Below are 71,339 nucleotides of genomic sequence, written 5' to 3' on the forward strand. Positions count from 1 at the left end.
ACAGCAGATAGAGGACAGAGAGAGACCAGACACGGCTGCAGCATCGAATGAGTGATTTATCTCACCCCAGAGCTGGATCATTTTTTTAACTAGTAATCCAGCTCTGAGGGAAAATACATCACACAGTAGTAGCTGCAGCCATGCTTGGTTGTTCTGCATCTGCAGCTTGTCCTACTACTCTTCCATAGACTGCAATGGGCTGTGTATCGATAGATACCGTGATCAGGGCAGACGGAGGGAAATAAGTGTAAAAACAGGCACCTTTAAAGGGAACATGTCATGAACTTTATGCTGCCCATACTAATGGCAGCATAAAGTAGAGACAGGTGAGTTGATTTCAGTGGTCTGTCATTTATAAGTTAACAGTAAGTGGTTGCCGAGAACCAACATTGCAGACTGGGCCTGGAAAAGAGTCATAGCCACCTGAGAAGAGTCCTGGTTACTCATGAATTCCTGCTCTCCTGCCCACCTGCTGATGGCTGACAGTCTTCTACCTAGTTTTCTCTCTTTCTCTATAGGAGAGAACTGCCAATCATCAGCAGATGGTCGGGGAGAGCAGGAGATTAGGAATAACCATGACTCTTCTCAGGTGGCCATGACTCTTCTCAAAGCCTGAGCTGCAATGATTATGATGCTGGTTCTCAGCAACCACTTACATTTAGCTCATGAGTGACACACCGCTGACATCAGCATTTCTGTTACCTCGGTGAGATCAGCATAAAGTTGATGACAGGTTCCCTTTGAAGGGAACCTGTCACATTGAACATGCTGTCTGGTCTGCAGGCAACATGTTACATAGCAAAAAATGTTGATCAAATTGATATATAGTTTTGTGGGAAAAGATATTTTTATAACTTTTATTTAATTCATTCAAATTCCTGCTCATTCTGTGCTTTGAAGTCAACTATCAGTGATTGACAGCATTCTCTCTGAGACTGTTCATATAGAAATAGGTGTCAATCACTAGTTGTCAATCAGCCACTTCTTTGGCTTCAATGGCCAGAATGAGCAGGAATATACATGAATGAAGTTAGGCTACATTCATATGACCATATATGTTTTGTGGTCCGCAAATTGCGGATCCACAAAACACGGATACCGGCCGTGTGAATGTAGCCGGCCCTATGACAGAAATGCCTATTCTTGTCCTCCATTGCAGAGCACGGATTGGAACTACGGATGCAGACAGCACACAGTGCGCTGTCTGCATCTTTGAAGGCCCATTGAAATGAATGGGTCTGCAACCGTTCCAGAAGATTGCGGAATGGATGCGGACCCAAAAATATGGTCATGTGAATGCACCCTTGCACTGAATCTTTTTTATAAAGAAAACGATATATCAATCTGCTCAGAATCTCTTGCTCTATAGCCTGCTGCCTGGTGACAGGTTCTCTTTAATAAAAAATATATTATAAAGTTCACTATCATCCCCTATACTACTGAATTATGATTTAAAAAAAAGTTTAGTTACTTTTAAATACTTCATCTCATACCTGTTACTATTTAAAATTCACCTATAAACTAAATCATTATTTACAAGTTGTCACAAAGACTGTCAGATGTGCCGTGCAAAGTATCATACTCTGACCGTCGCCAATCAAAAATATCTTTAGAGGAATTTGACAAATAAATTCTCTTTTAAAAAAAAAGACTTCTGGCAAAACTGATATACTGGGGCAAAGGACCTGTCAGTTTTAGTAACTACTTGCATTCCCCAAAACAAGGTTTTAAACAAAAAAATTTTTTTACAACTTCATAAATGTAACAAACTTGTCGTGCAAACACTTCATATATCTGGCACAGCAAGCATGTGTAACAAATTCTGGTGCAAATGAAGACTTTTTCTAGGCACAGTGACGTTGATATATCTCCCCCACTGTGTTATGCTTAGTACAGTGTCTGATGGGGTGGTCCACCCTGGATACCAATGCTGCTTGTATCATGCGCTGTACCCTCAGATCTGGCCCCAGGCATAACAGTTTTTACTGGAGTGCTACTTTAAAGGTAATGTACCAACAGTTTATCCATATCATACATTTACACTAGATAATGAATGCTACTCATTAATATTGCAGAATAGGTGCAGCTCTTCACTAAACATAGTTATAATATGAATCTTTTTGCCGCCATTCAGAAACAACGAGCCCACCATTTGCTCTAGGTTATTCCATATTTACACCATTGAAGATGTTATATCTCATCTAACCTGACATGACATCAGAATATTCCCCCAAGCCCACATTTGAGTTGAGTTGGAAGACATAAAGGCTATACAGTATATCAGTGCTTTAGGGAACACTGTGCCATATATTGTTTTCTCCATACTTAATTTTTTGAATCCATAAATTTAGCTGGATCTCTGATGACTCTTCAATATCCTCTTAAAATGCGCAGCGAGACCCAACGTCCCATTTTATCTGTAAAATATCATAAGCCTATTCTTCAACCCTACAAGTCACACGCTGTGCCGTCGGTTGTTAATCATGGTCATTATGTGTGTCAGATCCAGACTTTTCATCATAACATCCATAAATTCCTCATCTTTACGAGCACCTTCCACAAATTCTTCCAGAGACAACTCCCCTGTGAAAGAAAAGAGGTTAGAGAATGGTTCCTTATAGGACATAGCAATAAGAGTACAGTGGCACGTTGCATTGGGGCAACCATGTAAAAGTGTGAATATGGAAATGAATTGTTTGGCTGCAATTTTGGCAATGGTGGTCAGTAGACTCTAATGAAAAGCTGCTCATCTGGTATAAAGAAATATGATATTTTATTTGGGATGAAACACCAACAAAGATGTCAAGCTTCTTTGCCTTTTTTTTTATTCTTTTGACATGTTTTTTCCCTCCTAGATTTAAGTCATATTACAGCTGATGTAGCAATAATAGGGCTTTTAGTGTACCCACTATGGCTCCATTTTCATACAGAAGTTTTTTGTTTTCTTTTTGCGGCATCCTCTGTCTCATGCCGTATGCATGGAGGTATTTTCCTATAGAAGCATTCCTTAAAGGGGACATTGCTCTGTATATATGGTACCCAATCAAGCCTATACAGTAGAACATGGAGGCTTCCCTGATACATACTATGGAGCCATGCAGCTCTTCTGCATTGCTGATCTTCATGCCTGGTGAAAATCCATTTTTAATGCTGGTCAGGGGCGGACTGGGAACTTAAAGTGGCCCTAGAAGAAAAAAACTAAAAGTGGCCCCAGAAACCACAGTGCAGCACAAAATACTAACTCAGCAGAACCAGAAACCACAGTGCAGCACAAAATACTAACTCAGCAGAACCAGAAACCACAGAGCAGCACAAAATACTGCCTAAATTAATTAATGCTGAGAGCATCAGATCTTTATATACTTGGATTTTGGCCAAGAGGAGGGCTTAGGTGGCCATCTGGGCATTGGCTCACCGAGAAATTTCCCTGTAGGGAATCCGCCCCTAATGCCGGTTCATATAACTCTGTCCACACTCTTTACAGCTGGGGGACTGTCCAGCTTTTGGACAGGGAGCGCAATGCAGCTGGGCATAATATAGACAAATTGTATCTCTTTGCATTTCTCCATGTATTGATGCAAAAAATATAATTATTATATAATTGGAAGAGTAGTTGATTACACTTCCTAAAATAGGCCTACATATAATCTTATTCTCTTCCTTCAGTCAATGGATCATTCATGTGGATAGTCATTTTTGGGGCTTCTATAAAATTTACATTTGGCCTGGAATTCCATAAATGGGTTATACAAGATTAGAAAAACATAGCTGTTTTCTTCCAAAAACAGCGCCACATCTGTCCACAAGTGTTGTGTGGTTCTCAAATTCAGCCTCCTTCGCTTTAATGGCGCTGAACTAAAATTACAGACACAACCCATGAACAAGTGGGGTGCTGTTTCTGCAAGAAAGCAGCCATGTTTTCTAATCATGGACAACCCCTTTAATAGGGCAATACAACACATCCCACAGATTATTAAATAAATGGCATACAGAGGATACATTTTTTCCTTTGTACTTATTTATGTGTTCTTTATGTGTTGACATTCGCAATATATTTGTGCAATTCTTACCATCTCCATTAACATCAATCTTGTCAAAAACTCGATTAGTAAACTCTTCAGCTGTGGAGTCATGGTCGCAGCCATTAATCGCCCGCACTGCCTGCAAAAGTAAAGGAAGATCAGACGAATCAAAAGGTTGTCACTATCAGGATTACTATAATTAGACATCTTTAGTACTATATATCCATGCTTAGCCTCAGTTAAACTACTTTACATTACAATGTGCATTTTCTGCTTCATTTCCAGTAAAACTTGTTAGCTTGTGGTTGAACTATTGAATACCATGTAAAGGAATTCCGGCTTTAGTCTTTATTAAGAAAATATAGATTGATTTGCGGTACTAGGTCACATTCAAAGTAATCTCCACATATCTGTCCTTTGGAAGATTAGCAGCACACTTACTAGGATCAGATTAAGCATTACTAGGCTTAAAAGCAGCTGAACTGACAGGACAGCTCAACAACCACCTTGAGACAAGTATACGATAAAGGCCAAATGAGATCTATTTTGAGCAGATATTAGACTAAGTTCACACCACATTTAGTCACTTCCTCTGTCATAGATGCCTGAAAAATACCACTACCTATAGGCTTGTAAGCGGTAAACATGTCAAAAAGTGTCCTTTACATTTTTGAATGAGCTTTACATTTTTAATTTATAAAGCATACACTGACAAGCAAAAAGCTAACAATGTATTTGAACTTTTGACTTTCAGGCTCCATATCTCATCATCCACTACAGCTGCGAACATGAGACTACCATCATTTTATAGACAATCATCTTGGCTATCTCATACATAAATTGGACTTGCAACTATTTAGCATATCATGAGTTATGTGAATTCTTGTCATGTAACTGCATTGTTACTGTTTTGCTCCTGGTGGTGGAACAATCTTTTTCTTCTTGTCTACTACAAATTACAACCTGTTCTCACATTGCCTAATAGCTCAGTGTGTTATTAGGTTGATTCGCAAGCGAAAGGTCACTGTTTCAAATCCAGGAGCTGCCATGAAGAAGATTTCCCAAGAAAAGAGAAACAGCATCATCCAGCTCATCTATAGCGGTATCTAGGCCACGAAAATTGACAAACTGCATCATGTGAGTGCCAGAACAGTTGGAAGAATACAAAAATCCTTAAATCCATCAAATCCAAAGCCAAGAGGTGGTCGGCTCATCACAAGGTCTATCAGTTCTGGCACGACAAACATGGCAGTGGAGGTGTCTCGTAGGCTTCGTAATAGTGAGATCACAGACGTCCATGCAAGCACCGTGCAAGTGTGGATTGGTGGCCCGAAAAAAGGTGAAGAAGTCTCGACTTCAATATCGTCATAAGAGTCGGCACGAGTTTGCTAAAAAGTATGAACAGGGGACAATAGAAGATTGGAAATGGGTGATTTGGAGCAATGAGATAAAAATCAATAGACTGGGTTCTGATGGGTGCAAATAGGTCTGTTAGAGACAAGAGAAAAGGGGGCTAATGGATCGAGAATTTGAAGGAACTGTCAGTTTGGTGGAGGAAGCCTGATGATATGGGGTTGTTTCACAGCCAAAGGCGTTGGATACTTGACTAAGATTGATTGTGGTCTCAATGCTAAGCTATAAGTGAGTATCCTACAAGACGAGTTACTTCATACACTTGAGTACTATGGGTATGAAAAGGACAACATAGTGTTCCAGCAGGATAATGAAGTAGAGGTGCTGGATTGGCCCCCCACAGTCCCCAGACCTCAACCTAATCGAACACTTGTGGGTAGAGTTGAAGAAAATGCTGTATTTGTCCTCAAGTGGGTCAACCAGTATGCACCAACATTGGGAACGCGTAGAAAAGAAGTGGGAACATATTTTAGGTCGAGACAGGCTTGAATCTGATGAAGAGCATGCCCAGAAGGATTTGGGCAGTGTTGAAAGCCAAAGGTGGATTTACAAAATATATTTTAAATATAAATTATCATTTAGAATTTTAGGAGCAAAATAGTAACAATGCAGTTACATGACAAGAATCTGCATAACTAATCATATGCTACATAGTTGCAAGTCCAATTTATGTATGAGATATCCAAGATGATTGTCTTTAAAATTATGGTAGTCTCACGTTTGAAGCTGTAGTGGACAGTGAGATACAGAGCCTGAAAGTCAAAAGTTTAAAACATTGTTACCCTTTTGCTCATCATTGTATGTCAAATGCAAGGACAAATATATTTTAAACTTATCCTAAGCTGAAAATGAAACAGAGTGGGCTGACCTCCTCTGACAGGTACAAGCTAGATGAGTCAAAGTCTTAACTGAGTGGATAATTAGTTGGGGTCATGCTCACTGGCACTGAGCTTTTAATATAGAGCTGTGTGCACAGAGATATTCATTTCCAGAAGCAATATGTACTCCTGTGCATATACAGGCCTAACATGCACTTCTATAAAAGGTTCATATCTAATCCCTAGTACAGCCACAAGCATCAGCCTTAAAGTCATTAACTGCTGTAATTTAATTGTTTATCTTTTACTTATTAAGACTAATGTTACTAAGATTAATGTTACATGTTCCTCTAGTTTATCTGCTGCCAGGGCTCCCCTCTGCCTTCCCAGTTCCTCTCTGGTTGGTGCTGGGAGGATATGGAGAGGAGTGGGGATGCAGGAAGTAGGCAGGAACATAGTGAACGGTTAATTTTTCGTATTGGATTATACAAATTTCTCATATCCTTTCACTTTATATGCTAAATTTTCCCATTTTGATATACATCCAACTTCTGGAAATAACCAGTCTCGCTAAGAACAACACTTTTGTGAGGATCTTCTTTATAGCCTTTTAAGCTATTAAATCGCCAAGGATAGCATGCTGAATAGTAATGGGGACATGCATCTTGAGATTATCTTCTATCTTTTTAACCCTTAGGAAACTGGAGGGCTTATTTTTGGCGGGACAAGTTGTACTTTCTAATGCTATTACCATTAAATATGGCATACAATGTAGTGGGAAGCGGGAAAACAATTCCAAATAGTGTGGAATATAAAAGTGTGTGGGTTTTTTCCCATGGTGTTCTGTTTGCGGCAAAACTGACTTTTGCCCTTCATTCTCTTGGTCAGTATGATTACAACGATACCACAGATGTATAGTTTTTTTTATGTCTAAATAGTGTAAAAATACAGTTAAACTTAGAAAAAAAAATTTTTTACATCACCATATTATGACCCCTCTCATTACTTTTTTTTATAGTTATATCTACTGAGCTGTGTGGGGGCTCATTTTTTGCCAGTCTTTAGTTTTTATTGATACCATTTTGGAGTGTGTGTGACTTTTTGATCACATTTTATTTCCTTTTTTTGGGTAAAAGAAGCAATGACAAAATGGCAAATTGGCCATTTTGACCCTTTTTTCCGTTACGCCATATGCCATATTGGAAAAATATTTTTATATTTTAATAGTAAGGGCATTTTTGGTCACAGTGATGCCCATGATGTTTATATTTTTTATTTATGGATTTATTTTTTATGTTACAAACAGGGGGGTACATTTTTTTTTACTTTTTTTACAATTTGAGCCTACAAAATCATTTTTTTTTAATTATGAACAATCAAGGGTCTTTTAGACCCATTATTTGAGCAGAATTGATCATTTATTATGTTGGCCTGCCACCTGCTGGCCAAATTAAGGATTGCAGCTTCAATACCCTGGGTCTCTTCAGAGAGAACCAGTGCATTGAAATCAGTTACCAGCATCCTCATTGGCCACAAAGGATGCCGGTAAGAAGCCCAGATGCACAAGCTTCCGGGTTTCCGGGTTTTTCACTCTTTAGATGATGTGATCACACTTTATCACGGCATCTAAAGGCTTTAATTAATTTAATTAGCCACGGGTCTCTGCTGTTTGGCACAGTGGAAACCTGCTGGTCATGATGCCCTCTGCTCGCGCGAGCTGGCGTCATGTTTGCACTTCGCTCCAGCGCCGTACATATACAGCGGTGGTAGAGAAGGGATTACTTACTAATTGCCAAAATTGACTCACTTTTGGCCAGAACCAAGGAAGATGGCCATACACCTATGACATATTGACAAATATCTGAGTTCCTTTTTTTTTCATTAGGATTGGAGTCAGATACAGTTTGTGAATAACTTTAAAGAGGACCTTTCACCGCTCCTGACATTCCTGTTTTAATAGCTTCATGCATTCCCCATGTAATAACCATTCTGGAACATCTTTTCTTATGTCTCTATGTTATGCCATTCCATTATTATTTCTACTAGAAGTTATGAATAAATTGCTATTAGCCTTTAGTAAGGGTACAGAGGGGAGGTAACAAGTTGGGGGGGTGTAACTGCACTGACTGACTCTATCCAATAAGTGCTGGCATTTTCGGACTGTGCAGGTACACCCCCCCAACTAGTTACCATCTCTCTGTACTGTTACTGAAGGCTAATAGAAATTAATGTAAAACTTCTAGTGCAAATAATAAAGGAATGGCACAACATAGAGCCGTAAGACTAGATGCTCTGAAATTGTAAGTATATGGGGAATGCATGGAGCTATTAAAATAGCATGTCAGGAGTGGTGAAATGTCATCTTTAGACTGAACCAAAACATGGATTAAAACATTTCAATACACTACCTAAATTATTATACCGTAGATCCGATCCCAGCTTTCCTCATCCAAACCAGAAACCTCGTGCATCCAAACCTTTGGATTAGGAAAAACTATTGACTCCAAATATCACTTTAACAATTTATATACACTGCCTGTCCAAAACGCCACCCAAAAAAAAAAAAAGTTCAAACACTCTAATATTTCGTTGGACCGCCTTTAGCTATGATTACGGCACGCATTCGCTGTGGCATTGTTTTGATAAGCTTCTGCAATGTGACAAGATTTATTTCTATCCAGTGTTGCATACATTTTTCACCAAGATCTTGCATTGATGGTAGAGTCTGACCTCTGCGCAAAGCCTTCTCAAGCACATCCCAAAGATTCTCAATGGGGTTAAGGTCTGGACTCTGTAGTGGCCAATCCATGTGTGAAAATGATGTCTCATGTTCCCTGAACCACTCTTTCACAATTTGAGCCCGATGAATCCTGGCATTGTCATCTTGGAATATGCCCGTGCCATCAGGGAAGAAAAAATCCATTGATGGATTGGAGCGCATACTGTTGCTGAATCTAGACCTGACCAACTGCAGCAACCCCAGATCATAGCACTGCCCACACAGGCTTGTACAGTAGGCACTAGGCATGGGTGCATCACTTCATCTGCCTCTCTTCTTACCCTGATGCGCCCATCACTCTGGAACAGAGTAAATCTTGACTCATCAGACCACATGACCTTCTTCCATTGCTTCAGAGTCCAATCTTTATGCTTAGCCCTGATTAGTGGTTTTCTTAAGGCTACACAGCTGTTCAGTCCCAATCCCTTGAGTTCCCTTCGCACTGTGCGTGTGGAAATGCTCTTACTTTCACTATTAAACCTAGCCCTGAGTTCTACTGTTGTTTTTCTTCGATTTGATTTCACCAAATGTTTAAGTGATCGCCGTTCACGATGATTCAGGATTTTTTCCCGCCACATTTCTTCCTCGAATACGATGGGTCCCCACTATTCTTCCAGTTTTTAATAATGCGTTGGACAGTTCTTAACCCAATTTTAGTAGTTTCTGCAATCTCCTTAGATGTTTTCTCTGCTTGATGCATGCCAATGATTTGACCCCTCTCAAACAGACTAACATCTTTTCCACGACCACGAGATGTGACTTTCAACATGATTGTTTAAGAAATGAGAAGCAACTCATTGCACTAGTTGGGGTTAAATAACTTGTTGCCAGCTGAAAGATAATCGCCCAGGCAGTAATTATCCAATAGGAGGCTCAGAACTATTTGCTTAGTTAAATCCAGGTGGCAACTTATTTTGGGGGGACAGGCAGTGTATCTGTGCACTACTACCTCTATTACCCCCATCATTTACCAAAAAATCCATACATGTACACTATTTTTGTTTTTTTGATATTTACTGAGTGCTATATCCTGAAACGACAATGACACCTGACTACCTCCTGACAAGCCATGTCTTTCTCTTCAAATATACTGTCATACCGATGGGCTGCAGTTTGCATGTTTGTCTTAATGTACTAGTAATCCATTATACATTTTTTTTTTTTGTTCCTTCTTAGTTCAATAACATTTCAGCGAAGGATAATCTGATGATAATCTGATAAAGGGAACCTGCCAGCAGCACTATGCTTCCCTCACTGACATCAGCACAGTGTAGTGACAGACGTGCTGCTTCAGTGGTCTGGCATTTAGTACTTTTATAGGAACGACCAACTGAAGGCCCCAGCGTACTGGCCCCACCCTCAGGAAAGAAACCTGTAAATCAATTTGGCAAAGATCTGCAGGTTTTTTCCTAGCTTTGCCTGTGCCAGATTCTCTGTGGTAAAATATTGCTATGACCTTTATTACAGATCTGCCTCCATTTTCTGGTTATACAGCAATGTTGGTACTATTTCTCCAAATGGTTCATTTTGTTCCCCCGACTGGTCTTCCTATTGCTGTTCGTCTTGCCAACCTGTTCACAACGCACACTTTCTGTCTGCATTGTTTGTGCCAACATGTTGTTTTTCATCGATGAATTCAAATCATAGCCAGGTTGTGGAGGTCTATCGGTAGGCGGCTGAATGCCAAGTGGGATTTCTCTTCTGTATATCATTATCAGTAAAAGCAAAAGTATAGAATTGTTCCAGGTCACCAAAGGCCTATGTCTTGATACCATGATCCTCACACATCAGAGCAGTGCTTGGCATCTCCGTTCCAGTTTCAGGTAAAACAAATATCAAGCACTCTTCTCCTTAAAAAATGATGTTTTATTAAACCCAAGGTAAAAATATGTTCCACAAAATAGGTGAATAAAAGGACCAAAACATTGTTTCTGAACGGGGAGTTTAAATCAGGTCCAGGTTCTGAATGTCTCTCGGTAGGCTGCTGAATGTCAAGTTAGATTTCTCATTTCCATATCATTCTTACTCCAATTGACAGATGGAAAGTATTTGCCAAATGTTGAGAATTATTGTTCCACTTAATTTCTCCTCACCATGATGACTGGGTAGCTTTGCATTCCTGGGCCAAGTTCTCATATACCAACACAAGGAGGTTTCTCCAGATCTGGTAGGAGACTAATGGGGTAATTTATCAAACTGATGCAAAGTAGAACTGGCTTAGTTGCCCATAGCAACCCATCACATTCCACCTTTCATTTTTGACAGCTCCTTTGGAAAATGAAAGGTGGAATCTGTTTGGTTGCTATGGGCAACCCTAATATTGACCCCTAATCTAATACTGAATCTAACCTATATCCCAATACTGACCCTTGTACTAACCTAAACCCTAATACTAACACTAATCCTAACCCTAATACTGATCCTAATTGTAATACTGACCCTAATACTGACATTAATTGTAACCCATATTCTAACCCTAATACTAATCCTTATACTGAACCTAATCTTATCCTAGCTGTAACAGCGGCTGCTGTAGGCCGCTGTTCCCTCACTTATCACAGCTGTTTCAGGCGCCGCGCTCAGCGGTGACCTGTGGTCGGTGCTTTCCATTTCACCTCTGCGGTCCTGGGCTCAGTTTCTGTAGGTGGTATTGCTTTTGAGGATTCCGCTCCACAGCTTCCACTCAGTCCTGGACACAGCATGAGGTCAGCTGGTTTTGTTTTACATTGCTCTAACCCTTTAACTAAACTAACCCCAAGACCGAAGCTAACCCTGTTACTGACCCTAACACTGACCCAACCCTAATACTTACCCTGATACGGACCCTTATCTTAATTACAACCCCGAATACTTCACGTACCTCACACAGTGACCACAATATATGACTGTCTGCATATATCTGTACCCACTGTTATACCTCATACCTATATAGTATACATACAGTGAACTGATATATCAGCTACGAGGTATAATAGATGCAGTGTGTACCGATATAAACAGAAGTGTACTGATATATCTGTGCACGCTACATGTTTTATACCTCGTACCTGACTTTATATGCTATATATCTTTATACACTGCATCTATTATACCTCGTAGCTCACATATCAGAACACCACTGTATATACTATATTTCTGTACATACTGCATGTATTATATGGTATAATAGATGCAGGGGCTACAGATATGTAATATATACAGCAGTATACATATATATGAGGTATAATACATGCACTTTGTACAGATACAGTATATGGTATATAAATAGTGTGCTGATATGTTGCTGCAAGTCCAGGAGGGAGTTCCTTGCCACATAAGAATGGCTGAAGTTCACTAAAGAATGGCTGAAATTTTAGTGCAGTCTCCTGGACATGGCCAGCACCTTCTGCAAGCCATGGTACTTTTTCAAAAAGCATTGCACCACTAAAATTGTCACGTGCACCATGTTATTTCCCACAAATGCAGCACAGACATGATGTATATCTGTGCCATTGTTGCTGACCACCATTATTCAACTTATACCCCTTGCATGTTGCTTCATGCACTTTAGCAACTGATCCACAGCGTGGGTACTCTCATCCAGGCTGATCAGGTCTCACAGCATGGTAATGCTTCTCTTCACTGCACATATGATAGTGAAATGTGGTAAAGTGCTTTATTATAAATGGTAGCAAAATTGAAACTGTTTTTTAGGGAAAAAAAATGGCAATTGCATAGCGTTTGCAGCAAAATGGATGCCGCTGGTGCTGGGAAATAGTCTATAAAACACTTATGAACTGTACAAACTTGAGGTTTTAAAAAAATAAAATAAGGCTGGCTGTTCTTGTACAGAAAAAAAATCAGGTTGGTGTATGATTTCAGTGATTGCAGAATTTGCAGTTAATACGTCAACTTTCCACTTTCAGCAGCGGCCCTCAGTATGAAACCCACACACACAGAACTCTGAGTGACTACTCTATGCTTCCCCTAATAAATCCCTGACATTTCTACAGATTCTTTAAATCCACTAAATAACTGTGACACTTAGTTTACTGGCTTGAGTCTGTAATTGCTTTCTGTCAGACACATCAGATCACATGCTAAGCTCAGAATGGTGTCTCAGCAAATCCAGAGACTGAAGGGCTTGCCATAATCCTATCCCCTGATTGGCTCAGAAGCTGACAGACAGGCTGTGAACCAATCAGGACAAGCCTCCGTCCCAGGATCATGTGATCCTCTATCTGCATCCTCCCTGCCGTTTTTTCCTGCAAATTTTCCCAGTAAAAAAAAAGTGTTGGCGCCATTTTGCGCAATTCATTCGATGCAAATCGTTTAATTATAACGAATCTGGTTCATTTAGAATCTCTAGTTAAGTTGGAGTGCTGATCCTGTTTTACTAGAAGATGTTTCTAACATATGCACAGCTCTGTTTCAATTTCCAATAGAAAACAGTCATGATTGACAGGGGGGCCGACTCATGACACCCCCTCCGATCAGCTATTTGAAGGGGTAACGCTACTTTCTCTTCAAAATTACCTGTGTACCATCTCATCTGTAGCATGCGTGCAGTGTAATTACGGTACAATTGCTCATTGCATTCACTCATTACACTGCGCCACCTCTACAAAGGAAACAACGTGCAGGTAATTTTGAAGAGGAAGCAGTGCTTGCACAAGCGCCACTACCCTTTCAAACACCAGGAGTGCTGTGTGTTGGACACCCGCCAATCTGATATTGATAACCTGTCCTGAGGATGGGCCATCAAAATTAGCCACTGCACAACCTCTTTTACATATATTAGCTGTTTTTATGTGAAATTGTCATAGTTTGCATTTTCCCCCTAATGAATTGGACTTTGTATTTTGTGCATCACCTGTCAGATCAGCTAAAAAGTGATCCTCAAAACTGGCAAGTGTAAGGGTCCTATCAGTCATTTGCATTCAAAGGACATCAATTACATGAAGCAATAATAGCTAAGTATTTTTACTGTTTGGTTGTTGTTGCTCGTTTATCCTTAGAGGATTTAAACTGCTAATGACTGGCAGATTTCTGATTACATAAGGGGATGTGATGGTGACTAATATACTCTTACAGTCAGACATATTTGTCCAAAGCATGGAAAATGAGCTCGTTGTTTGATCACGGCATGCTATTAATGTGACAATAATTTCTCAAATTCAAATGATTATACAAAAATTCTAATGATAATCACTTTGCCAAATAGGCCCTTAAATTTAGACCAAACTAATCGGACTCAGAGAGCTTAAGTGTTCCAGTCTAGAATAGGAGAACTCAGCATTTCATTTCCCCCGGTTGACTCCACCCTTACAAGTGGAAAAGAGACAACCTGGCAAGAGTCCCCAAATCGGCCACTAGGGTCTTCCTCTGTGACACCGATGACCCTCTGTGAAAAAAGATTGCCAACTGTTATAGGTAATGATGATCTAGTAAACTCTTGGGCCTGACTACTCTGATTATGTTTTTGTGTAGGACTTGACTATTTTTGTATTTTTCATATTTACAGAAAGCTACATCCTGCATCGACAATGACACCTGACTACCTCCTGACAAGCCGTGTCTTTCTCTTCAAATATACCGTGATAGCGATGGGCTGTATTTTGCATGATTGTCTTAATGTACTAGTAATCCATCATTGTTTTAGTTTAATTAAATTTTAGCACTACCTCACATATGAGTATAAGTAATGATAATCTGTTAAAGGGAACCTGTCAGCAGCACTACGCTGCCCTCACTGACAGCAGCATGGTGTAGTGACCGACCTGCAGATTTAGTGGTCTGTCTCTGCTGTCATGGCATTCAGTATTGTTATAGCACTGAACTGCAGAAGCCCACAGCTCATGCCAGTGCTGCTAGCGAGACGAGTCCAATGCTAGATGCCCCCACCCTCCTTTAACCCCTTAAAGACCCAGGGTGTAACGGTACGTCCTGTGTAGTTTTGATCACTGCCAGTGATCGGAAAAGGGTGCCTGTTGAAATCATTCTGCAGGCACCCTGTGACAATGACCCCCCGCATTGCCGATCGCTACAAACAGCAGGTCAATTCAGATAATTCAGGGATCAGAAACATCAAAATGCCTATATTTCGATGTTTTTGTGCCTGCGGGCGCAGCGGGGGGTAAGGATTGCAGGCGGTGCGGGAGGTGGGCGGGAGGCAGTGTGGGGGGCGGGTGCGGCGATCTTCCCCCCGCCCGTTTTTTTCTCAGGATGACCGAGCGGTTGAATCAGAGTGTCAGCTCATTGCTGACACTCTGATTCAAACGGCTGACATCTGTGCAGATGTCAGCCATTTTAACCCCTTCCATGCAGCGGTCCGTAGTCTGCTCAGTTGTGGCAGACGGGGAAGATTCCCATGGCAACAGGACGCCTTCTCAGGCATCCTGCTGTCCATGGTGCAGAACAGATCTGAGAGTGAAATACAGTGCAGTACACTATATAGTGTATATATAGTGTATATATACTGTACTGTATTATACAGATATCATACCCACTGGATCTTTTAAGATGTCTGGGTAAAAAAAAAAGTGAAAAAAGTGAAAAAAAAAAAGTAAAAAACAAACAAAAACATTTATCCCTGATTAAAAATAAAAAAACATAAAATTCCCTACACATGTTATATATCACCGCGTCCGTAACAACCCAATCTATAAAACGGCCATGTTACATTTTCCGCACAGTGAACGCCATAAAAAATAAAAACTATGATGAAATTGAAATTTTGCCCACCTTACTTCCTAAAAAAGGTAATAGAAGTGATCAAAAAAAGTTGTCTCATCCCTCAAAAAATGAGCCCCTACATGAGACAATGGCCCAAAAAATAAAAAAAACTATGGCTCTCAGAGTATGGAGACACTAAAAAAGTTTTTGGGGTTTAAAAAAGATATTACTGTGTAAAACTTCAATAAATTAAAAAAAGTAAATATATTAGGTATCCCTGCGTCCGTAACAATCTGCTCTATAAAAACAGCACATGATATAATCTGTCAGATGAACGTTGTAAATAATAAAAAAATAAAAACGGTGCCAAAACAGGTATATTTTGGCAAATTTTCCATTGTAATCCATTTTTTTTCCATAACAAAGCAAGAGTTAACAGCCAAACAAAACTCAATATTTATTGCCCTTATTCTTTAGTTTACAGAAACACCCCATATGTGGTCTTAAACCTCTGTACGGGCACACGGCAGGGTGCTGAAGGAAAGGAATGCCATATGGATTATGGAAGGCAGTTTTTGCTGGACTTGTTTTTTGACACCATTTGAAGTCCCCCCTGATGCACCCCTAGAGTATAAACTCCAAAAAGTGACCCCATTTAAGAAACTACACCCTCAAGGTATTCAAAACTGATTTTACAAACTTTGTTAATCTTTTAAGTGTTCCACAAGAGTCAATGGCAAATGGAGATGAAATTTCAGAATTTCTATTTTTTGTTACTTTGCTTCACAAAAAGTGTAATATAGAGCAACCAAAAATCATATGTACCCTAAAATAGTACCAAAAAAACTGCCACCTTATCCCGTAGTTTCCAAAATGGGGTCACGTTTTTGGAGTTTCTACTCTAGGGGTGCATCAGGGGGCTTCAAATGGGACATGGTGTATATAAATTAGTCCAGCGAAATCTGCCTTCCAAAAACCACACGGCGTTCCTTTCCCTCAACGCCCTGCCGTAGAGTGGTGTACGACCACATATCGGGTGTTTCTGTAAACCGCAGAGTCAGGGCAATAAATATAGTTTTGTTTGGCTGTTAACCCTTGCTTTGTTAGTGGAAAAAATGGATAAAAATGGAAAATTTGGCAAAAAAATTAAATTCTGAAATTTCATCTTCATTTGCCATCAACTCTTTGGGAACACCTAAAGGGTTAATAATGTTTGTAAAATCGGTTTTGAATACCTTGAGGGGTGTAGTTTCTAGAATGGGGTCACTTGTGGGTGGTTTCTATTATGTAAGCCTCACAAAGTGACTTCCGATCTGAACTGGTCCCTAAAAAGTGGGTTTTTGAAAATGTCTGAAAATTTTCAAGATTTGCATCTAAACTTCTAAGCCTTGTAACGTCCCCAAAAAATAAAATGGTATTCCCAAAATGATCCAAACATGAAGTAGACATATGGGGAATGTAAACTAACAGCAATTTTTTTAGGTATTACTATGTATTATAGAAGTAGAGAAATTGAAACTTGGAAATTTGCAAATTTTTACAAAATTTGGGTAAATTTGGTATTTTTTTATAAATAAAAATTAATTTTTTTTACTCCATTTTACCAGTGTTATGAAGTACAATATGTGACGAAAAAACTATCTCAGAATGGCCTGGATAAGTAAAAGCGTTTTAAAGTTATCACCCCATAAAATGACACTGGTCAGATTTGCAAAAAATGGCCAAGTCCTTAAGGTGAAATAGGGCCGAGTCCTTAAGGGGTTAAAGGGACCCAGTCACCATGAAAGGGCAATTTAAACTACAGGCAGTATGTTAGAAACGCAGGAGGAGCTGAGCAGATTGATACATAGTTTTATGGGAAAAGATTCAGTAAAACTTGAAATTTATTATTTTAAATTCCTGCTCATTCTGGGCTTCGAAGTCAAGGAGGCGGTCCTATCAGTTACTGTCAGCCTTCCCTCTATGACTACAAAGACAGCTGTCAATCACTGATAGGACTGCCTCCTGGACTTCAAAGCCTAGAATGAGCAGGAATTTAAGTAAATAAAATAAAAGGTATACTGAATCTGTTCCCATAAAACTATGTATCAATCTGCTCAGCTCCTCCTGCTCTATAACATGCTGCCTGCAGCTTAAATACCATGTTCAATGTGACAGTTTCCCTTCAAGATAATAATATTATTATTTTTTTTAAGTGTAACATAAAATCTGGCAGATGAGCTTTTTGACAGTCACAGAAGTCACTGTGCCCCAAAGTTTGTTCCAGAACTACATTGACATACTGTATATTTGGCAGGCATACATCAGTATACCTATTTTTTTTAGTTAACTGCAGTGAGAAATTTATGCTTTTCAAGACAACTTGATCCTACAAAAAAGTATACCACATATATACTGTATTTTTTTTTTGAATTGCAGACATTTGCCAAGTGTATACAGTTGCATACATTTGGATCATACATATGTTCAAATGCAATACCCAAATGTTATGTGAACAAAGCCTTTGGTAGAATCAAGCTACGGAATGGTTAAAATGATTTGAATCGGAAGAAGGACTCAGGAAGTACTATGTCCATGAGACAGCTGTTCACGGCACTCTTCTTACTATTTCATAGAAAATCCACTTACCTTAATTATATTAAGCAGTTCATGTCGGTCAATGCAACCATTTCCATCCACATCATAAAGTTTGAAATACCAACGTAGCTTCTGTTCAATCTTACCCCGGAGAACAAGGCTGAGAGCAGCCACATACTCCATGAAATCAATATATCCATCCTGTAATAAATCAGAAAAATGGTTAAATAAAAGAACCTAAATTCTCTGTAACATATTGCCCTTATAATTTATTATTGCATGGGTGAAAAAATGTTATGTACTGTGTAAGTATTTTTTTCCGTTGGATTATTTTTCTATAGGACTATAATTGCTATATGTATCAAATGGAGATTGAATACACTACACATTATGGGGGAGTATTATCATAAGGGGAATTTATCAGTGATCTGCATAGCTGTAATTTACAAAACAAATTGATCCAATATTGTTTAATGAATGTGGTGCATCTTTCTATCTTCAGCTATTGATTAAATCTAAAAGGAATCAAGAAATATGTTTCTACAATTGAGACTGGTCTACCTACTAAACCTACTAAGAGTTCTTTCAGACAGATACAGTCCTGATCAAAAGTTTAAGACCACTTGAAAAATGGCAAAAAAAAATCATATTTTACATTGTTTGATCTTAAGGTTCCAAGTAGAGCTTCAACATGCAACAAGAAATGAGAGTGAGACAAAACATTTTTTGAGCATTAAATTAATTGAAAATAACGATTAAACTGAAACAGGTTGTTTTTCAGCTGATCCAAATTTTAGGACCACATGCCTTTAAAAGGCCAAATCTGTGCAAAGATGTGGATTCATTGTCATTTTCTGTCAGGTAGTCACACGTTGTGATGGCAAAGGCAAAAAAACTCTCCCTTTTTGAATGTGGTCAGGTTGTTGAACTGCATAAGCAGGGTCTCTCACAGCGCACCATAGCTGCTGAGGTGGGACGCAGTAAGACAGTCATTTTGAATTTCTTAAATGATCCTGAGGGTTATGGAACAAAAAAGTCAAGTGGAAAACCCCGAAAAATGTCATCAGCACTGAGCCGGAGGATCCAATTGGCTGTCCGTCAAGACACTGGACCATCCTCGACCCAAATTAAGGCCCTTACTGGTGCCGTCTGCAGCCCCATAACCATCAGACGGCATCTGAGACTGAAGGGCTTCAAAAACAAATTACTTCTTCAAAGATCTCATCTCCTTGAATGCCACAGAACTGCTCGTTTGGACTTTGCAAGAGAGCACCAAACATGGGACATTCAAAAGGTGGAAGAAAGTTTTATTCTCTGATGATAATTTTTTTTTAACCTTGATGGTCCTGATGGTTTCCAACATTACTGGCATGACAAGCAGATCCCACCTGTGATGTTTTCTACGCGCCACGGTGGAGGGGGCGCCATAATGGTCTGGGGTGCTGTCATGGAACCATGAACCAGACGTACAACAAGAGATAAGTGGGAATAAGAAGGCTTTATTGAAAATCAAGCTGTAAGCAAAAGTCCAATCGGATGGCTAAACCGAAGCAGGGTCTTGCGTAGCCAGAGGTCAGGAACCAGAAGGGTAGTCAGACGAAGCCAGGATCAGGAACCAGCGGGGTAGTCAGACGAGGCCAGGATCAGGAACCAGAAGGGTAGTCAGACGAAGCCAGGATCAGGAACCAGCGGGGTAGTCAGACGAGGCCAGGATCAGGAACCAGAAGCAGCAGCAGTCTTAGAAGCATGTGAACACAGGAGGACCAAGCAAGGAACTGAAGCCACAGACCTCCTATATATATGAGCTAGGCATCCAGCTCCTCCCAGTGGGAAGGAGAAGCCGCAGGGTGGGAGGCTACAAGAAACCCAGAAACCAAGATGGCCGCCAGCACATGTCAAACGAAGGAGAACAGCAAGAAGGTAAGACCATGACAGTACCTCCCCCTCAAGGGCCCCTCCTCCGCGGAGTAAGGAACGGTTTCTGAGGGAAGCTTGCGTGGAAGGCTCGGAGCAAAGCAGGAGCATGGACATCTGCGGAGGGAACCCAGGAACGCTCCTCTGGACCATAACCACGCCAATGGACCAAAAACTGCAACCGACCGCGGACCAGGCGTGAGTCCAGGATATTGCTCACCTCATATTCCTCACGATTGCCCACTTGGACCGGACGGGGCCGAGGAACCGAGGAAGTGAAACGATTACACACCAATGGCTTCAACAGGGAGACATGAAACACGTTGGAGATCCGCATGCCAGGAGGAAGCGCAAGGGCATAGGCTACCGGGTTTACCCTGCGAAGCACTCGGAAGGGACCAACAAAGCGAGGCGCCAGCTTGGGAGTGGGCACTCGAAGGTTGAGGTTGCGGGTGGACAACCATACACGGTCTCCGACCTGGTAGGAAGGAGCGGGCGCTCGTCTGCGATCAGCCTGGAGTCTCTGGCGCTGCGCAGAGACCTCAAGGGACCTCTGGATCTGTACCCAAGAAGCACGTAGGACAGAAAGGTGATCCTCCACAGCCGGAATATCCTGGGGAGAGAATACCTCCGGTAACACGGCAGGTTGGAACCCATAATTGGCCATGAAGGGAGACGTCCCAGAGGAAGAGTTCACCGCCGTGTTCCTGGCAAACTCAGCCCAAGGCAGGAGGTCAACCCAATTGTCTTGGTGATCGGAGACATAGCAACGAAGGAATTGCTCCAAGGCCTGATTGGATCGTTCTGCGGCCCCATTGGACTGAGGGTGGTAGGCCGAGGAGAAAGAGAGATGAATCCCCAACTGGGAGCAAAAGGCGCGCCAGAACCTGGACACAAACTGACTCCCCCGATCCGACACAATCTCCTTGGGCAAACCGTGCAACCGGAAGACCTCCCTGGCGAAAATCGTGGCCAACTCTTGTGCAGAGGGTAACTTCTTGAGAGGAACACAGTGGCACATTTTGGAAAACCGATCCACAATCATGAGAATGACCGTATGGCCTCGGGATGCAGGGAGGTCCACAATGAAATCCATCCCCAGGTGTGACCATGGGCGCTCCCCGGTGGCTATGGGTTGCAAAAGGCCCAACGGAAGGTGCCGAGGGGACTTACTCTGGGCACAAACGGAGCATGCCGCTACATATGCGGCGATGTCGGAACGTAGAGAAGGCCACCAGAACAGACGTGAAACAGCCCAGGACAGCTGATTCTTTCCAGGATGCCCCGCGGCCTTGGAGTTATGGTAGGTTTGCAACAACCGAGTGCGCAACTCCTCAGGCACAAAACATCTGCCGTTGGGTCTCCCAGAGGGAGCACCAGATTGAGCCGCCAAAATCTGCTCACCCAGGGGAGAGGTCAGACTGGTGCGAATGGCGGCCAGGATCTGATTCGGAGGTATGACCGAAGTCGGAATCGACTCCTCCCTGGACAGCTCGGAGTACTGCCGTGATAAGGCATCCGCTCTGATGTTCTTGGAACCGGGTAGGTAGGAGACCACGTAATTAAAACGTGACAAGAACAGAGCCCATCTGGCCTGACGTGGTGTCAATCTCTTGGCCTCAGAAAGGTAGGTCAGATTCTTGTGGTCCGTCAGGATGAGAACCGGAACCACCGAACCCTCGAGCAAGTGCCTCCATTCTTTAAGGGCCTGCACGATGGCCAATAACTCCCTGTCACCAATCTGATAGTTGCACTCCGCGGAAGACAGTTTCCGGGAGTAAAACCCACAAGGAAGCAGAGGACCCTCTGGTGTTCTACGCTGAGACAGAAGGGCGCCTACTCCCGTCTCAGACGCGTCCACCTCGAGGACAAAGGGCAACCCAGGGTTGGGATGCGACAGAATCGGAGCCGACACAAAGGCGGACTTTAGAGCCTCAAAAGCTCGGATGGCCTCGAGCGGCCAGACCTGGAAATTACTGCCCTTCCTGGTCAAATCCGTGAGAGGCTTGGCTAGCATGGAAAAGTCCCTGATGAACTTCCGATAATAATTGGCGAAGCCCAAAAAGCGCTGCAGGGCACGGAGACCACTGGGCTGGGGCCACTGTAAGACAGCCGAAACCTTCTCAGGATCCATGGAGAACCCCTCAGCGGAAATGATGTAACCTAAGAAGGTTACCTGGGATCGGTGAAATTCGCATTTCTCAAGCTTACCGAACAGCCTGTTCTCTCGTAACCGTTGCAACACTCGTCTGACATCCATAATGTGGGCCTCCATGGATTCAGAATATACCAAGATGTCATCCAAATAGACCACCACACACTGCTGCAACAGGTCACGGAAAACATCGTTGATGAATTCCTGGAAGACTGCGGGCGCATTGCACAACCCAAAGGGCATAACCAAGGATTCATAATGACCGGTCCTGGTGTTAAACGCGGTCTTCCACTCATCGCCCGCCTTGATCCTTACCAGGTTATATGCCGCCCTCAGGTCGAGTTTGGTAAAGACCGTGGCCCCTTTGAGGCGATCGAACAGCTCGGAAATCAAGGGTATCGGGTAAGCGTTCTTGATCGTGATGCGATTGAGACCCCTGTAATCGATGCAAGGCCTCAACTCACCGCCCTTCTTTTTCACAAAGAAAAATCCAGCCCCTGCCGGGGACGAGGATTTGCGAATGTGTCCGCGTGAAAGCGCCTCCCTCACGTACTCCTCCATGGCCTCATTCTCCGCTACCGACAGTGGATAGACTTTGCCACGAGGAGGAACGGCACCAGATTGTAACTCTATGGCACAATCGTATGGGCGGTGCGGAGGTAGGGCAACCGCGCGCACCTTATCGAATACATCCCGGTACTCTTCGTATTCAGGAGGCAACAGAGAGTCCGAGGAAGTACACAGCAACTTGACAGGCCCATGGATGCAACTAGCCCCACACTGCGGTGACCACGAGAGGATCTCGGCCGATCTCCAATCGAAAGTCGGATTATGCTTCTGGAGCCAGGGGTACCCCAAGACCACCGAGTAGTGTGGAGACGAAATCACCTGGAGACAGACCGACTCTCTGTGAACGGCACCAATGGCTATCCCCACTGGAAGGGTCTCATGAGTCACGTGTGGCGGCAGAAGGGGTCTGCCGTCTATCGCCTCAAGAGCCAGTGGGGAACCTCGAGGCTGCAGAGGAATGGAATTGGCGGCAGCAAACACACTATCAATGAACAAACCACCAGCACCAGAGTCCACCAACGCCTGGGTCGTCACCGAGCCCCCGACCCAGGAGAGGACAACAGTGATCAGTGGTTTGTCAATACGGGAAACCGGGGACGAGGAGACTCCACCCAAGATCTGCCCCCCGCAGGATCTCAGGTGCGAGCGTTTCCCGGACGGTTCGGACATGCCAACCGAAAATGCCCACCGAGACCACAGTACATGCATCGGCCCTCGCGTCTCCGGAGTACCCTCTCCCCCTCGGACAGGCGAGCAAACCCCAGCTGCATGGGTTCACCCCCAGACAAGTCATCCCCAGGAGGCGTGGGAGGAGAGGGAGGCACGGGTGGGACAGCAAACGTAGGCACCAATCTGTTAGAAGGCCTCCGCAGGCTCTCCTTAAAGGAAGGTCTCTCCCTGAGTCTGGTGTCAATCAAAATCAGGAAAGAAATAAGAGACTCGAGCTCCACTGGTAGGTCCTTAGCTGCAACCTCATCATTCAAGGCATCCGAGAGACCATGAGAGAAAGCAGCGACCAGAGCCTCATTATTCCAGCCCACCTCTGCTGCCAGGGTACGAAACTCAATGGCGTATTCAGCTACGGATCGTGAACCCTGTCTGATGGACATAAGGAGCTTCGCAGCAGAGGCAGCACGAGCCGGCACATCGAATACCCTCCGAAGAGAAGCAACAAAACCGGAAAACTCGGCAACCACCGGATTGTTGTTCTCCCATAAAGGGCTGGCCCAGGCCAAGGCCTTGTCCAAGAGCAGCGAGATCAAGAAGCCCACCTTTGATCTCTCAGTAGGAAAGGCATGTGGCAGCAACTCGAAATAAATGCCCACCTGGTTAAGGAAACCTCGGCACTGAGTTGGCTCTCCCCCAAAGCGCTGTGGAAGGGGGGCAGAACCGGTCATACCCCGAGACACCGCAGGCGCAGCAACAGGTGTCGGGGTAGACTCTGGCGCAACAACCGGAGCGGCAGTAGGAGCGGGCCCAGGAGCGACAACCGACCCATCGGCAACGGAAGCGAAATGAGCCGTGCGTTCAAGCAGGGTTTGCAACGCCACAGCGAACCGACCCAACAGGTGATCCTGCTGATCAAGTCTGGCAATCAGCGTAGGTAGCGAGGATGGCCCTGTACCGTCAGAATTCATGGCTTGGTCCTAATGTCATGGAACCATGAACCAGACGTACAACAAGAGATAAGTGGGAATAAGAAGGCTTTATTGAAAATCAAGCTGTAAGCAAAAGTCCAATCGGATGGCTAAACCGAAGCAGGGTCTTGCGTAGCCAGAGGTCAGGAACCAGAAGGGTAGTCAGACGAAGCCAGGATCAGGAACCAGCGGGGTAGTCAGACGAGGCCAGGATCAGGAACCAGAAGGGTAGTCAGACGAAGCCAGGATCAGGAACCAGCGGGGTAGTCAGACGAGGCCAGGATCAGGAACCAGAAGCAGCAGCAGTCTTAGAAGCATGTGAACACAGGAGGACCAAGCAAGGAACTGAAGCCACAGACCTCCTATATATATGAGCTAGGCATCCAGCTCCTCCCAGTGGGAAGGAGAAGCCGCAGGGTGGGAGGCTACAAGAAACCCAGAAACCAAGATGGCCGCCAGCACATGTCAAACGAAGGAGAACAGCAAGAAGGTAAGACCATGACAGGTGCTTTTTCCTTCAGTGGAACAATGGAGTTTCAGGAAGTGCAGGGGCATCAATCGGCCGCTGGCTATGTCCAGGTGTTGCAGAGAGCATTCCTCATGACTGAGGGTCCTTGTCTGTGTGGTAACGACTGGGTTTTTCAACAGGACAATGCTACAGTATACAATGCCCGCAGGACAAGGGACTTCTTCCAGGAGAATAACATCACTCTTTTGGCCCATCCTGTGTGTTCACCTGATCTAAATCCAATTGAGAACCTTTGGGGATGGATGGCAAAGGAAGTCTACAAAAATGGACAACAGTTCCAGATAGTAGATGGCCTTCGTGCGGCCGTCTTCACCACTTGGAGAAATGTTCCCACTCACCTCATGGAAACGCTTGCATCAACCATGCTGAAACTAATTTTTCAAGTGATCAACAAAACCGGCGGAGCTACTCATTACTGAGTTCATGTTTGGAAGTTGGATTTCTGTTTGGGGGGGGGTTTAGTTTTTTTTTGGAGGTGTGGTCCTAAACTTTCAGTTTATTCGTTGTTTTAATTAAATTGAATGCGCAAAAAAGGTTTTGTCTCAAGTAAAACATCAGGAGTAGCCAGGAGTCTGGGCTACGTGTAGTACCACAACTACCAAGCTTAGTATCCAATGGTCTAGGCAGGAATATCTGTCAGATTAGGATCAAGAGCCGACCTCCCAAGTGTCCCTCTTTGGGAGGGATAGTCCCACTTTTTGATCTGTGGTATAGATTTTTGTTATTACATTCACAATATTGACCCAAAAAGTGATTTGTCTGGTTCCTCTATGTATATTTGAGCCCATCATGCGATTTTAGAAATTTCTACATTCAGATTTTTGTGCTATTTCAGAAGAGAAAACTATTGAAACATACAGATATGCAGGAAAAATGAATCTTTCACACAATGAATCATGAGTGTCCCTCTTTGACTGTCTAAAAAGTTAGGAGGTATGCAAGAGTAGTTTAATAAGTACTAGATGTAGTATCCAAGTGTGTACGCAGGAACATAGTCAAGAAAAGTCAGTACCAGGAGTAGTACCACAAGTACCAAGTGTATTATGCAAGGATCTAGGCAGGAATACAGTCAGGAGTAACCAATGGTAGTACCAGGCTTACTATGAAATGGTCTTTGCAGGAATGTCTGGCAAGTTTGGACCAGGAGTAGTTCCACAAGTACCAAGTGTAGTATTCAGGGGTTTAGGCAGGAACATAGGAGTAGTCAGGACTCAGAACTAGGAGTAGTACCACAAATACCAGGTATAGACTCCAAGGGTCAAGACACAAGGAAGTAGGAACAAGTCAGCTTAAGGCAGATTCGACAAGAGCAGTAGTTAGTCAAAACTGCATTGAGAACAGTAAGCTGGCACACATTGTTAATAAACCTCAAACAGGCTTCACAGGGAAGACATACTGGAACACCACTCACATCGTGCTTCAGTTGTGCTCCCTATTTTATGTACCTGTACATCATTTGCATTATGCCATTGTATGGAGCAGGTTCCCATGCTGAGCTAGCTTCATATGCAGCAGATGCTGGCTGTATAATACAGCAGGCACCCACCAGCAGTGACAGGGATCGGAGGCTAATTTGATCCTGATCATTTATAGTGACCCTGGCATCTGTGTAGTTATATAGAGGGTGGAGGCTTAGAAATTGTGGGGCACAGACTGGTTGCTATGGCAGCCTGGGGTCTTGTGAAGGTTCCCAAGCCTGTCATAGCGAGCTGCTTGCAAAGATATGCCAGAAGCATAGCCGTGATCAGACTGACCCACAGAATATGGTTGTCATGTATTATTTTTTTTTTAGCAGATAATGAATGCTACAATACAAAAATAGAAATGCACAAAAACACACTGGGGCAGCAAAGGCGGACTGGGAACTTAAAGGCTATGTAGACCTTTGGGGTCAATATTTTTTTTTTTTTATTAGTGCATTGCACTCATTATGAGCAAAAAAATATTTTTCAATTGGTCTTTATAAAAAATATGGAGTCCTTTTCTCTGTACAGAGCTGAGATGCTCTACTAGCAGGATCTGAATTTTCCCTCTGCTCCGCCAGAAAGGGAGCGGGCAGACTCCTTATCTCTGCTCTCAGACCTTATAAACATTCATTAAAGGGAACCTGTCACTGGGATTTTGTGTATAGAGCTGAGGACATGGGTTGCTAGATGGCCGCTAGCACATCTGCAATACCTAGTCCCCATAGCTCTGTGTGCTTTTATTGTGTAAAAAACACTGATTTGATACATATGCAAATTAACCTGAGATGAGTCCTGTATGTGAGAGGAGTCAGGGACAGGACTCATCTCAGGTTAATTTGCATATGTATCAAATCAGTTTTTTTGCACAATAAAAGCACACAGAGCTATGGGGACTGGGTATTGCAGATGTGCTAGTGGCCATCTAGCAACCCATGTACTCAGCTCTATACACAAAATCCCGGTGACAGGTTCCCTTTAAAGCTCAGTCCTCATCTTACTAAATGTAGCTTAAATAAGTGTTTATATCAGTAATTTAGAGATAAGGGTTATTAGATGATCTGCACAAAGTAAAAGTAGGATACACACAGCTAGAAAAGGTTAATTAACCCTTTGTGGCAGAATGGCTCAATATTTTTTAATAAAGACCAATTGAAAAAAATTATTTTTATCCCCAAATGACCAAAATGCAGTAAACATAAACAAATTTGTCCCCGAATGTGTACATAGCCCTTAAAGTGGCCCATGTTGTAGACGAGTTTAAATTGACAGAAGGAGTGCTAACAGAAATAGGCAGGGCCAGCAACAAAATACTGCCCCAGCAGCATCAAAAACTGTCACTCCTGGCGCAGTATTCAACTTTGTCACCGCCCTGAAGATAACAATACAGTTGAATGGAGGAGTGCATCTGCGGCTGCTGGAGAGGTGCATACTTCTAGCATTAATTAATGCTGAGAGCTCGGTTGCCCCCCCCCTGGGCATCGACCCACTGAGAAATTTCCCTGCAGGGTCTATAGCCATTCCACCCCTGCGGGGAAGATTTATTCATCCTATAGATGGTGTAAACAGACAGGCTGTCTAGACCCGCACCAGGTTTTATCACAGTGGCTTAGGCTGGATGATACATTTGGTGCTCGGCTAGGCATTTCTGTCAAGCTCTATACCAGGCATGGCCAACCTATGGCTCTCCAGCTGTTGTAAAACTACAACTCCCACCATGCCCTGCTGTAAGCTGCTCTCTGTAGGCAGTCTGGGCATGCTGGGAGTTGTAGTTTTGCAACAGCTGGAGAGCCTCTACGTACAATTTCAGTGCATGACTAGGTGGGGGCTTTTTATCTGTTCACTTTGTGTTGGTGGCCTCTTTTGCAGTGGTGATGAAGCTGTGCCAGCTGGGCCCAGTGTCAGACAATGAGGGTGTTCTAATCTGCGGGGTCGCTCCCCCTGCAGGTGTTACACCACAGCGGTGGTGTTTATTGGGCAGTACTGCACCTAATAGACTAGGAACCCACTTAAAAGAGGTCACAGTGAAATCTCAAATAGCCTTATAAAAAGTAAACCTAATAAATTAATGTTCATTCCCTAATGTTTGCTTAGTAACAATAGATCACTGTACAATGCATGTGCTGCCCTTGTCTTTTTCTAAAGCTGTGAATTATAAAAACATGTACATCTTTACATGTACTCTGAAAAAAATTCCACCTTACTGATTGAAAAAATACTAAAATTTCCATTTGTGGTCTTAATAGTGAATTGTAGAGAGACAAAATCATATTGCTATAATGTGGATATGATAGATGGATATGATCAATGCTATATAAACACAGTTTGTAATAAAAATGAATGAACAAATAACCATAGATTTTTTTTAAAAAACATCATACAATAAAAGCCATGCACTTCTGTGGGAGTCTTTTCTACATACATTAGCTAGGCACTGCGATATAGTTCATACACAGTTTAGGCAGACCCTCCACTAAATGCATTAGACCAGGGCTACCAATCGAGTTTACCTATTGAGCTACAGACCACAAGAACACATTGAGTTGCAGGCAGTCTTGTGGACTGCAGCTGTCACTCAGTCTCTTACAGTAACCTAGACACATAGTTAGGGCTCATGCACACGGCCGTTGCGTGCTTTGGAGACCGCAATTTGCGGTCCCCAGTGCACGGGGCACCATCCGTGCGGCTGCCGCAGACGGATCAAGACCCATTCAACTTGAACGGGTCCATGATCGGTCCGCACCACAAAAAAATAAAACATGGAGAGAAATCCCACGGAAGCACTCTGTAGTGCTTCCTCGGGGTTTCATGCCTCTGTTCCACACCGCACCTTCCGACTTGCGGACCCCTTCAAGTGAAAGGGTCTGCATCCGTGATGCGGTGCAAAACTGTCTGGGCCCCGTATATTGCGAACCCCGCTGTTTGCAGGTCACAATACGGGCCCAGCCTGCATATGTACATTTGTGTGCATGTGTCCTTAAGAGCATATTAATAACAACCAACCAGACTAGTTCTGCTACCCTCACATAGGAAGTTATTTTATGTGAAGTAGAACAAAGTTTGTTAAAAGGGCTATCCCATCTGGACATTTACAGCATATCGATAGGCTATACCATAAATGTTCGAAAACGTGGGGGTCCTACCTCTGGGATATGCTTCTATTTTAAGAACGGGATCCTGACAAGAATGAAGACCATCCCATGAATGTTCAGAATTGTCACCATTTACTCCTATGGAGCTAGGATATTTTAGGAACTCCCATAGCAATGAATATAATGGCCACTGGTCACCCATCCATTCATCACTATGGGGCTCCTGAATATAGCCAAGCCAGCGTGGCTAAGTTTTGATTCATGTCAGGGCCCAGTTCTTTAGATAGAAGTTTATCCCCAAGGTGGAACCAAGATATATCAGATACTTAGGGCATATAAAGATGGGGACCCTATAAATATTTGTCACTGTACTGAATTGATTAATGTAGAAATAATGATCTTACCTTATTCATATCAAATGTACGAAACATTTGTTCGATATAGCTGTTGGCTTCTCCACTTAGTCCTCTCAAACCAAAGAACTGCTTGAATTCATGCAGGGTTAACTGTCCTGATGGACATTCAGTCATGAACTTCTTGTACCAGTGGTGGATTTCCACTGCCTGCAGGTCGTCCACCGTGGAGCTGCTTGTGTTTCCCATTGTTTTTTATGTTTTCTTTCTAAGTGGAGGTTATTTTTTTCTTAAGGCTGCAATCTGTGTTCACAGCTCTTGAGACCTTCTTCCACTCACAATTTAAAGGCTTAGTATTTCGGCACAATTATAAATCAGGCTGTTACAGTATCAACTGATTAAACAATTATACTTTAAGTGCAGATAATTCTTTCAGCTTCTTGGTGTTAGTTCAGTAACGAATATGGCTCAGACAAAAATAACGTAGGGTGTTCTGTATTCTGGGGTCTCTCCGTTTCTGGCAGTCCCCTCAGCACAGTTCCCCTACTACAGGTCTTTCTGAAGGTTTGTATACTGGCTTTTAAACTGACCCTGGTCACCGGATGCTTAATCCAATCTGATGCCATGCAAAGAAGGAATGTATTCATGTACCAACATTAGAAGTGTCAAGGTTAATCTCAGTCTTTAAGAGATTATTAGACTCCTGTCAGAGTGTTGTCTCTGTGTATATCTCGTCCTCGTAAAAAAAAATGCTTTTCTATGTAGTAGACACTATGAACTGCATTCAAGGGCTACTATATCACAGTCGGATATGCATTACCAGATCCAAAAGATACTTTATATTGGGCTGACCACCTTGGTATTACAGACAATATACTGAAAGATGAAAATGTCTTTCTAATATATCTAATAAAAAGAATGTACATTTGAGATAATCTGTAAGGCTACTTTCACACTTGCGGCAGGACGCCGGACTAAAATTACTGCATGTCAGGCTTTTTAGTCCGGCGGCTTTCGCTGTGCTGTGCCGGAGCTCCGCCCCCATCCCCATTATAGTCAATGGGGACGGAGAGGCGGTCCGGCGGCACGGCGAAATAGCCGCAGGACAGATCCGACATGGTGAACAGCCTGTCGGATCCGTCCTGCCGCAAGTGTGAAAGTAGCCTAAGCCTGCCTACAATATACTGTATATGTGGTAATTAACTCATCATATCACATAATTGCTGCTTGGTTAAATTCATTTAATCCTTTCTTCCAACTTGAAAAAAGTTCTGAATAGAAACTTAAAGAGAACCTATAACCACAAAATGAAGTGCAATCTGCAGGCAGCATGTTATTGTCACGTTCGGGTGTGGGAGGGAAACACCACACCGAACATAGGAGGGAAAGGGGTGAGGGAATAAGGCCTGTAAAATAAGGAAAGGAGATGGACACCTCTTAGTAAAACCCTAATCAAAGTCCTGACTAACTACCAGTATGAACAGAACCCAGAGGTAGATGAGTTCATACATAGGAATACCTAATGTCCTAACTCACCCTATAGGACCCTGGTACTAATGTCAGGACTGAGACAACCTGTTCCTCCAAAAGGAAGAACAGGAGTCTCCCTCAGGCCTTAATACAAATGACAGGGAAGTGCAACACACAAAATAACCCAAACAAAATACAAAAGGGAAAGAAAACACTTAAAGAGGGCCTTTCACTACAACAAAAAATCTAAACTAAGCATACAGACATGGAGAGTGGTGCCCAGGTATCTCCCTGCACTTACTATTATCCCTGGGCGCCGCTCCGTTCTCCCGCTATAGGCTCCGGTATCTTCATATTTTCGGCTCAACTGGGTGGAGCCTGCCGGCGTCTCCTTCTCCCAGGTTGGAGTGCTGAGAGAAAAAAAAAACTCTCAGTTTTTGGGAGAAGGAGACGCCGGCAGGCTCCACCCAGTTGAGCCGAAAATCTGAAGATACCAGAGCCTATACCGGGAGAACGGAGCGGCGCCATGGGTTAATAGTAAGTGCAGGGAGATCCCTGGGCGCCGCTCTCCATGTCTGTATGCTTAGTTTACATTTTTTATTGTAGTGAAAGGTCCTCTTTAACTTCAAGTGGATATGGCAGCACCAGGAACTCAGCCGAGATCCACATACCAGCTATCCACAACTCAAACTGAAACTATAAACCGCATAGCATAGTGGGAGAAACAACAATAAATAGAGAAAGCTAAATGACCATAATAGCCACACCTGGGGAAAGATGGTGTGGCAAGCACCAGAAACAACACAGGCGTCATTTGATCCAAATAGAAAACATGTCAGATCAAACCACGCCAATCTCACTAATCTCCTGCCACCTGTCACGGGAACGTCCGTGGCAGTTATAGAGCAGAAGGAGCTGAGCAGATTGATGTATGATGTATAGTTTTGTGGAATAAGATATAGCAAATCTTGTAATTTATACATTTATATATCTGCTCTGGGGAGGTTGTATCAGTGATTGATAGCACTCTGTCACGACAAAGGTAAGGGATAAGTGCAGTCCTAAACTCCACCCCACCTCTGTCCCTGCCTACTTGCATGGCCTGTCCTAACCGACGGCGTACAACTTGGCGACAGTCCCTCGCTTAGATATGTGCAGGGCCTAAGAAGATAACAGAAATACCATAAAAGAGTCAGACAAGCCAAAGACAAAGCCAGGAGGTCAAGCAGGTATACAGGGAGCAATCCGATAACTAAGTCAAAACACAATCTGGAGTCTGAAGCCAAGAGGTCACATCAATTCCAGGGGGGGGGGGGGGGGGTCACAAGGACGAGGTCAAAAACAGAGCCAAGGTGCAAAACACACAGAAGGCACAATACAAAAATGCTGGTGAGGGTAGCAAGACAATTGTGGGATTTTACTAGTTATACGACGTAAAGTCATGATTTTAGTAAGACACGTAGGCGAGTATTGCTATTCTCTTTCTTTACTTAAATTATAGCAGCAAGTACACAGGAAGAGAAAAAAGTGCCCCTGTTACCAAGGCAACCAGCCACTCCCCCGGACTAGCCGGTATAAGAACCAGCTCCACCACACAGTCCTCCTCTTTCTTTGTAACCCATCACAGCGAACAGGAAGAACCAACAACTGGAAACTGCGGAACTCCAATCATCTTGGTAGACACTTGACCGTATCAACCGGAAACTAAACAGTCCTGGCACGGCTTGTCAATGTAGAACTAATCGCCAGGTAGCGAAAACAAAGGAACATCTGGAACTGCGAATCCTGGAGATACTTCCGGAACTGCAACCTCTGGAGGTGTCAACCTGAAAGGCAAAAAATACAAGACGCGGTGACTCGACACCGTCCTACCACGGAAGGAACCTCTTAGGCATGCAACCGGCAATATAGATAAAATCATCAATAACCACATCATGCAGAGAAGCATTTACCATACCCAAGAACCAACCAGGGTGGGAGTAGAAGAAACAGGGAGGGCAATACTCGCCTCCGTGTCTTACTAAAATCATGACTTTACGTCGTATAACTAGTAAAATCACACAATTTTAGAACAGACACGGAGGCTTCGTATTGCAAGTTCAAAGCTGCATGATTACCGCAGAAAACGCATGAGGAGATGGGCGGAAGTAGAAATCCCGGAAAGTGGACTCTCGCGACCAATCGGCCGCCCTAAGGATATCCTGTAACCGAGCCCCAGAAGTCAACATAGCAGTGGCCGAAGTGCTACGCGTGGAATGAGCCGAAAAGGTGGAAGTGTCTACCCCAGCCAGAGAAAGAATCCACTTGACCCAACGGGCCAAGGTGGTGGTAGAAACAGGGGCAAAGGGAGCGCGCCAGGAGAGGAAAAGATTCGGACATGTAGGAGAGCGGTGCGCCTGAGTCCTAATCTCATACTCACGAAGGCATGTGACTGGACATAAGTCAGGCCTAGCCGCAAAAGTCGGGTAAGAGACTGAATGAGAGGAAGACTTAGTGCGCCTGGAAACTATAAAGTACACCCCATTGGGCGTAAACGACCTAGCCGTAAGGTCCAGAGCTTGGATGTCGGAAACCCGCCTGCAAGACACCAAACACAGGAGGGAGACAAGCTTGGCCGACAGATGGCGCAAGGAAAGATCCGAGTTAGACGGCCAGGACGAAAAAAGCGACAGAACCAATGAAACGTCCCAGGTAGAAGTATACTTAGGCTTAGGGGGACGAGACAACCGTGTGCCCTTCAGAAGACGGCACACTAGGGGATGCTGTCCAACTGGACGACCATCGAAACCCTGGTGGGCTGAAGAAATTGCAGACTGATACACGTTGATGGTCGGGTAGGCCCGGCCCTCCTCAAACAAAGCCGTCAAGAACCTAAGGACGGCTGGCACAGATGCTGATACGGGATCCAAGTCCCTTCCCATGCACCAACTAGCCCAAGCCTTCCAGGCGGAACGATATGCGCGTCTAGTGCCGGGGGCCCAAGCGTTGGCCAGTAGGCATCTAGTCGAGACCGGAAGTCCCTGGAGTTCCCCGGAGATCCCGAGATCCTCCAGGCCAGGAGAGACAGGGATCCCCCCATGAGAAGGGGGTGAAATTGACCGAGGGGGCCCAAAACCAGGTCCGGAAGGGCCGTCAACAACCTGGGGATATCCACCGTCAACTCTAGGAGCTGAGGGAACCACGCCTGAGACCTCCAAAATGGGGCCACCAAAACCAATTCGGCCAATTGGCGTCTGACCTGCAGGAGAACCCTGGGAATGAGGGCAAAGGGGGGAAAAGCATAAAGGAGCGCGCTGGACCAATCCTGGAGGAACGCATCCACTGCTTCCGCCGCCGGATCCGGCCTCCAGCTGAAGAACCGCGGGAGTTGGGCATTGAGCCGAGAGGCAAAAAGGTCGACAGATGGAGGGCCCCACAGAGAGCAGATATCCCAGAAGGATAAAATATATGGGTTTCGGACCGCGCTTTTTATTCAGGCCAGTACGCAAACTTAGATCTTTCTTCCTTCTTCCTTTACAGGAGAACCGAGGGCTACAAATATCCTTTAACTGGATATCCTGTAACTATAAAGGTAATAATAGTGTGAGACCGTATGATAAGGTAACCTGCACTGCACAGATTGTACTCACTCGGCGTTTTCAAGAAATAGGCGTAGATATAATCCCTCCGTAATGGATTGTTGAGATTCTCTCATATACCGCTTTCTCGTGCACTGCTGCAGGGTCTCCACCCGGTCTTTAATCAGGTATGATCCAGATAATTTCTCCAGATTCTGATAGGTTTAAGACAATTGTTAAAAAAGTCATATAAAATTCCCAGCGTCGATAATACTGCTACTGCCCGACCCGGGTTTCACTCCATGAGCTTCGTCAGGGGCACACTTAATTTCACCCTCCCCCTTCTTTTTATTTGTGGGTTGGTGTTGATCAGGAGTCAGGTGTGCTCCTTCACACTACCAACCTCATTCATCTTTAACCCTATACCAGTATTACCTAATCTGCAAGGGAGAAAAACGGTTGCTACTAGGTCACAATTCACATGGACACACTTAATACTCGGGTTCTGTTTTGTCAATTCTTCTTTCTAATTTAACACAGCCTGTAGGTCAAAATCTACATTTAGACCTCCTGGTTGTAATGTACCCAGTTCATATATCCATTGGCTCTCTTTTTTATTAATTTTCTCCAGGAAACTTCCTCCCCTCCAATGTTTTTGAATGGATTCTACTCCCATAAACTTGAGACCCTCTGGCTTTTTTTGATGACATTTTTTATAGTGGGCCGATACCCCATGACTTTCAAGTCCTTTTCTTATATTTCTAATGTGTTCCTGTATACGGACTTTCAAAGGTCTGATAGTCCGTCCTACATACTGGAGGCCGCAAGGGCACTCCAGTACATATATTACCCCTTTACTATAACATGTCATCTCGCCCACCAATTCTAACTGTTTATTAGTAAAGGGGTAATATATGTACTGGAGTGCCCTTGCGGCCTCCAGTATGTAGGACGGACTATCAGACCTTTGAAAGTCCGTATACAGGAACACATTAGAAATATAAGAAAAGGACTTGAAAGTCATGGGGTATCGGCCCACTATAAAAAATGTCATCAAAAAAAGCCAGAGGGTCTCAAGTTTATGGGAGTAGAATCCATTCAAAAACATTGGAGGGGAGGAAGTTTCCTGGAGAAAATTAATAAAAAAGAGAGCCAATGGATATATGAACTGGGTACATTACAACCAGGAGGTCTAAATGTAGATTTTGACCTACAGGCTGTGTTAAATTAGAAAGAAGAATTGACAAAACAGAACCCGAGTATTAAGTGTGTCCATGTGAATTGTGACCTAGTAGCAACCGTTTTTCTCCCTTGCAGATTAGGTAATACTGGTATAGGGTTAAAGATGAATGAGGTTGGTAGTGTGAAGGAGCACACCTGACTCCTGATCAACACCAACCCACAAATAAAAAGAAGGGGGAGGGTGAAATTAAGTGTGCCCCTGACGAAGCTCATGGAGTGAAACCCGGGTCGGGCAGTAGCAGTATTATCGACGCTGGGAATTTTATATGACTTTTTTAACAATTGTCTTAAACCTATCAGAATCTGGAGAAATTATCTGGATCATACCTGATTAAAGACCGGGTGGAGACCCTGCAGCAGTGCACGAGAAAGCGGTATATGAGAGAATCTCAACAATCCATTACGGAGGGATTATATCTACGCCTATTTCTTGAAAACGCCGAGTGAGTACAATCTGTGCAGTGCAGGTTACCTTATCATACGGTCTCACACTATTATTACCTTTATAGTTACAGGATATCCAGTTAAAGGATATTTGTAGCCCTCGGTTCTCCTGTAAAGGAAGAAGGAAGAAAGATCTAAGTTTGCGTACTGGCCTGAATAAAAAGCGCGGTCCGAAACCCATATATTTTATCCATTTGAATTGTGATTGATCCCACATCACTTTGCGGACCTGCTGCATATCATTACTGCGGACTGGTGACTTTTTTATTGTATAAAGATATCCCAGAAGACTTCTACCTTGAGCTTCCAATCGCTGGAGTCCGCCCAATGGCGAGAGCTCCAGTCCGCCTCGGTGTTGTAGAGGCCCGGAAGGTAGTCTGCCCGGACAACCAGATTCTTGGAAAAACAATACAGGGAGTGCAGAATTATTAGGCAAATGAGTATTTTGACCACATCATCCTCTTTATGCATGTTGTCTTACTCCAAGCTGTATAGGCTCGAAAGCCTACTACCAATTAAGCATATTAGGTGATGTGCATCTCTGTAATGAGAAGGGGTGTGGTCTAATGACATCAACACCCTATATCAGGTGTGCATAATTATTAGGCAACTTCCTTTCCTTTGGCAAAATGGGTCAAAAGAAGGACTTGACAGGCTCAGAAAAGTCAAAAATAGTGAGATATCTTGCAGAGGAATGCAGTACTCTTAAAATTGCAAAGCTTCTGAAGCGTGATCATCGAACAATCAAGCGTTTCATTCAAAATAGTCAACAGGGTCGCAAGAAGCGTGTGGAAAAACCAAGGCGCAAAATAACTGCCCATGAACTGAGAAAAGTCAAGCGTGCAGCTGCCAAGATGCCACTTGCCACCAGTTTGGCCATATTTCAGAGCTGCAACATCACTGGAGTGCCCAAAAGCACAAGGTGTGCAATACTCAGAGACATGGCCAAGGTAAGAAAGGCTGAAAGACGACCACCACTGAACAAGACACACAAGCTGAAACGTCAAGACTGGGCCAAGAAATATCTCAAGACTGATTTTTCTAAGGTTTTATGGACTGATGAAATGAGAGTGAGTCTTGATGGGCCAGATGGATGGGCCCGTGGCTGGATTGGTAAAGGGCAGAGAGCTCCAGTCCGACTCAGACGCCAGCAAGGTGGAGGTGGAGTACTGGTTTGGGCTGGTATCATCAAAGATGAGCTTGTGGGGCCTTTTCGGGTTGAGGATGGAGTCAAGCTCAACTCCCAGTCATACTGCCAGTTTCTGGAAGACACCTTCTTCAAGCAGTGGTACAGGAAGAAGTCTGCATCCTTCAAGAAAAACATGATTTTCATGCAGGACAATGCTCCATCACACGTGTCCAAGTACTCCACAGCGTGGCTGGCAAGAAAGGGTATAAAAGAAGAAAATCTAATGACATGGCCTCCTTGTTCACCTGATCTGAACCCCATTGAGAACCTGTGGTCCATCATCAAATGTGAGATTTACAAGGAGGGAAAACAGTACACCTCTCTGAACAGTGTCTGGGAGGCTGTGGTTGCTGCTGCACGCAATGTTGATGGTGAACAGATCAAAACACTGACAGAATCCATGGATGGCAGGCTTTTGAGTGTCTTTGCAAAGAAAGGTGGCTATATTGGTCACTGATTTGTTTTTGTTTTGTTTTTGAATGTCAGAAATGTATATTTGTAAATGTTGAGATGTTATATTGGTTTCACTGGTAAAAATAAATAATTGAAATGGGTATATATTAGTTTTTTGTTAAGTTGCCTAATAATTATGCACAATAATAGTCACCTGCACACACAGATATCCCCCTAAAATAGCTAAAACTAAAAACAAACTAAAAACTACTTCCAAAAATATTCAGCTTTGATATTAATGAGTTTTTTGGGTTCATTGAGAACATGGTTGTTGTTCAATAATAAAATTAATCCTCAAAAATACAACTTGCCTAATAATTCTGCACTCCCTGTAGTTCCAAAAATCCTTCGCAAAACGCGCCAGCAAGGCGGAGCGAGTGCCGCCCAAGTGATTGACATACCTCACCGCGGACACGTTGTCCATGCGGAGGCGAATGCAAGAATTCACCTTGTCGCTCGTAAAACTCTGGATCGCGAAGGATCCGGCTAGCAATTCCAGGGTATTGATATGGAGGTTGGACTCCTCCTGAGACCAAAGGCCCCCCGTGGACACCCCTTCGCAGTGGGCACCCCATCCTAGAAGGCTAGCATCGGAGTCCACGGTAAACTCCGGGCGAGAGCCAAAAATGGCCCTGCCGTTCCAGGCCGACAGGTTGTGGATCCACCAAGACAGCTCGTCTCGTGTCTCGACATCCAATGAGACGACATCCGCATAGGAGGCACCCCCCCCCCGAAGGTGGGTGATCTTCAAGCGCTGCAGAGCCCGATAGTGGAGGGGCGCTGGGAAGACCGCCTGGATGGATGCCGAAAGGAGGCCAATTATTTGGGCCAGATGGCGCAGAGAAACCTGGGGGCGCCGTAAAGTTCGCCGCAACTCCTTGCAAATGGCGCGCACCTTCTCCAAGGGGAGCCTGAGAGACTCGGATTCCGAATCCACTAGGAAACCCAGGAATTCCATGCGTCTGGACGGTGACAGGCATGACTTCTCCCAATTGAGCAGGAAACCCAGCTGCGAGAGAAGGTCCGTCGCCCACCGAAGGTGGGACAGAAGCGTATCCCTGCTCTGGGCCATTATCAGGATGTCGTCCAGATAGATAATGAGACGGACACCCCTGGCCCAAAGCCAGGCCAATACCGGTCGCAGGAGTTTGGTGAAACCCCAAGGAGGGGAGGAGAGGCCAAAAGGCAGACAAGTAAAACGCCATGTCTCCCCGTTCCAGAGAAACCTGAGAAGGTCTCGGGACTGAACAGCAATCGGGACCGTCAGATAAGCATCTTGGAGGTCCAGCTTGACCATCCAGTCCCCCGGGAGAAGAAGGGCCCGCAAGAGATGGATGCCCTCCATTTTGAAGTGCCTGTAGCGCACTAGAGCGTTCAGGGCGCGGAGGTTGATAACTGGGCGCATCTGACCTCCCTTTTTCTCGACCAGAAAGATGTTTCTTACTACCCCTGGGGAAGAGGTGAGAGCACGCTCCACGGCTCCTTTCCTGTATAGGGTGGAGAGTTCCTCCTGGACCAAAGCGCGGTCCGCTGCGGAAAGAACAATTGGGTGGGGGCGCGGAATGTGGTATGGAGAAGCGATTAGCTCTACCTGGAAGCCCAGGACCGTGGAGAGGACCCAACTGTCCGACGTAATGGTCTGCCAGGCAGGGAAAAAATGCTGGAGTCTGCCCCCTACAGGTGGATTGAAAGAAACATGAGGAAACGACAATCTTACCATACGGGCGTCTAGATCCGGGAGTGCCTCTGAAACCACGGGAACGCCATGGTCTTCCACGGGAAGGGAAGAACGGGGTTGGTTGGCGTGAGTCCTGGTAGGACGATCCTTGGAAACCAGGTGGTTGGGAGAAGGAGCCTCGGCCAGGATGAACGGCCGGACAGGCAGCCCCTGACACTGCCTGCCCTGGAAGAGACCCGTCCCTGAAACACCCTCCTCATGGAGGATTGCGCCTTATCCAAGGCCGTGAAGGCACCTACATAGCGACCCAGCTCTTTAATAAACTAGTCCCCGAATAAGAGGCCCGGTTCAGTGAGGGCGAGATTCGCCAATTTAGGCTCTATTTTAAATAAGATGGCTTTACGCCTCTCGATGGACAGAGATGTATTGACGCTACCTGCAATACAAATCGCCTGCTGCACCCAACCTCGGAGATCCTCCGGGTCCACTTGCCTATTCTCCACTCTTGCGGACTCCGCCAGGTCAAATAATTTTGCCAGGGGCCCAAAAATATCAAGCAGCTTGTCCTGGCAAGCCTTCAACGCTGAATCCAGGCCTTTACGTGGATTCCAGCCCAGTTTGGCAAGAAATTGTGTCATCTTGGGATCCACGGTAGGGGTATCACACACCTTATTAGGGATGATCGGTCTAGGGCACTCAGCCTTAAGCTTATTACGCGCCGCTTTGCTAAGCGGACGACGGACCCAATTTTCCAGGATACATGCTCCGCAGGGAGCCACTCCGCCGACCTGGGATGGTGTAAGGCGTCAGGATCAAAAAGCGGATCCCCAAAACGGTCTAAAAGCGCACCTTCCGGAACAACCGAAAGATCGCCCCCGATGCGCCAGAAGGGTGTACGGCTAGAGGCGGAGGGTCAGAGGGACCCGGGGCCTCTGTTTCTGTGGTGTCCGCAGAATCGTGAGTGTACTCATCCTCAGCCTGCTCACTAGACCCGATTTCTGAGTCGGAGTCGCTCTCAAATTGCGCTCTGGTGCATTTCCACTGCCACGCCTGTTCTGCCTGGCGTGGTAAGGCTCGTTTGGGTGCCCGCGGCACACTATCCTGTGGGTGAGACAAGTCACCGGTCATAAGGGGTCTGGAGGCCTGAGTATCCAGTTGGGGCTCATTCATAGCAGTGGATGAGGTAAGCCCAGAGGGCGACCCCTGCGCCACATTCTGCGCGTCACCGGAGTGGGACCGGAACGCTTGGGACAGGGTATGGGAGATAGTGGCTGAAACAGATCCCATAGCAGACGCAATGGCATCCGCCACCGCTTTCTGAAAGAATGATGCCGCATCAGTGACCGGAGCAATGCCGGTGGAAGATGTGGCAATAGGTAACCCAGCAAGAGGAATATTAGGGACCAATGGAGGAGCACCATCCCCAGGGGAAGAAGGGTTAATGGAAGGGGCGGACATGACGCAGACAATCCTAATATGGTAACTAACACCTAACTGAATTAATGCACAAATATGGCCGCAAAAGAACCTGACAGAGCAGGGGAGCAGGGTCAGCAGGGCACGGCAGGCAACGGACGAATCCTAAGATGGATGCCGAAGTCACGCGAGACTACCGGACAGCGGGGAGCGCGCGCTGCCGAAATCTCGCGAGACTTGCGCCGGAGTCATGGCGAGACTAGCCAGAAGGGAACGGAGAGTGGGGAGAGGCAGCGCTTGGGCAGGGTAGGAGACAAACCTAGAGGAAAAAGAGAAGACCCCACCTGGCGAAACAACGCACAGGGGGGAGCGCAAAACGGCTAACGAGAAAGCAAACGCACACACTGTAAGGAAAAAATGAAATCAGGTAAACGATATTACATATGATATGATACTCATCTTCCTGTGAGCAGCAAGAAAGAGGAGGACTGTGTGGTGGAGCTGGTTCTTATACCGGCTAGTCCGGGGGAGTGGCTGGTTGCCTTGGTTACAGGGGCACTTTTTTCTCTTCCTGTGTACTTGCTGCTATAATTTAAGTAAAGAAAGAGAATAGCAATACGAAGCCTCCGTGTCTGTTCTAAAATTCACAGTTAACCTGTGGCCAGCAGGCTGTCTGTTTAAATAGCAGAACAAGTGGGTCACATGACGTGGCCAGCGTCACGTGACCCAAGTCCAGCCCAAACCATCTGAGCGCCGATAAATTGCGTTCGGTGCTCAGTACCTCTTTCAGCTAGGAGGAAGGCAAAGAGGAAGCGCGTCACCGGCTCCCCATTACACATTCTCTGATAGCTGTCAGTCACTGATACCTGTACAGAGGGGAGGTGTTATCAGTGATTGATAGCATTCTCTGTGTAAATGTGTATACATAGATAGCTGTCAGTCACTGATAGTTCTACATGGGGAAGTGTTATCAGTGATTGATAGCATTCTCTGTGTAAGTGTGTATACAGAGATAGCTGTCGGTCACTGAAAGTTGTACATGGGAGAGGTGTTATCAGTGATTGATAGCATTCCCTGTGTAAGTGTGTATACAGAGATAGCTGTCACTGATATCTGTACACAGGGGTGTCACCGCCAGCCCTGGGAGAGATTTTAGAAGTTCAGATAGATGGAAGACTCAGGAGTCTATCTGACAGATGTCTCTTGTTTTCATTGTTGCTGACAGGTTTCCACCAATTCGCAGATGCTGCTCATTATCAGTGAGGTGGCTATTTATACAGATGTCACATAGTTAGCATTCCTTTTTTCTGAGATTTCTGAGTTTGGTTATCTAATCTAAGAAAACACCTAAATTGCTTTTCAATGGCTTTTGTCTCAAGATAATGAAATGAGTTAAGAAATTTTAGTTAACAGCGGGAGTGCTAACCATGGTACATCTGTATGTTCCGCCTCTCACTTGTTTCCCTGCGGCTGATAGTTCTTCTGTTGAGTGCTCTGCTTGTGTGGTGGTTCTCCTGTTCCAGTTACATCTCAAGCTAAGTCCTTTTCCCTTTTCTTGGTGTGTCTGTTCTGACTAAGCCTCAGGGAGACACTAGCTCCTTCCGTTTGGAAGTAGCCAGTTGCCTCTTTCCCTGTTCCCTAAGCTGAGGGTTTGGTGCAGTGTTGCAGCAGTCTCAGGTTCCTGTGCATGTGCATTTCTACCTTTGAGATTTGCACATGTTAGCAGCTTAGGGAGAGTATCAGGGATTGCAGGGAGGTGACCTCTTTGTTCCCTAGGTTTGGGGCCTAGTCTGTTGTTGTTTAGTTGTGGTTCCCTTTGGTTGTCTTTCCTTCCCCGTACTTCCCGTGATAAGGGTAGGTGTTATCAGTGATTGATAGCATTCTCTGTGTAAATGTGTAAACAGAGATAGTTGTCAGTCAATGATAGCTGTACACAGAGGAGGTGTTATCAGTGATTGATAGCATTCTCTGTGTAGGTGTCTATACGTAGATAGCGGTCAGTCATGGATAGGTATACACGGGGGAGTTGTTATCATTGATTAATAGCATTCTCTGTGTAAGGGCTGTATTACACTGGCAGATTGTCTGCCAGATGATTGCTAACAAGCGTTTGTAGTAACATTTGTTAGTGATCATCTGGCAGTCTAATACTGCTGCCGATTACCCGAAGAACGAGCATCAGGTAATCGTGATGAGCATGCTTAAGGATCACAATCTGCCGGCAGAAGATTGTGCAATCTAATCGTGATCTGCTGATCTGCAAACTAGACAGCATGGGGATGAGCAATGGCATAACGTTTGTTTCTTCTCATACTGTAGAGGAGATGGCTGCATGTAATAGCTCACTATAAACATACAGAGAATCACTGATAACACCTCTCATGTGTACAACTATGACTGACTGGCAGCTATCTATGTATACATACTTACACAGAGAATGCTATCAATCACTGATAACACCTCCCCAGTGTACAGCTATCAGTGACTGACAGCTATCTCTTTATACACACTTACACAGAGATTGCTATCAATCACTGATTACACCTCCCACGTGTAAAAAGTGTCATATAGCTCAACATATAAAAATTGTCCAGACACTACTAAAGCTGTGCATGAAAAAACACAGCTGTAGCTTCTGTTATTTCACTACAGCAAGGTGCTGTCAACATATGGTGCTATTTATTTCATTAAAGAAACAATGGGATGAGACTGATAAAAGTCCCATCTGTAGGTTCCTTTTTTCCCTAGTGGATGATGAATGGGAACTCCATGTAGACTGTGGATGGGCTCCTGTTCTTTACATGGGGCAATTATCAGGCTGATTATTGGCAATGAACATTAGTATGCTTATTCCTTAAAGTTGGCCTGTGTAAAGGTGCCTCCCACCTAATGAATTCATCGGGCAAATGTATAGCATCTAAATCTTTTCTGGGCAGCAGACTTCCCGATGTAAAAAGCGATCTGCTGCTCAGAGACAATGAATCTGTAAGGGGATGAGCGACAGCAGTGTAGTGATCGTATGTCCCTTTATAGCAGAGGTGATTGCTACATATAAATGCAACTATCACCTCATACAATGAGCAGGCAATTATCAGGAATGAAAAGATCATTCCCGATAATTGCCTGATCGGCTTTCCTGGGTAAGTTTATCAACACATGGTGCAGTCATGAAGTAGCTGCGCTCCGGTTGGGCACCTTCAATACTGGGCGGCCATTAACAATTCAGACTGACTGGACAGTGTAGTCTTCATTAGTTTCATTGAAGCCTACTGCGGCTATTTAAAAACTGCGAAAATGACCGCACTGTGTGGTGGTACCCTCAATGGGCTTTTACAAGTGACTTTATCTAGATTAGGGGTAGGCAACCTCCAGCACCCCAGCTGTTGTGAAACTACAACTCTCAGCATGCATACTTCCTCTGCTTTTCTAGGAATTCTCATAGAAATGAATGGAACTGTAGTTTCACAACAGCTGGAGTGCCGAAGGTTGCTGATCCCTGAGCTAGATCATTTGCAATGACAAGGTCGATTACCTAAAATTGAGGGAACTGTACTGCACCGTGGTTACTCATGCATACTATCCAGGCATGCCCCAACACATTTGACTTCTCTAAGAAACCCTTTGTGTGCCCAACCTTTAATTAAGACTCCAAGCCCACAATCAAGGATCTCTTTGTTACTAGAAGTCCCTATACAATTAAAGATGTTGGCACAGGACATGGCAGTACGTAGCCTTTCTGGGAAGTGCATTATGTCTGTATACATAACAGTATTACACAGCACTTGCACAGGGTAGTGTATGTGGTAATCACCAGTGTCTAGGAGTAATAAATATATTACAATGCAATAAAAATACCATACAATTTATTGTGCAAGTGAAAATTAATTCAGATAAAAGGGGACATTCTCTCAGTAGAGAAGTACAAAACAAAAGATCTAGATCAAAACCCCAACTACAGACCACACCAGACCTCTCTGGTCTTTTATACTATCTCCTCCATATTTCACAGTGCTCCAGATGGCAAACAAAATGGTCGCCAATGCGACTTAGAATTGCTAAATGGCGACAAGACTTTGTAGTCCTGTTGCCATTTGCGCCTAGACCCTCCTCTGCTCTGCCGCTTTAAGAAAAAAAGGCTTTTATCCAGCAGACACCCGCTGCAGACGTCTGCTGGATGAAGATCCGCCCCTCACAATACCGGACATAGAGGGTGGGCGTGGCTTGAGTTCTGCGTTTTGGGGTCCTGCCTCCAGCAGTCTGACAAGTTTGAATCTGTGTTGTGGAGCCGAGCTGCTGGTGGAAGTGAGCTTCTGGAGACATGTCAACTAGGGACGCACAGATCATGACCAGGGTAGATTTATCTTTTTGCATGGTAAGCTGCATGGTTACAGCTACATCCTCGCTTTTTTTTATATACCTCCGCCTTTCTCAATGTACCCACTGATCCAGCTAACATTTTTCTCTGAAGGGAGATCAGAATGCCGGCTAGTTCTGATGGGGGACTTCAATGCGGTAATGGACCCCAATAAAGATAGATTCACATTAGATGCAGAACGGGTGAGGAAGTTATGTAATTCCCCGCTGCCACAGTTCTGCTCGGAGGTTGGACTGGTGGATATATGGGAATATCTTGGCGGAGGAAAGAGAGTATACTCTTGTGTTAGCAGGGGCGGTAGAGCAATGTCTAGGATCGATTTAGCATTTACTAATGAGAGCAATCTGAGTAATATCCGGAAGATACGATATGGGGTAAGAACAGTTTCGGACCACTCACCCGTACTGGTTGAGGTTTGCACTGGGAAGAATAAGGACAACAGGGGGCTAGGATTTAAGCTGAATCCATATTGGCTTACTATTTTGGATAACCTTCAGTCCACTAACTCACTGATATCCTCCTTTTTGGGAGGTGAATCTCCCCTCTGCTAACATCAATATAGTATGGGATGCCCTGAAAGCATATCTGAGGGGGGTCTTTATAAGCGAGATTGCTGCAGCAAAGAGAATATTTTTTAAAAAAATAGGAGGAACTGGCCAAGGCTGCTGCATGTACAACTGAGCGATTTACCAGTCAACCTACTGAGCGTAATAGGGAAGAGATGCAGAAGGCCAGCTGCTCCTTGGAGAAATATATAATAGAGAAAGCAAATCACAGAGTATTCTTCAAGGGCTTAAAATATTTTTCGGAGTCTGGACGTCCTGGTAGGCTGCTAGCTAGGATAATCACACAACAAGACAAGAAAAATCAATCTATTGTCTCGATTCGCAATATAGTGGGGGAAATTATAACAGACCCAGAAGGAATTAGGGACACCTTTTTACAATACTTTACGCAGATATATAGTCCCTCTTCTGGCTTGCCACCCGATCTGGCGACGCGCTTCCTGGAGAGGATTCCACTCTCTACTTTAAATGAAGCCCAAATAGAATATCTGGAAGAGGAGTTATCTCTTTCGGAGCTCCAGGAGGCTTTGGGATCTGTCTCGGGGAATTCGTCGCCAGGGATGGATGGCCTTCCATATGAGGTCTACCGTAAGTATAGCGATGTGATTCTTCCTCAGCTGCTAGAGGTTTTTTCCCAGGCAATACAGGGAGGGAGCCTACCATGCTCTATGATGGAGGCTCTTATTGTCCTAATTCCTAAAAAGGACAAAGACCCGATAGAAATGAGTTCTTATAGACCAATCTCGTTATTAAATACAGACGCTAAGTTACTATCAAAAGTTTTGGCTAGGAGGCTTTCACAGGTCATATCCACTATCATCCACCCAGACCAAAATGGCTTTATGCCAAAAAAGGGCACCCATCATAATTTGCATAGGCTATTTATGAATATTCAGTCCCCGGGGTGTGGCACCCGCTCCATCCTGTCGTTGGATGCCACCAAAGCCTTCGACAGGGTGGAGTGGACTTTTTTCTGGGAGGTGATGAAAAAAATGGGCTTTGGCCCTAGATTTATGGCGATGGTTCAGTTATTATATAGCTCCCCAGTTGCTAGGATCAGGATCAACGATACGATCACAGAGAGCTTTACCCTAGGAAGAGGTACCCGTCAAGGCTGTCCTCTCTCCCCCCTCTTGTTCAACATTTATATTGAACCCTTAGCAGCTAGTATAAGGCAGGATCTGCAGGTGGCCGGTTTCGGCATAATGGGGAAGCATGACCGTGTATCCCTTTATGCAGACGATATCTTGGTTTTTGTTTATCAAACAGAAACCACTCTCCCTCGTATAATGGATTTGGTTGGTTCCTTTTCTGTTCCGTCTGGCCTGGAGATCAATTGGGAGAAGACTGTTCTCCTCCCTATAGACGAGGTGCGAGGCGACTGGGATAACCAGTTAACAGTCTCTGAATCAATAAAGTACCTGGGGATTTCAGTTGCTGCCAAACCTCAGGAATATCTACAACTTAATCTGATTCCCCTGCTGATAAAGTTGAGGGCTAAAATCAAGATATGGCAAAAAATTCTGCATGCAAGAGCGGACAGAATCTCTTTAATAAAAATGGTAGTACTGCCCCAGGTCCTTTATGTCCTGCGCAACTCGCCTGTATGGATCGCAGACAAGTATTTTAGATTGATAGAGCGGATGCTTAACGACCTACTATGGGGGAGGAAGCGTGTGAGATTGAAGGCACTCTATTTCTCCATGCCCTATAACCAGGGAAGTCTTAACCGCCCCTATTTTAGGGGCTACTTTGTGGCCTCTCAACTTTGCCTTTTTAACGACTGGGAAAATAGCCATTTTTGCAATAAAGTGGTGAAAGACTCTTTTACGGACTTTTTCACCGTATTGGAGTCCGATTACTTATCAAACATTCAGACTGGGTATATACTTTTTTGCAGAATGTCTATAAAGACCTGGCTGGCTATTAGGAGTTGGTGTATAGTTAAGGCATCACTTATTTGCACCCCATTATGGCATAATCCAAAACTTTTGAATTTAAGGGATTTGAATTGTTGCCAGTATTGGAGGACTAAGAATGTTCAGTACCTATATCAGGTGGTTCAGTACCTATATCAGGTGGTTAGTGGCGGACAAATTTTGCCCCCGATGGAGTTAGGGCAAAGGGCAAATTTGGGCGAGGTGGCCTGGTATGCATATTTCCAATTGAGGTCAGCACTTTCTAGCACTTTGAATAGTCACCTTCTTTTTATAGATACTCCTGAATTTTTACATGATTTAATTATTAAGAAAGTTGTCACGAAAATTAAAATATCACATTGCTATAGACACTTAATGAAAAAAAAATTTTGGGGTCTTCTTTCTCCAGGACAGAAATCCTGGTCCTCGTTACTCTCAGAGGTGGGTCCCCCAGACCGGGAGAACATAGGGGAAAGTTTAAAATTTGTTTCACAGAATTTTAATCACACTGTATTACAATTTAATATTTTGCACAAAATATATGTGACACCTATGTGGTTATATAGGAGAGGACTCAGAGCCTCCTCTGACTGCCCACGCTGTGGAGACTCCGAGGCAGATCATTTACATCTGTTTTGGGACTGCCCAATGGTGGGTAGGTATTGGAGATCGGTCCAAATTATCTTGGCTCATAAACTTAATATTGTTGTTCCTTTGTCTCCCAGGATATGGGTCCTGGGAGACTTATCGGAGGTTAATTACCAGCCCATAAAACGCCAACTATTGATTAAGGTTATGTTCTTGGCCAGGCTTCTTGTTTCTAGACTATGGTTTTGCTCTTCCGCTCCAGACTGTAGTAACTGGTTGGCTTTGGTCGAGAAAGTGAAAAGCTACAAGAGGATTTTGTATCAACAAAGAGGATCCTATTCAAAGTGGGGTAAACTGTGGGAAGACTGGGACATGGTTAATTAATCAATTTGGAATTTCCTTTTTTATTATATATATTTTTCCTTTTTTTTTTTTTTTCCTGCAAGGTGGGGGGGGGGGGGGGATAGGTCGGGTGGGTTGGGAATTGGGGATGATCTTACTAGTCCGGTTTTTCTGTATGCACTGTAATTGTTGAAGGAAGTGAAGTTACATCTGAGCATTGGAGTATCTCTAGGAACGCTGGAGGATGGCAGGACCCTCCGGCACTGAATAATGGCTAAATTTCGTATCAAATCAGGGCACTGTGCGCTCTATGGGCGGGGACCCGGGGCTCGGGACCCTGGGCGGCCCGGGGACCGGGTGCGACCCGAAATGCATCTCTCTCTGTCTGATATGCGGTTTGACTGCAGGCAGTGATACGATACATGCTGCATGGGTGCCACTAGGTGTTCTCTTAAAGGGGACAGAGCCGGTCTCTGGTGGTGTTCTTGTCCACATTTCTTTTAAATGCCGGTGATTGCCGAGTGATACTCGACCTGAGTCCCTTTGCACATGAGATACTGGTGTGATTGTATGCGAGGTACGGTTAAGTCGGGCACTAATTTTTAATTTTAACTATCTGGGGATGAGGCAGTAAAATATGCATGTGGATTTTTTTTCCCACTGCGATAGAAGACTGCTGGACCCCCCAGTTTGCTCCAAGAAATGTTTGCGATCAAAGATCGCCGTAAGCCCGCTACGCACGGTTAATGCGAGCACCAGGTAAAGGATTCAAGATTGTTAATCCTGCCGTTTCTCTCTCCCATAATTCGGGAGAGGGCGCGCGGGGTGCGCGCTCGCTCCCTGGTGGCCGCGGGCCCCCGATCTCTGCCCTTTATAGATATTAATATGCCAAGTTAGATGCTGTGTGTGTCTGCCTGATTAGGCTGTCGATGTCGGGTGAACCCCGCTCTCCTCTTAGCAAGTGAGATCTCCATTTGATCTGTATTATCCCCATAAGTATGGGTATTTGTATGAAATTATTATTAACCATGCTTACAAATCAGAAACTTACGGACTTAAGGATTTTATAATATTATAAATGTTATATGGATATGTATTTTTGTATTATAAATAAAATATTTAAAGTTAAAAAAAAGGACGCACAGATCTCCCACAAAGTCCACGGCTGAGAGAACTAGGCACTAGGCATGCAGATTTATTAGTGTGTTTCATAGGACTGGGTCCCCATGAGGTCACAAGGAGAAGCCAGAGATTGGTAAACCCTGTTAGAACATGTATAAGCACCGACTCTGCTGGTTTCACCCCACAGTATGTCGGTGGGATCCCCCGTCCTCGCCTGCGTAGCACTAACCGGGTCGCATAGCATTATATTGATTTATGATGCTATGTAACCCTTAGAGGTCTGGAGTGTACTGGAAAACACTAATATAATGCTGTCAGTGCTATCCAATACATTCCAGAACTGTAAGGCCCCTTTCACACGAATGATCCAGATTAGGTCCGGATGCGTTCAGGGAAACTCGCACCATTTTGCAAGTAATTGCAGTCAGTTTTGTCTGTGATTGTGTTCAGTGTGTCCGTTGTTTTCGTGCGGGTGAAATGCGCATTGATGCGTTTTTCACGCAAAAAAACAGAATGTTTCCAAACAACATCTCTTAGCAAACATCAGTGAAAAATGCATCTCATCCGCACTTGTTTGTGGATGCGATGCGTTTTTCACACAGCCCCATTCACTTCTATGGCACCAGCGCTGCGTGAAAAATGCAGAATATAGAACATGCTGCGATTTTCACGCAACGCACAAGTGATGCGTGAAAAACAACACTCATGTACACAGACCCATTAAAATGAATGGGTCCAGATTCAGTGCGGGCGCAATGCGTTTGCATCACGCATTGCACCCGTGCGGAAAACTCGCTCGTGTGAAAGGAGCCTAAGGGTCACATAGCATCATCAATCAATATAATGCTATGAGACCCCGGCAGTGCTGGAAGGTCAGTACAGAGCTCCTGCAGACATACTGTGGTGTGAAACCAGAGCAGTCCTATCAATGCACAGACTAGAAATGTCTGTAATTAAACCATTTCTGATCATAAATCATATAAGTCCGAGGGCATGCAGATTAACAAGGAGAGATTGCTGCCTATACTGCCCATGATCAAGAAGGGGACGTCTATGTTAGTGCACGGCTCTTTACTAACATGTGAGATGATAGGCAGATGGTTAGCTGCTCCTTTCTGCTTCAAAGACATGTAGTGAAGTTAAAAAGAGGGATAATGGCACTAAAGCAGCGTATAAGGGATTAAGCACAGGCTAGTTCAGCTGCCAGAGGAGGTTTCCTACCTTTCCCACACCTCTGCTTGCTGGCAGTGAATGGAAAATAATCCCTGCAAAGGGCTCGCGGTCTGCCATGTACGGAAGCCTATGAGGCCCAGCCTCCAGGCTGGATCTCATAGGCACACTGTCAGTGTAATGCTGACAGTCAATGTAGTACAATACAGCATGTATTATTCTTATTTATTATTAAAGCGCCATTCATTCCATGGCACTGTACATATGGGTTGTACATACAAAATACTAAACAAATGCAATAAGTGTGAACAAGACGAGTTACAAACTGGTACAGAAGGAGAGAGGACCTTGCCCGCGAGTGCTTACAATGCAAATGGTATGGGAGAAGGACACAGTAGGTGCGGGTATCCTTTACTTATCATTTATTTATCATACTCACTTATAAAGCACTGACATATTCTGCAGCACTTTACAGACATTAGCATCACACTGTCCCCAATGGGGATCACAATCTAAGGTCCCGATCAGTATGTCTTTGGAGTGAGGGAGGAAACCAGAGAAAACCCACGCAAACACGGGGAGAACATACAAACTCTGTGCAGATGTTGTTCTTGATCAGATTCAAACCCACGATCCTAGTGATGCACAGCAACATTGCTAGCCACCGAGCCGCTCCAGGGCTACCTGGGTAAAGCTGGTCATAGGGGTATAGCAGCAGCAGGGTCACTAGGTTGAAGGCTTGTCTGATGAGGTGGGTTTTCAGGTTTCTTTTGAAGGTTTCCACCGTAGGTGAGAGTCTGATATATTGGGGTAGAGAGTTCCGGAGTATGGGGGATGCATGGGAGAAATCTTGGATCAGATTGTGGGAAGAGGTAATAAGAGGAGAGAAGGACGTCTTGTGAAGATCAGAGATTACGTGTGGGGATATATTGGGAAAGTAGCTCAGAGATATACAGAGGGGAAAGGCTGTGGACAGCCATATATCTGTTTTTTTGTATTTTTTTTTTTAAGCTTCTTTTACTTTATAATACTTTACAATTATTTCATGTGAATTCACACCTTCAACCTATTTTTTTGTCCCTTTAACCTCTCTGTGTCTCTTCTCTTGGGTAATTTTGTTTTCTCAAAACAGAAACATAATCGATCAGTGATTCCTGCATGGTAGAACAAAAAAGTTAAAGGGAAAGTCAGGCATAGCAGCATTCTCTTAAGTTACTGTGCATGATCTATATATAAACTAATACCTTATCCAATATAGAATCAAGCAACATGTACAACTGACCATGTGCCATCTGTGCCTGTTTACCCTGAGAGGTAGTAATGGTCAGTGTTTTTATGGGTTTAGCTCTCCTTGAAAGTAGATGACCATGAACAGCATTGAAATAGGTTTAAAGTTATGTACCCATTCATATCAGGGTCCCCTTGCTGTTGGTGGATGGGCTCAGATTCCTTTTGATCAAAAAGAACCTCTGACAGTATATTAAATAAGGTTTTAGTTTAAATAAAGCTCACAGACCGTTACCCTACAGAATGCCGATATATGCCTGTCTGACTTTCATTTTGTTTTCTCCACAACATGCAATGCAACCTGCAAGCAGCATGTTATAGAGCAGAAGAAGCTGAGCAGATTGATAGTTTTGTGGGAACAGATTCAGTAAAACTTGTAGCTTATACATTTATATCAGGTTTTTATAACTTAAATTTTAAAGGCTATGTATACCTTTGGGGGCAATTTTTTATTCATTACTGCATTGTACTCATTTTGAGCTAAAAATATATATTTTTAAATTGGTCTTTATTAAAAATATGGCATCCTTTTTTCTGTACACCCTTTGGATTATCTATCTTTGCCGTCAGACCAGGAGCTGACAGACTCCTTATCCCTGCTCTCTGACCTCCTAAACACTCATTATAGCTCAGTTATCTAACTGTTAAGAATGTGGCTTAAATAAGTGTTTATGAGCTCTCAGTAGTTTAGACAGAAGGCTTATTAGATGACCTGCACAAAGTGAAAGTACCAGTCACACAGGTAGAAAAAACTGGTAATCATTTGTGACAGAACAGCTCAATATAAAAAATAAAAAAAGGCAATTGAAAAAAAGATTTTTAGCCAAAATCAGTAACATGCAATTATAAAAAAATATATAATTGCCTCCGAAGATGTACATAGGCCTTGGGAACAGCTCTCAGTACATTGGGAGGTGTTATAAATGACTGACAACTATCTGTGTATACACACTTATATATAGAATGCTATCAATCACTAATAATACCTCCCCATCTACCCAGAGCTATTTTTTTTTTAATTTTATAAATTTTTATTGATATACAAAAAATTCATTTACATAATACATTACTAATAAATCATTCCTCGCCCACCCCTCCATCCCCCCCCCCCCCCCCCCACACCTTGCAGGAAACAAAAAAAAAATTGTAAATAAATTTATAAATAAATAAATAAGTTAATTAATTAAATTAATTATTCTTATCCCAATCCTTCCAGACTGCACCCCACTTTAAATAGGATCCTCTTTGTTTATGCATAATCCTCTCATAGCTCTTCACTTTCTCAACCAGACCCAACCAGTTATTGCAGTCTGGAGCAGAAGGACAAAACCATGATCTGGAAATAAGAAGTCTGGCTAGAAACATTACCTTGGTCAGTAGTTGGCGTTTTATAGGCTGGTAATTAACCTCCGATAGGTCTCCCAGGACCCATATCCTGGGGGACAGAGGAACTACAATGTTGAGTTTGCGAGACAAATTGGTTTGTACCGATCTCCAATAGCTGCTCAACATTGGGCAATCCCAAAACAGATGTAAATGATCTGCCTCGGTGTTGCCACAGCGTGGGCAGTCAGAGGAGGCTCTGTATCCTCTCCTATATAGCCACATGGGTGTCACATATATTTTGTGAAGAATATTGAATTGTACAACAATGTGATTAAAATTATGTGAAACTAATTTTAAACTTTCCCCTATGTTGTCCCAATCTAGAGGACCCACCTCTGAGAGTAAAGAAGACCAGGATCTTTGTCCTGGAGAGAAAACACCCCCCAAAAATTTTTTCATTAAATGTCTATAGCAGTGTGATATTTTTATTCTCGTGACTGTTTTCTTACTGATTAAATCGTGTAAAAATTCAGGAGTATCTATAAAAAAAAGATAACTATTCAAAGTGCTAGAAAGTGCCGACCTCAATTGAAAATATGCGTACCAAGCTACCTCACCCAGATTTGCCCTTTGCCTTAGCTCAATCAGGGACAGAATTTGTCCACCATTGACCACCTGATGTAAGTACTGAACGTTCTTAGTCCTCCAGTACTGGAAGCAGCTCAAGTCCCCTAAGTTCAAGATCTTTGAATTATGCCATAGTGGGGTGCAAACAAGTGATGCCTTAACTCCACACCAGCTTCTTATAACCAGCCAAGTCCTTATAGCCATTCTGCAAAAAAGTGTGTACCCAATCTGTATATTTAATAGGTAGTCAGACTCCAGTACTGAAAAAAAATCTGAAAGACCTTTTTTGTATTTTAAACTGAATTCACTGGGCGATGGGGAGCCAGTGAAGGGATTGGCAGAGGGGAGAAGCAGAGGAGTAACGGGGGGGAGAGGTGGATTAGTCAGGCAGCAGAGTTTAGGATAGGTTAGAGGGGTGCGAGGGCGATAGATGGAAGGCCACAGAGGAGAATGTTACAGTACTCTAGGCGGGAGACAACGAGGGCATTTACAAGCATTTTTGCAGACTTCTGGCTGACGAATGCGAGAGATATTCTTGAGTATGAGGCGGCAACTGCTGGAAAGGGCTTGGATGTGCGGTTTGAAGAACAGGGCAGAATCAAAGGTTACTCGAAGGCAGCGGACTTGGTTGACCAGAAGGAGTGTGTAGCCATTGATCATGATAGATAGTTCAGTTGAGGAGGTTGGGTGAAATGGGGGAAAGATGATAAATTCAGTTTTATCCATGTTGAGTTTTAGAAAGCAAGAGTAAAAGACGGAGGATATAGAAAATAGGCATTGTGGGATCTGGATAGTACAGAAGTGATATCTGGACCAGAGAGCTACATTTGCATGTTGTCAGCATAAAAGGGATACTGAAATCCATGGGACTATATGAGCTGACCCAGGCCAAAGGTGTAGATTGAGAAGAACATGGGTCCTAGGACAGAGCCTTGAGGGACAGACACCAACAGAGAGGGGATGTGACGGAGAGGTGGTGTGAGAGTGAAAGACATTAAATGTTCGGTATGTGAGGTATGATGTGATCCAAAAGAGGGCCAAGTCCATGATGCCAAAAGATGATAGAGTTTGAAATAGAAGCGAGGCAGAGGACAGTTCAAGGAGGAGAAGGAGGACAGAGTTATGTTTTTTTTATTTTTGGTCGTTAGCAGGTTATTGGTGACTTTGGTAAGGGCAGTTTCAGTCGCATGGTGGGGTCAGAACCCAGATTGTAGCCGGTCAAAGAGGGAGCAGGAGCAGAGATGAGGGACGATAACTGGACAAAGAAGATGAGTCAATGGTAAGGCTAGTTTCACACTAGCAGCAAGGAACTCCGTCAGGCTGTTCTGGCGGGTGAACAGCCTGTTGGATCCGTGCTGCCGCTAGTGCACGCGTGCCCCCCCATGTAATACTTTTTTTCTGGCCACCTCTCGGCATGCACTGCCATGCTGCAGCCGGAACTCCACCACGTACCCATTATAGTCAATAGAGCCAGAGTGGTAGTCCGGGGTCATGCGTGCACTAGCAGCAGCACGAATCCGACAGGCTGTCCACCCGCCGGAACAGCCAGTAGCCATCCTTAGAATGGGATTTCTTCTATCGCTGCTCCACAGCCCTGGAAATTTGTCTCAGTTCTTTGGTCAGGCAGGTGTGCCAGGGTTGCCTATTGATTTTTCGGATTTTGTTGTGTGTGAGAGGGGCTGTAGTTATTGTGGTGTTATACAGAGTGGCGTCAGAATCTACATCCTGGAGGGAAAATATGGTAGAGAGCAGCATAAGAAAATCAGAAAGTCAAGATGTTCAAGGTCCCTGCGCAGGTGCGCCAGTGTGTCGACTGGGGGAGAAGCGAAAGAGACCAGTGAAGAGAATGTGAGTAGGCTGTGATCAGATAGGGTGAGAGGCGAGTTAGAAGGGTTATATAGGGTGCAGAGGTGGGTAAATATAAAATCCAGTGTGTGAACATCCCTGTGGGTGGGAGTGTAGGACCACTGTGAGAGACCAGAGGTTGAAGCGAGTGCCAGAAGCTTAGAGGCAGCTGAGTGGCACGTGTCAATGAGGATGTTGAAGTCACTCATGATGATAGTGCAATCATAAAATAAACTGCAGTACTCTCCAGCCTTGTTCTTTCAAAATGTATTCACCAATACAATGCAACGTTTCAATCTGTGTGATCTTTCTCATGATTTCTTGAGAAAGATATCACAGATCGAAACGTCGCATTGTATTGGTGAATACATTTTGAAAGAACAAGGCTAGAGAGTGCTGCAGTTTCATTTATGATTGCATCTGAAGTTGGGGAAGCTCAAGACTGGCTTCTGACACAGCGGGCACCGCCACAGTAAGGAACGATATATATTTTTTTGTTGTGCTGCTACAATTTTTCCTTTTTCTGTCATGATGATAGTGGGGATGTCAGCAAAAGAAAGTGTAGGAGTCAGGTGTTGAAGTGGTCAAGAAAGATGGTGGCTAAGCCTAGGGGCTGTAGATGACAGCTACTTGGAGGGAGAGTAGATGCAAACAGAGTGTACTTCAAATGAAGGAAGCATAATGGAGGGTGGCAGTGGAGTTGGGCTGTAGGAGCAGTTGTCTGACAGGAGAAGACCAACTCATCCACCTTGTTTGCTGCCGGGGCGGGGATTGTGCATAAACTGAAATCCACTATAAGTGCAGCAGGGGAGGCAGCATCAGAGGGTGTCAACGCAGAAAGGAAGGTTTGTGAGAGATAAAAAGGTCAGGAATGTATGAAAGTTTGTTGCAGACAAAGCGAACGTTCTATAATGCCCCTGCAAGAGGGAGAAGGTCAGATAGATGTTTTTCAGGTTTAAGGGGTTGCAGATATTTTTAAAATGAGATTGAGAGTGGGAGGTAGATATGATTGTGGGGATCCGCTGAGGAGGGCCAGGATTTGGAGATATATTGCCAGCAGTAAGGAGAAGCAGAGAAAGTGTTATTAGGTGGGAGTAGTTGAGAGCATGAGGTGGCTGTGTGTGTTTGGAAAGAGAAGCTTTTATGCTAAGGAACAAATCGGAGGAGGTGGTCAGCTGGGTGGGTAAGATGAAGGGAGATATAAGTAGTTATTTGCTGGGTGCAGGGGTTTGGGGGTATTTTAGGAAGTGGAGGACAATAGGGGTGTAGATTGTGAGAAGCAGAAACATTATTTATGTTGAATATATCTGTACTAACCTTTGGTTCTTTTCTGGTTACATTTTGGTACAATTTGGTATGTGCACTTAAAGATGTTGCATTGAAAAGACCAAGGTCTGAAAGACCAAGTGACTTAAAGATGACCTTTCACCGATTATGACAATGTGTACTAAGTATACAGACATATAGAGCGGCGCCTGGGGATCTCACTGCACTTACTATTATCCCTAGGCGCCGCTCCGTTCTCCCGCTATGCCCTCCGGTATCTTCAGTCACAAAGTTATGGTAGGCGGAGTCTGCCCTTGTTCTGCTGTAGCGCTGGCCAATTGCAGCGCAGAGCTCACAGCCTGGGATAATAGTAAGTGCAGTGAGATCCCCAGGCGCTGCTCTATATGTCTGTATACTTAGTTCACATTGTCATAATCAGTGAAAGGTCCTCTTTAAATGTATACCACTTAAGAGGTTATTTAGGTGTGAATAAGAGGGGAGGAGTTTACATTTGACCTAATCAAAGGAGAACCAGAGATACAGGGTTGAAATAGTCAAAGTAAAGAAATACTCAATAAACCCAGCAAGGAAATAGAGACATTAATATTCAGTGCAGACATACCAGGGGAAGGACAGATAAAATATGTGGACAATCGGACTTGGGAAAAGCTGGGTGGAGTAGTAATGTTCAGTGCAGACAGATATGTGTTGTACTACGATGAAACAGGGATCAGACCCTGAAATGTTAAACTCCCATACTGGGACAAAAATAAAAAGTGAATGATAAGTAAAAAAAAAATATATATACGTTTACCGTAAAAAAACAATGCCCCTTTCCCTTCATTAAGCCGTTTTTAATAAAAAATAATAATAAAACTAGACCGATTAGGAATTGCTAAATCCGTAACGAGCGGTACTATAAAAATATCACAGTAAAATTGTTCTAATCACGTGGCTAAATAGTGCTTGCGCTGCTGGTCCCCAAAAATGAAGTGGGTATGTTCACACAATGGTACAATGCGATGGAGGTAGAACCGCGCTGCTCCTCAATCAAATGGAAGATTATCCTTTACTGCAGTTATCCAGATAGTCAGACCCAAGATGTAGACACTTCCAGCGTCCACTTGGAACAAAACCACTACGGGTTCCTCTCCAAAGGATCACACAATAGTGAGGTACCTTCAATGCATTCAAATCCAAGATTTTATTATACTCAGAAACATATTAAAATTGCCAGCATCTATTAAAAACAACTTTTCATCACAGCCCGACCCGGGTTTCGCACACGGCTTTGTCAGGAGCGAAATCTAACATTGAAAGGAATGGAAGCTATTTAACTTCTCCCCCCTCCCCCAATTCACATGGCTAGGAAAATTACATCATGTTCAACAAACAGCACACCTGCAGAACAAACAACTAAGGCCTCTTTCACACTTGCGTTGTCCGGATCCAGCGTGTACTCCACTTGCCGGAATTACACGCCGGATCCGGAAAAACGCAAGTGTACTGAAAGCATTTGAAGACGGATCCGTCTTCAAAATGCTTTCAGTGTTACTATGGCAGCCAGGACGCTATTAAAGTCCTGGTTGCCATAGTAGTAGTGAGGAGCGGTATACTTACCATCCACGCGGCTCCCGGGGCGCTCCAGAATGACGTCAGAGCGCCCCAGGCGCATGGATGACGTGCCATGCAATCACGTCATCCATGCGCCTGGGGCGCCCTGACGTCACTCTGGAGCGCCCCGGGAGCCGCACGGATGGTAAGTATGCTGCTCCCCCGCTCCACTTTACCATGGCTGCCAGGACTTTAGCGTCCCGGCAGCCATGGTAACCACTCTAAAAAAGCTAAACGTCGTATCCGGCAATGCGCCGAAATGACGTTTAGCTTAAGGCCGGATCCGGATCAATGCCTTTTGAATGGGCATTAATTCCGGATCCGGCCTTGCGGCAAGTCTTCCGTTTTTTTGGCCGGAGCAAAAAGCGCAGCATGCTGCGGTATTTTCTCCGGCCAAAAAAGTTCCGTTCCAGAACTGAAGACATCCTGAACGGATTTCACTCCATTCAGAATGCATTAGGATAATCCTGATCAGGATTCTTCCGGCATAGAGCCCCGACGACGGAACTCTATGCCGGAAGACAAGAACGCAGGTGTGAAAGAGCCCTAAGGCTACTTTCGCACTAGCGTTTGGGGCTCCGCTTGTATGTTCCGTTTGAAGGCTCTCACAAGAGGCCCCGAACGCATCCGTACTGCCCTAATGCATTCTGAGTGGATGCGGATCCGCTCAGAATGCATCAGTCTGGCACCGTTTGTCCTCCGCTCCGCTCAGCAGGCGGACACCCGAACGTTGCTTGCAGCGTTCGGGTGTCCGCCTGGCCGCGCGGAGGCAAACGGATCCGTCCAGACTTACAATGTAAGTCAATGGGGACGGATCAGTTTGAAGTTGACACAATATGGCTCAATTTTCAAACTGATCCGTCCCCATTGACTTTCAATGTAAAGTGTGGACGGATCCGTCTGAGCAACTTTCACACTTAGAATTTTTTCTACACTATAATGCAGACGGATCCGTTCTGAACGGATCCCATCGTCTGCATTATAGGAGCGGATCCGTCTGTGCAGACACCAGATGGATCCGCTCTGAACGCAAGTGTGAAAGTAGCCTAAAATGGTCCCTAAAATATTTCCCACTTCCTATATAACATATCTTATATGCCTGTCTCCTAGGCACAGTATGGGCTTTGTCCAGTAGAGATCACAGTTTCTTCTCATGTCGCACTATACATGCCTATCTGCCCGCAGCCCGCTCTCTCTGCTGTGTGTGAGCAGTCAGAGATACTTCAGCAGCGCAGCCAGCAGTCCGTACCTCATAGAGATGGGGATGACACAGGATGCAGGGGGTGAGCGGCGGGCACCATGGCAGGGGAGAGCACCAGAGCGTTCATGTTAGGGTTCATGTTTAGAGCTCTCGCCTTTCAGCATGTGAGCTCTGGCTCAGACACGATAAGTAAGGCAGCAGGCTCCTGTGACAGGGGGAATAGGAGAGGACCCCTACTACTGTGCCATGGAGACCATGGTCAGTTCTTCTATGTGCAGCTTAGTATGGTGCCCTATGCCTGGCTTCACCAGCATTACATTGCCAGCTCAGTATCTGTACACTGGGGGAGGGGGGAGAAGGCACCTTCCTGTCCCGTGAAAAAGGGGCGAGTCAAAGGGCGTGGTCAATGGGCGGAATCAAGGGCACGGCAAAATTAGCTTTTGCCTAGGGTGGCAAAAATCCTTGCACCAGCCCTGGGAACTATGCACTAAGTGCATACGTAGGTTCAGAGCTTTTTTATACACAATCTCGGGGCGATCAGGGATTTATTTCCCTAATATAGGGTCATTTTTCAAAATTGACCAATTTATTCTAATAGCATTTTTTTTAAAACCCTACATCTGTGTTGAACTGTGTCCTGAATGTAAAATGAAAATCGCTCTTTCGATTCTTTTTTTTTCTATTAATTCAACTACACCTCTCCTGTCTTTCTTGAATAACTTGACTTTGCATCCTGTAGTCCGCTACATAAGTGCAGTTCCGCGACACTCTTTTATGGTGAAAATAATTTTGAAAGAACAAACTGGAGACAGCAACCGCAACACTATAATCAGCACAATGGATATAACCATAATTTTAATGATGGGAGGCAAAGAACACAGGAGTATGATGTGAGAGAGAAATCTACACAATTAGAATTACAAAATCCAAGGCCCCCAGCACCTAATAAACAAAATTTTCCACATCAGGGGACAAAGGGAGTACAGAGAGATCAACCACTGCAGCTAAAGGAACAGAAAAACCTAGAAAACATAAAAAATGACCCCCACAAAAAAGAAGTCATGTAGAGGCAGAAGGGAAAAAGGAAGAAAAATAAGCCCTGACCCCAAAAAGATCAGGAGGACATAAAAGGTATTTTCAACCTTAGTTCACATGTCCTTTCAGAAGATGAAAAAACGGGTACTAGGGCGAAGTTTAAAATTTGCACCTACAAAACAATTCAATAAATTTGAGACATTCTTAGGCTACTTTCACACTTGTGGCAGAGTGATCCAGCAAGCAGTTCCGACGCCGGAACTCTGTCGGATCCGGCAATCTGCATGCAAATGGACAGCATTTGTAGACGGATCTGGATGCGGATCCGTCTTACAAATGTATTGCAAAGACGGATCCGTCTCTCCGGATGTCATCCGGAGAAACGGATCCGTTATAAAAAAAAATCACATTTTTACCGGTCTTCGCATGCGCAAACCGGAAGGACGCCTCCGGCATTGCAGTATTTTTAATGCCTGCTCCGGCACTAATACATTGATGATTCTGCAGTGTGGGCCCATTGTTGGCCTAGTAGGCTTTAATGATCACCTTAGATGATCACAAAGAAAATTAATGTTTTTTCTATGCAAAATTATCCAGCCAATCGCTTTTGGTCTGTTCACAATGAAGCAACGACCTTATCATCTGGGGTGTGCCAACATTGCCATTGACAACATACTCATAGAGGTGGTCGCTTCATTGTGATACGCAAGCCCCTTCACCACAACAAGGTAACGATCACGAAGGGGAATTGACACATGTATGTGCCTTTTTTTGTTTGGTTTTTGAAGCCACAGTGCAGCACCAGAGGGCAGAAAAATTAGGCATGTACACATGCCTGAAAAATTTTGTATTGTTGCAGCCGCTGCCCAGGCAGAAAGTGCCCTAAAACATTGCTGCTTAAACCCTAGTTGGTGGCGGATAAGTCACGCAAGTCATCCAGCATTCAGAGATAAAATACAGCAGCGTGTGGACCATTTTTAGCCCAAGGCAGCTCATCTCAACAGGCCTTTTTTAGTCGAATGTATCGCCCACTGTCAGTCCCTTCGGGATCCATCCCTCATTCATCTTAATAAAGGTAATCTAGACTTTTTTTTACCCAGACTTCTATTCTCAGTGACAATACCTCCTGCTGCACTGAAGGTCCTTTCTGACAGGACACTTGAAGCGGGGCAGGCCAGAAGTTATATCGCAAATTGGGATAGCTCAGACCACAGGTCAAGCCTGCACACCTAGTAGTCAAGGGGTTCATCACTCCTCAGAGTGTCGATATTTGCAGTTAAGGCGAGGTAGTCTGCTACCTGTCGGTCGAGTCGTTCTCTGAGGGTGGACCCCGAAAGGCTGTGGCGATGCGTAGGACTTAAAAAGCTCTGCATGTCCTCCATCAACAACACGTCTAAAGCGTCCTGTCCTCTTCCCCTGTTAGATTCCCGTTGTGCTGTGACATCACCCTTATACACTGTGTAAAGCATAGTTTTAAATTTATTTTGGAACTGCTGCATCCTTTCCGACTTCCGGTAATTCTGTAACATTTCAGGCACTTTCTGCTTATACCGGGGGTCTAGTAGCGTAGACACCCAGTACAGGTCGTTCTCCTTCAGCCTTTTTATACGAGAGTCCCTCAACAGACACGACAGCATGAAAGACCCCATTTGCACAAGGTTGGATGCCGAGATACTCATGTCCCGTTCCTCGTCCTCAGTGATCTCACTGAAGGTATGTTCTTCCCCCCAGCCACATACAACACCACGGGTACCAGATAGGTGACAACGAGCACCCTGGGATGCCTGTTGTGGTTGGTCTTTCTCCTCCTCCTCAAAGCCACATTCCTCCTCTGACTCCATTTCGCACACTCCTCTTCCAGTGTTGCCGCAGGTCCAGCAAGCGATGCTGATAAGGCTGTTTCTGGTGGTAACCACAACTCTTCCTCTTCACGCTCATCTACAGCCTGATCCAGCACTCTTCGCAGGGCACGCTCCAGGAAGAAAACAATTTGGATGATGTCGCTGATGGTGCCTTTGGTGCGACTGACTAGGTTTGTCACCTCCTTAAAAGGACGCATAAGCCTACAGGCATTGCGCATGAGCGTCCAGTAACGTGGCAAAAAAATTCCCAGCTCCGCAGAGGCTGTCCTAGCACCCCAGTCATAAAAATACTCGTTGGCGGCTTTTTCTTGTTGGAGCAGGTGGTCGAACATTAGGAGTGTTGAATTCCAACGTGTCGGGCTGTCGCAAATCAAGCTCCTCACTGGCATGTTGTTTCGGCACTGAATGTCTGAAAAGTGCGCCATGGCCGTGTAGGAAGGAACGCCTGAAATGGCCACATACCTTCCTGGCCTGCTTGAGGATGTCCTGTAAGCCTGGGTACTTATGCACAAAGCATTGTACGATCAGATTACACACATGTGCCATGCACGGCACATGTGTCAACTTGCCCAAATTCAATGCCGCCAACAAATTGCTTCCGTTGTCACACACCACTTTGCCGATCTCCAGTTGGTGCGGAGTCAGCCACTGATCCACCTGTGCGTTCAGGGCAGACAGGAGTGCTGGTCCGGTGTGACTCTCTGCTTTCAGGCAAGTCAACCCCAAGACGGTGTGACACTGTCGTATCCGGGATGTGGAATAGCCCCTGGGGAGCTAGGGGGGTGCCGTTGATGTGGAGCAAGACGCAGCAGCAGAAGAGGACTCGGCCGAGGAGGTTATGAAAGAGGATAGAGTAGGAGGAGTAGAGGAGGTGGCAGCAGGCCTGCCTGCAAGTCGTGGCGGTGTCACCAACTCCTCTGCAGAGCCACGCATTCCATGCTTGGCAGCCGTGAGCAGGTTTACCCAATGCGCAGTGTATGTGATATACCTGCCCTGACTGTGCTTTGCAGACCAGGTATCAGTGGTCATATGGACCCTTGCCCTAACACTGTGTGCCAGACATGCCATGACTTCCTTTTGCACAATCGAGTACAGGTTGGGGATTGCCTTTTTTGCAAAGAAATTTCGTCCGGGTACCTTCCACTGCGGTGTCCCAATAGCTAAAATTTTTTGGAAGGCCTCAGACTCCACCAGCTTGTATGGTAAAAGCTGGCGGGCTAAGAGTTCAGACAAGCCAGCTGTCAGACGCCGGGCAAGTGGGTGACTTTTTGACATTGGCTTCTTTCGCTCAAACATGTCCTTGACAGACACCTGACTGTGGGCAGATGAGCAGGAACTGCTCAAGGCGGAGTGGCGGGTGGTTGAGAGGGGGCAAGGAGGACAGCAGTGGTTGACGTGGCTGAAGATGCTGGACCAGGAGGAGGATGGTAGCTTTGAGTTTGTGTGCTGCTTGTACTCATGTGTTGATCCCATAGGCGTTTGTGATGTGAGATCATGTGCCTTCACAAAGCAGTTGTACCTAGGTGGGTGTTGGACTTCCCATGACTCAGTTTCTTTTGGCACAGGTTGCAAATGGCATCGCTGTTATCAGAGGCAGACACACACAAAAAATGCCACACTGCTGAGCTTTGCAATGATGGCATTCTGGTGGTGGCAACAGCATGCGTTGATTGGCGTGCTGTCTGGCTGACCCCGGGTGCCTATACATGCTGCCTGACTGTGCCACTAGCTCCTTGCGACGACCCCACCCTGATTCCAACTCGTCTCCTCCTCCTCTCTGTCTCCCCATCTGAACTTTCCCCCTGTTCTTCTTCTCTTCGAGCGGGCACCCACGTGACATCCACGGACACATCGTCATCATCAACCGCTTCACTTGTATCTGACAACTCAGCAAAGTAAGCAACATCATCATCATCACACCGTACGTCCATCTGTGTAATGCTGCCTGACTGAGACATATCCCTGTTATCTACATCCTCTTGCAATAATGGTTGCGCATCACTCATTTCTTCCAACTGATGTGTAAATAACTCCTCTGACAGATCAAGTGAAATGGCTGTGCTGCTAGTGTTGGAGGTGGCGGCAGGCGGGCGAGTGGTAACTTGAGAAGTGCCTGAAGCTGAGCTGGAGGAGGATGGTGCGTCAAGGTTCCGAGCGGAAGCTGTAGAAGATTGGGTGTCCTGTGTTAGCCAGTCAACTATGTCCTCAGAACTTTTCGAGTTCAGGGTACGTGGCCTCTGAACACTGGGCATTATTCTAGGGCCAAAGGCAATCACAGCACCATGACCACGACGGCCCCTGCGGGGTGGCCTGCCTCTGCCTGTCATTTTTTTAGATTAGTTAAGTTGTACTATGCGTGCAAGCTACTGTGACACCAGATATGAGTTGCGCTGAAGTGACACTATGGACTTGCAGCTGAGACTTAAACACACAAACACGTGTGTGAAACTGACTGCTAGTTATTCACAGTCAAAATTGTTGTTTTTCTTTAAATATAATCGAATGTGACACCAGATATGAATGGCGCTGAAGTGACACTATGCACTGGCAGCTGGGCCTTAAACACACAAACAAGTGTGTGCAACTGACTGCTATTTATTCACAGTCAAAATTGTTGTTTTTGTTTAAATATAATCGAATGTGACACCAGATATGAGTGGCGCTGAAGTGACACTATGGACTTGCAGCTGGGCCTTACACACAAACTCGTGTGTGCAACTGACTGCTAGTTATTCACAGTCAAAATTGTTGTTTTTCTTTAAATGTAATCGACTGTGACACCAGATATGAATGGCGCTGAAGTGACACTATGGACTTGCAGCTGGGCCTGGGTCTGCTGCTGATTGGCTGGAATGTGTCTGCTGACTGTGAGGTACAGGGTCAAAGTTTATTCAATGATGATGAATAGGGGGCGGACCGAACATCGCATATGTTCGCCCACCGCGGCGAACGCAAACAAGCTATGTTCGCCGGCGAATAGTTCGGGACATCTCTACTCGTAAACCCTACCGGCAGGCCCACAGATTCGGGGATAAGCTCCTTAACCAGCTGAATAACTGAATACATTGACTTCTATCTGCAGGGATATGTCATGCAAATTCCATCGTACTTGAAGGATACCAGTAGTGTATTAGAACTTATAAAATATGTAGGTCCCTGCCAAGGGAGAGCTCACACTTTGGAAGAGATTTATTGATGACTGTCTGCTAATCTGGGTTGGGGAAAGAAAGGGCTTAGAAGAATTTATAGCTGGTTTGAATCAAAATAGGTGGAACATACATTTTACTAGTGGTATTAGCAATTCCACAATTAACTTTCTAGATCTATGTATATTTCTGGATGGCAAGAATTTTAAAATGAAGACGCACTTTAAAGAAACAGATGTGAATGCGTATATTGATAAAACTAGTTGGCATTATGACCCCTGGTTGAGAAATATCCCTGAACAGGTGCGAGGTCGAGTGGATCTATAAGCTGAATACTCTGCAACCTAATGGGATGAATATAGAGTTTGACTTAAAACCATGCTTGACGTAATTGTGAACACTTAGGCCCCTTTCACACAGGCGAGTTTTCCGTGCGGGTGCGATCCGTGCGGCGAACGTATGGCACCCGCACTAAATCCTGACCCATTCATTTCTATGGGGCTGTGCACATGAGCATTGTTTTTCACGCATCACTTGTGCGTTCAGTGGAAATCGCAGAATGCTCTATATTGTCCGATTTTGACGTGACGCAGGCCCCATAGAAGTGAATGGGGTGCGTGAAAATCGCATGGCATCCGGATACCATGCGTTGCGTTCAGTTTTTTTTGACGGAAGTAACTTAGCAACACTCCTGGGCTATATAATACAGGAAGTAGGCGTTTTTTTTCTCTGTGTCTGTCTGCATGTGGTTTGTGGCAGCACATAAGGGATAAGTTTTCTGCTGCTTTTTCAAGCCCTCGCGGAGCGAATTCTTGTCAGCATGCCCAAAAATCCATGTGCCATGGATGTGGAAAAGCTGATTGTCCTGGTGCAGGATAGGCACTGCCTCTGGGATCTACGTTGTTCCGAATACCAGGACAGATATAAAAAGGACGCTGCCTGGGAGGAGGTTACCCAGGATCTGTTTTCAGCCATATGGCAAACGACCAAAGGCCAAAGTCGCAGGAATTTAAGTAAGTTAACAATGTATACATGTTTGATCCATGTTGTCCTCACTAGTATATAGGCCTTGTTATACCTTAGTTTACCTATCACTTTAGAAATTGATCTATGTTCCTTTCTTGCCTTTCTATTACCAGTTGAAGAGGTCAAGAATTGTTGGCGGAGCTGCCGTGACCAATTCCGCAAGGAAATGAGAAAGCAGGGGCGGAGCGGGGCTGGTCTCCACAAGAAAAGACCGTACCTCTTCCGGGAGCAGCTAATGTTCCTTCGCGCTGTCATGGATCTGCGTCCGTAAGTCCATTCTACACAATAAGCTATACGCACTGTATGTCAAATTTTTACGTACTGTGAATGTTTTGAATGGATCAATGTGAAATGTCATATTTTGCAATAGCAAACATTCACATTGCTCCTTTCTTAACCAAAAGTAGGAGATTAAAATGATAAGTTGAGTAAAGATTGATGGTACGTAAATAATGTAGCAGGATTAACCCACATGCTCTATGGGACATAAGATGTCTAATAAATGTGTTAAAAAATTTTTGGTTCCTGGTTTTGGTTAAAGTTAACACGATAGTATACACGAGTATAGACCTTATATCCCTGCTACATCTATACTACCACAATTACCACATATGTCTATTTTTGGTTGGCAGGGGAGTTGCTAGTATGTGAAAACATCTGGGGCACAAGGCCACTGTACAACGCCCCCGTGAATCAAAGTTCCACCCATGAAGCTATGTCGCCATCCCCGGGGGGGAGGGGGGCTTCACAGTAGTTATTAACCCCTTTCAGCAGTCCCCCCTTCAGTGAATGGGGGAGTGCTGAAAGTGGTTGAATAACTACTGCGAAGGGACTAGCCATCTGGGCAACCCCCAGATCACCCCCCACCCCCCCTTGTACTAGTCACTTCTGTGCCATCGGTGCTCAATCGCAGCAAATAAGTAGCGGAACTAGTACAAGGGGGGTGATCAGGGGGTTGCCCAGTTCCAATCAATGGAAAAATTCACTTGAATATTTCCTTAACATTCTATCAGCAATCCAGCATAACATTCAGGGCACTGGACCAAACATATGGGGCACAAGCCCCGAATGTTTTGCCATAATGAAACCTCGGTTTGTTGGGCCTGTTAGTACTATGTGACAAATGTAGATTGTGTAGCTCATGACAGGAATATGTTAATAGATTTTTTCGAATCGTCATGTTTATATATTTTAATCATTTTGTAGAACGGAGGACAACCTAGAGGAGGAAGGAGAAGAATCGGCTCCACAATTGTCCAGTGCTTGTGAGGAGGAGACGACAGCTGGGCAGCAGGAGACTCTTCCGGGACCAACACCAGCACCTTCCGAGCCTCCTGCAGCATCAGGAGCTGATTCCCCCCCCCCCCCCCCCCCTCTGGCTCTACCCATCAGGTCCAGACGACGGGCAAATCCTCCTGCCGAGTCCAACGTGAATGTCCAAGTTTTGGATTATTTATCTCAGGCTTGGCAGGAGGATCATCACGATATGTTTGCCCGTAGTCTGGCCCATTATATGCGGCAGCTACCTCCAGAACGATTATTACGGACAAGAACTTCCGTAGAAATCGTTCTGGAGCTAGCAAATTCCCTTCCTGATCCCTCTGTCATGCATGACGCCCTTGAAAATTTGCGCCGCTATGGGCAACTAATTGTCCCCAAACACCCCACTGTTTCCCAGCCATTACCCAACCAACCACAAATGCCTCCCCCAAGGGATCATTATAGGCCACCAATGGCGCCATATGTTCCCCAGATTCAGGGTGAACCCAGCTATGGTCCTCCGGGACCCTCGCCCAGTCGAGCTGGGCCACCACAATGCCTTGGCCCCCCTTCCCAGGCACAATATTCAAGGGCTCCTTCCCAGGCCCAATATTCAGGTCCCCCATCCCAGGGCCAATATTCAGGTCCCCCATCCCAGGGCCAATATTCAGGTCCCCCATCCCAGGGCCAATATTCAGGTCCCCCATCCCAGGGCCAATATTCCGGCCCCCCATCCCAGGGCCAATATTCAAGGGCTCCTTATGAGGGACAAGCTCAAAATCAGCCTGGACCCTCACAATATTCTGCCCCTCCTTATCAGGGATCTTCTTCGCCATCAAGGCAATATGTTAATTTGTAGTAATTTTGCCAGAAAAATTTATTTATTTTCATATACCAGAGATTTTCTTTTCTTATTGTGTGCAATAAAACACATTTTTGTTTTCAAGCTTCTAATGTGTCTGATTTTATTTTATTGTGCATACACATACCACAATATATAGATAGTACATTTGTACTAAACATTAGTAACCACATAATTTTGCACACAAACACTGACGTTCAATAGTTTTTATTTTTAGGGGTTCTTACATCAAAATGTAGGTCATAATAAATTTAAATGAGTTTGTTTTATTACACATACATACAAAACATGTTAGACCAACAAATCTATACTTCTACAACACCATATAATCAATATTAACACATTTGTTTAACTCTGTATTATACCAAAAAACATTTTTACAAATTTGAGTAATTTTGCCAAATTTTGTAGGTAATAGAGAAATGAGGTATTAGTACATATTTCACATACCATGTAGATTAGACTATTTATTTGCAAAATATGTAAGCTCGCAACCCACGTCAAGGGTCCTCATTATCTTGCGAGTCCCTAACTAAAAAAAATCAAAACTGAACTAAACTCAAACCATCCTGGTTAGGAAAATAGAGTGGCAAACACAAAAGTCCATGAATTGAGGACTACTGTTGAAAAGGAAAAGAACCGATCGGGGACATAAAATAATCCGAAAAAAATTCACGCACTCTGAGTCCAGCATATCCAGATCGTTCAAGTAGTAAAGTGTCTCTGGGTGATGGTGTACTGTACACTTGGGTGTCTTCATCAGGTGTGGCCTCATAGGTGCGTATGTAGTTATGCAGCACTACACATGCCTTGATGACCACATTGACATTTTGTGGTGCCAGCTGTATTGACGACTGGAAAACCCGCCATTTATTAGAAAAAATGCAGAATGTGCACTCCACAAACCTTCTGGCTCTACTTAACCGATAATTAAAATTGCGCTTCTTGGCATCCAAACCGCGTCGAGGATAAGGGCGCATCAGGTGGCTAGAAAGGGCAAATCTCTCGTCCCCTACGACCACATAAGGCGCAGGTGGCCCAGTAGAGCCAGGAAGGTTTGCTGGCTGTGGTACGTCCAGTTGGTTAGACTGAAGCCAGCGACCCATTCTGGAAGCCCTGAAGATGCGAGCATCTGCAGAACTTCCATAGGACCCAATATCTACAATTATAAACCTGTAGTTTGTGTCAGCCAAGGCCAACAAAACTACAGAGAAAAACTGCTTATAATTATAGTATTGGGACCTTGAGTTTGGTGGCTTCTTAACCCGTATGTGCTTCCCGTCAAGGGCACCAAGACAATTAGGAAATTGAGCCCTTTCCTGGAAGCCATGGGCTATATCAAGCCACTGCTGCCTGGTTGGTTGTGGCAGCACTGAAGCCTTCAGTGTCAACCAAATGGCGGCACATGTAGCCCGTACCAAGCCAGCAATTGTGGAAGTGCCCATTCGAAAAACAAAATGCAAAGACGAAAAAGA

General features: G+C 44.6%; 1 protein-coding gene across 1 annotated transcript; it reads right to left on the reverse strand.

Moving 5' to 3' along the window:
- Positions 1–2,302: 2,302 nt before the first annotated feature.
- LOC122929734 (guanylyl cyclase-activating protein 1-like) lies at positions 2,303–30,225 on the reverse strand. Its single transcript, XM_044283404.1, has 4 exons — positions 30,028–30,225; positions 18,315–18,464; positions 4,071–4,161; positions 2,303–2,583 (listed from the first exon to the last, which is right to left on the reverse strand). Exons 1-4 carry the CDS (start codon positions 30,223–30,225, stop codon positions 2,456–2,458), a joined length of 567 nt encoding a protein of 188 aa, XP_044139339.1. The 3' UTR covers positions 2,303–2,455.
- Between the last annotated feature and the right edge of the window lie 41,114 nt (positions 30,226–71,339).

This window comes from Bufo gargarizans, chromosome 2, assembly GCF_014858855.1.
Source record: "Bufo gargarizans isolate SCDJY-AF-19 chromosome 2, ASM1485885v1, whole genome shotgun sequence".
Taxonomy (NCBI): domain Eukaryota; kingdom Metazoa; phylum Chordata; class Amphibia; order Anura; family Bufonidae; genus Bufo; species Bufo gargarizans.

Excerpts from the sequence above, each read along its gene's own strand:
- LOC122929734 (XM_044283404.1), bottom strand. The coding sequence starts at position 30,225 with ATGGGAAACACAAGCAGCTCCACGGTGGACGACCTGCAGGCAGTGGAA. Across the intron at positions 18,465-30,027 it reads GTACATTTGATATGAATAAG|GATGGATATATTGATTTCAT; the intron begins GTAAGATCATTA and ends GATTTATTACAG. Across the intron at positions 2,584-4,070 it reads GATTGATGTTAATGGAGATG|GGGAGTTGTCTCTGGAAGAA; the intron begins GTAAGAATTGCA and ends TTTCTTTCACAG.